Source organism: Dermacentor albipictus, chromosome 6 (genome assembly GCF_038994185.2).
Source record: "Dermacentor albipictus isolate Rhodes 1998 colony chromosome 6, USDA_Dalb.pri_finalv2, whole genome shotgun sequence".
In the NCBI taxonomy this organism is placed as follows: Eukaryota; Metazoa; Arthropoda; class Arachnida; order Ixodida; family Ixodidae; genus Dermacentor; species Dermacentor albipictus.
Window position 1 is genome coordinate 93,540,419 of NC_091826.1, and position 70,115 is coordinate 93,610,533.

General features: G+C 46.1%; 1 protein-coding gene and 2 long non-coding RNA genes across 4 annotated transcripts; 2 read left to right on the forward strand and 1 right to left on the reverse strand.

Moving 5' to 3' along the window:
- The first annotated feature begins 8,951 nt into the window (after nt 1-8,951).
- LOC135907497 (uncharacterized) lies at nt 8,952-14,620 on the forward strand. The gene is made up of 2 exons (XR_010566017.2): nt 8,952-9,240; nt 13,163-14,620. It is a non-coding gene; the product is annotated as an uncharacterized lncRNA (long non-coding RNA).
- Nucleotides 14,621-26,136: 11,516 nt separating this feature from the next.
- On the forward strand, nt 26,137-45,251 carry LOC135907496 (uncharacterized). 2 transcript variants are annotated; one of them, XR_010566016.2, is made up of 3 exons: nt 26,137-26,413; nt 41,973-42,281; nt 44,857-45,251. It is a non-coding gene; the product is annotated as an uncharacterized lncRNA (long non-coding RNA). The 2 variants fall into 2 exon arrangements; XR_010566015.1 differs by lacking the exons at nt 41,973-42,281; nt 44,857-45,251 and adding an exon at nt 36,495-38,882.
- LOC135907516 (uncharacterized) lies at nt 44,105-44,597 on the reverse strand. Its single transcript, XM_065439211.2, has one exon. It carries the CDS (start codon nt 44,595-44,597, stop codon nt 44,127-44,129), a length of 471 nt encoding a protein of 156 aa, XP_065295283.1. The 3' UTR covers nt 44,105-44,126.
- Nucleotides 45,252-70,115: the final 24,864 nt, after the last annotated feature.

The window sequence follows — 70,115 nt, forward strand, 5'->3', positions numbered from 1 at the left end:
CGCCGCATGCGCCCTACCCTAGCGGATTAGTGGCGAAACGTTTTGGAAGGGACGCGCGCGGTTGCGCGGCCAGATATCAGGGGAAATTACACACACACAAAAAAAAGCGCTTGGACGCGCGCTGTTGGAAACGCTCGTGCCATGCATACCGCGTTGAAACTATGCTAGTTGGTCGACGTCGGTGCGGTGCCGAAAACGTGCGTAAGACTGCAACTCCACTTTGAAGCAGAAAAGGGCCAGAGCTTAGTCCGGACTACATCGTGAACCACGTAGTTGCCGCGTTGCATTGACGGCTGTCAAGTTTATCGATAAACGCCTGCGTTACATTTGGGCGACACTTCAAGAACACGTTGCTGACGCAGTGTTCTTGCAGCGTCGGCCTACTGTTGCTGGTGGTGGCAGTGCGTGCCTGACTGCATGTACTGTTTTAAAGCGTGGCAACATTGGGTCGATAGGAGACCGACAAGACTCCGCCGATTGGCCGACTATTATGCACTGTGTTACTGTGACCATATGATCGTAACAGGCCGACAACGACGCAACCAACGAGTGCGAGTTGTCATATAGCTTGACAGGCTTTCGTGTAGACAGCACCGACAAAATCAGCGTGCCGACCGTGATAGCTTGACCGAGCCCTACTTGATCAGCCGTCGAACCGACAACGCTATAGCTGCAGCTCATTTGCTTGTAAATATAGTTATTCGCGCTCAAAATGCGTCAACATGCCTTCGAAGTTGAAATGCACGGGCTTCAGTCCTCTCAAGCCGTGGACGTGAAGTTTGAGTGTGTTAATCCTGTTGAGCGAAGTTTTGGTTAGGCCTCACCCAGTCGAGTTCGTGCACCCTCTACCAATGGAGCTGGACTTAAGAAAAAAACAGTCATGACGAAGGAAACTGCTCTCATAGTTAGGTTGCGGCCCTATAGCGATTTGATAACTGCTCTTCACTTCGCACGGCAGGTACACAATAAGCGGCAAGCGGCGACACAGCGCTGTGCCAACATCTTGCACTTTGGTCACCGTTCCCGAACGCTGCCGGTCGCATTTCCCGTAGATGGTGGGTCTGTGTGTGTTGTTATGCTGACATTTCTTAATTACTAAGCGGCATTGTTTACCTTTAAGTCAAACAGAAAAGAACAGACAGTGCATTCGATACAGCAGCATAAGCTCACTCAGTTCCCTATGGTGTCAGCGATGGCATGCGCCTCTTCGCGAGAGTACTACATGGCATATAAGTGGGGACGGGATAGTTATGCCGAGCACAGCTGTCTCTAATAATATTTTTTAGCACACGCAAACTTTAAGTATGACGACGTTAAAGAAAAGCGAGAATCCGTAGTAACAGCCCGTAATATATGTGTGTCTGGATCACCGTTGCAGCTGTTTAAGGGACTCGGCCGCTCATACCGACTCGTCTGTATGTTTTGCTACGTTTTGAGATTATTTGACAGCAGCGATGCGCCGTTTCTACGATAACCGAAGCTAACAACGATCTGAAGCTGTAGAGGTAAACAAATGCACCGCTTTGGCAAATCCCACGTGGAAGGCTGCTCTTGAAGGCTTGTTGAATATGCGAAATGTTTAGTGAATGTGTAAAATGAATACGAAAAGCGATGTGCAATCGCAGACATCAGCGACAACGAACTCAAGGCAGCCGCGTCGGCAGACGGAACTCAACGTGCCTTCGTCGGCCGCGCTGCTACCACGACAGCGCTCTCGGGCCTGTTCACCCACTATACGCGATGGGTGAACGTCATGCTGCCCCGGTGAAACCATTCATGATTAATCGCGATCCACGAACCGCACAACCGACGCACACTCAACATGGGGGCCGGTACACAACTCAACCGGCGAAATCTCCGACACCCTTCCAAAACGTTTCCAGCGGAGTGCGTCAGAGGGCAGCACAGGAACCCGAAAAGGGCAAATTAGGCACCTTGTTTTCGCGGCAAGTTCTTTCCGTTGCTTCTCAGCAGAAATGATTTTCCAAATTTGTGCCTTTAGAGCCTTGTTATAGTGTCACACTCGATTCGCGGAGCGCTGCAACAGTGGAGCGCCTATGAAATTCGGCGAGCATTTTTGTGCACGTGTGTATTACAAAGCGCAGGGGCGCGTTTTGCCTCAGTAACTCCTCACCCGTTCAGTATAGGGGTGCGTCATTTGCGGAACAGAGCTTGCTTTATTTCGTGATGTTCAGCTTCGTAAAAGTTGTCCATAACGGCTTCCGTTCGAAGTGCAGAATAGGTGAGCCATTTGCTCACCGGCTGCGTAACATCACATACGCCTTTTATTAAGCATGGTTTAGGAGCAGTCGGCATCGTTTGACGAAAACACGTTTCTCTCAGTGTGCATGGTGCACTTAACTCGCGCGGTTGCAAAAATTCTATTTTGGCATAATTCGTTCCGTGCTTGATGAAACGTTGTTGTGGTTGAAAAAGCGCGAACGTGCGCGACTGAGGCGTGGGTCTCGTGAATTCTATCAGAGTGGTAATTGTGCCTCGCTGCTCTTACTAAAAAAAAAAAACAAATAACACCGCGATGATTACGAAGATACACCAACTTTCGTGCTGTTTCGTTAAGGCGACAGCCTTTCTAGCATCATCGTGAAACTTGTGTCAGCAGACCTGACCGCCGGAGTAACCGCCGAAACGTCATCCTGGCATATGAAGACAGATTAAAGAACGAAAAATGATTGATAGTGATAATTAGTGAATTATAATGTTATAATAGAGATTGACAGAGGTTAATAATGACTAGTAATTACTAAAAATGACTACTAATAATTCGTAATGACTACTAGTGATTCCGAAATGTCCAATTTGTCTAACGGCGGCTTGTAATGACCAGAATGGATTAGAAATGTCTAGTAATGAGTAGTAATGTCTAAAACGACTACTAATGACTTGTAATGACTACTAATGACTACGAAATGGCCAATATGTCTAACGACGGCTTGTAATGAACAAAATTGATTACAAATATCTACAGCTGCTTACTAGTGAGAAGTAATGACTAATAATGACTGAAATGACTTGTAATACCTAGTAATGCCTATGAAAAGACCAATATATCTAACGACTACAATTGATTGGAAATGACTAAAAATGCTTAGTAATGGTCAATAATCACTAATTATGACTGAAATAACTAATAATTACTGCTAATGACTATGATAAGACCAGAATGTCTAACGACGCCTTGTAATGACGACAACTAAAAGAAGAGAAAGAGAAGAGGCAAAGAGAAAGAGGCCATAGAAAAGAGCAGGAAGAGTAGGCTTTCGCCGTTCACCTCTTAAAAGAGATCTTAAGAGACCTTGTAATATTGTCGTCCATGAAGAAAGACAACGCGACATAAGATTTTATTTAATTTCAATATAAAGTGTAACTTATGTGTATTGTTAGCAGCAAAACGTGCATAAAATGAGTGTAGTATATAATAGGTATTTCAAATTATTCATTTAAAAATTAGGAGTGTGGTGTAAAGGTGCGGCTCCATATTTAAAAGCGCATTTTTCGTGTGGTATTTGTCACATAAAAGAAAAAAAAAACGTATAATGACGCCTTGCTCCGCCAATGATTTCTCACTGGTAAAGCAAGTGTTTCTATACTTTAGCTGTTTTAGTTCGTATGTTCCTGAATATGCCCGAAGCAGCACAGCTACTACTGTATTCGAATACCTAAATGTAAATGTCAATTCTGACAGCTTTGCTTGTTCTGTTCCAGCACCCTGCGGGCTTTGAAGCAGGAGACCCTTGCAGATTTCGAACCAGACATAGGCACTCCGCAAGGGGCATTCAAGATACAGTGTCGAATTAGGAAGACTATCTCGAAACTGAGGAGAAAGAAACACAAAGCGCAGTGAAATCTTAAGCCTCACTATTGTATCATACACAATACCTGATGTAAAAAATCCGAACCAAAATAATTGTTATTGAATTAAGCTACTGCCTCCAATGGTGTCGACGGGAGGACAACAGCACAGTATATTTAGATATGACAGCAGCAACAACTCTGATATATTTATTTTTCTCCTATAGGCATGAGCTGATTGAGCCTTGCGTAACTAAGTAGCTGAAGCAGCTTTGCGCACGTCCAGTAAATTGGCTGCAATTTGCGATTTTAATGCAATTGTAAATGCTGCGTGCAAACCTTAACGATAGTATTAGGGAGGTTTCCATTAGGAGACACTCGAATTACCAGCCTACGCAGAAGAGTTCAATGTGAACTCAGAATCCCAATTATGGCTGAAGAACAATTGCCAGTCCACGCGCACTTCGCTGCTGGACATAATGTGCAGTGGTTAGTAGCGTACGATATAGACACGATCGATTTCCCAGCATGCATTATCCAAATCCCTGACACGATGTTCGATGTTTCGATGTTCGATGTTTGGGCCAAGGCAGGGTCCACCTTATCGCGGTGCAAGTTCTCTCGTCTCTGCTCGATAGATATTACTCTCAAATGAGTACCGGTCAGTAGTTAGAAACTGCTAGCTCTGTTTTAGGCAAGGGCATTTACAAAAAAAAAAAAAATGTGCGGGGGATTTTTTTCTCACAGTGACTGTCGAAGGTAATGAGTCAGCACTGCACGATATAGCGACACAACGTGTTGCCACCATTGAAACCAGCTATGTGGGAGGCATGTACTGCAGCGGGACACCTGTTTTGCACTTCCCTAAGAACACTCAGCGCCACCTAGCGCTGCCGCCGCGAAGCTTGCCCGTAGCTCTCCAAATCGCGGGGTGCGCCAGTGCGTGCGAACGCTGGGTGTATTTCCGTCGCTTTCTGCACACTCAGTGGCCCATAACTCAGTGGCACAAGTTGGAAAGAGGTTCATTGAAGATGGACAAATGCCTAGTGGAATATCAATTCACCGACACTAAACAACAAAGCAAGCTGAAGGACGCCTACTTTGTAGTGGCTGCAAGGTGAGCGCTGACGTTGTCATAATTTTTTTTTTTTTTACAGCGAAGCGGTTAGGTTAGGTCACCCACAAAACAGCACCGTACCCTAGCGGCCGCGGACACTCAGGCAGACGTCAAAGGGGAGCTGGGAAAGGGGATTTGTATTTGAGTTTTCGCTAACAGAGTTATGTTGTTTCGTGCATTAGAATTACAGTCCGGTGTTATCATGTCTGCAGGATGTGCGTAAGTCGTACTTTGCCAACTTTCTATGCATTTTACTTTGAGAAATTCAATTAGTGCAATAACGCACTTGCGCTTGGCGGAGGGCCTATATGAATGAGGACATATGCTGAACTTCCACACACGTGCGTGCGCGCGTGGCGTATGTTGCTTGTGGTGCTGGTGGTGCTTGTGCAACGTTTTCTAACGTCTGATGGGATGGTGGTACTTGTATAATGTCGGTTGTGCTTGTCTAACGCCAGCAACAGCTTCGATGTCCCTCCACTTTCACAGGGTAGAAAGAGGGCAGCTTATTTTTTTTATTACTTTAGTGATCATAGCTGCAGATTAAGACCTGCGGCGTGCTGTCGGAATGCTTACTTTTGATGAATGCCATATTTTTTTGATCGTTGGGGAATATGTCATTTTCTTTAACGTTAATATACAAACGCATGCTTTAAATTAGCGCGAAAGAAGTCCTGGAATGCACGAGAAATAGCCGCGTGGCTGTCCTCTCGGACATATGCCCGGACAACAAAACTCACGAACCGCTGAATGGGTGAAGACAGTCCACAAGACAAACGAGTCGTTGTAAAATTTATTTCGAAATAGATTTGCCTGACTTCCTGTCCCATTAGTCGATGCAAATAGGCAAGTGTAGTTATACCCGACGTCAGCTGCCTGACCTTTACACACGGATGACCACTACGGCGCATTGTAGAGCGATTCGATCAGATTTGTCGCCTTTGAGATGATCTTGTTTGATGCGTCCTTGAGTGCTCTTTGAGGTGATCGCCGCGTGCTGATAATAATTTCTATATTTTGGTACATTTCCACAAGGGGGAATGGTGATGGAGTGGCCGTTACTTAGAAAAATAAGAATAAAAGAAATATAAACCAACATAAGTGCTGTCTCTTCGTGTATCACGTGCGCGTGTGATAGTTACCTATGCGTTAAATATACAGGAAGAAGTGACAAACTCTTAGCATTTCATTAATCACTTTGCGAAAGCTTTGCTTCACAGATTCCCAAAATGGGCATTTTAAATCTGCATAATTTTACAGCGGCGCTGTTATCCTCTCATTGGTCGGCATTTTCCGTGTCGATGTCCGTGGGCAAAAAGAATATGAGCTGATCCCAGAGGTAGTGCAATACCGGGTTGTTCCGTAACTTCACGCGGTATGTACCACGGGTGACCCCGGTACTACATGTACCACCGCAAGGTGGTACCATGCCACCATGCGTTTTTTTTTACCAATGCGCTAGGCAAAATCATTTTCGAGATCACTCCACAAAAATGGTTAGAACATTAATTATCGTTAGTTCTCAAAAAAACTAACCACTTTTTTATACTTCAGAAAAGGTTAAGAGAACACTCGTTTGACTTTTCTCAGCTAAAATAGTTTGGAAGGAATAGGGATATAAACAAAGCTGGAGTAATCATGTGAAATAACGTTGTAGCCTAAAGGAAACCTCAAAAAACACCAAACACATCCATGTGGTTAAAGCCTAGAACGGAGCGGTATGTTTGCAAGACCATTTATTTCAATAATAAACCGTCAACATAAAAAAATATTCACTCGCCATCCCACCCCTGCGAAAGTGTTTGCCTAGCGTAGCTGTTGTAAACCACCACTCGAAGTGCAGAGGGGAGTATTCAGTGCTTCAATGCTTTAGAGTAGTGGCAATTTAGAGTAATGGTAATTTTGACAGCATGCCGGCGCTGGCCGTATTGTTATTTCTTTTTCGTTTGCCGTTCCTCATATTTCCTCTGTGCCTCGGAAGTCCTAACTATATCTTGCTTACCCATAGAGGCGCTACAAGAACAAAGGCAGTTGCTAGGCTAGTTCTTTTATGTACGAAAGGCTACTGACGTCACTCCACATGTCGCAAGCTGCCGTCGCCGCGGAAGCTTGCGCAACATTGACATTTACCGGGAAACGTATGCGGGGAGCACTACGTACTTCGCATTGATATCAGGAGCACCTCATTATAGTTATCACCAAGTATGTGGCTCGGATGCTTCTTTTGTGCTTGTTCTTTATTGAAACAAATGATGTTCTGTATGTTGCATGCCTGATTCCAAAAAAAAAATGTATACACCGTTTGCTTCACTTTGCTGAGTGCTTGACCCCTAGTTTAACTCCGCCGCGGGTTGAACGCTACCACCATGTGGTAGCGCTACCACCATAGTGCTCGTGGTATCGGTGATACCGGTACACAGCGTGGTACCGCACGGTAGCACGGTGGTACGGGGAGTGCTCTCACATTATTCTCTTGAGAGCACTACCATTGTGAGACGCTGTCACTTGAAGCTGCACCTCTGCTGGAACAAAGAGACGCTGTCGTTTGAGGCGCTACGCCTCCAAAGGCGGTCGTAGGCGCTGTACGGGGCTTTGAACTGGTCCTTGAGAAAGTGGCGTTCGAAGTACCGGTTGGTTCTCGCGTACGGGTACGTAATAAGACATGGAAGTAAACCAACCATAAAATATAGCGCAACGTAGGGCCTCAAATAACCACCTCCGCCTCCCTAAACATACTAAAGGAATGCTCGGATTGTTGCTGGAGTTGCCACTTTATAAAATTTACTCCCTTAATCTTGTCCGACTCCTAAATTACGCGTTATTGTGTTGTTTCCACTTTTGAATATTTCTAGTCCTTGATGAAGTGATGTAGTTGGAATTATCAAGGCGAAAGCCTTATATGCCTCATCGGATGGTGGCTTCGAAAACGTGGCGTGCGGTGCAGAAAGTCACGTGATCTCGCCTCACGCAGAGACGCGCTCGTGCGACTGCTCTGACGTTCGTCATCGTTTTCTGCCCCCGTTGGCTCCAATAGTGCTCGGAATGCCAAGAAAATGCAAAGTTAATTAAGATCGAGTTAATTCAGGCACTAGAATCCACGACCTTCGGTGGGAGTCAAACCGAGGACCTTTCGTCCTAGAGCGAAGTTAATTATGGCACATTTCATTATCAGAGAGTTAGATAAGGCAGTGCAACCAACCACCTTTGGAGATAAGGTGAAGGTAATTAAGACAGTTAATTAATATATAGCTAATTAAAATACTAAAATACACGACCGTTCATGTTACGGTGAAGTTAATCAGGTAAAGTTAATATAGAGCTAATTAGGATGCTACAACCCACGACCTATAGTGTTAAGGTAACGTTAATTAAGGTATAGTTAATTATTACAGTGTTATTTAGGCACTATGAATCATGACCTTATGTGTAGTGTAGTGCACAGTTAATTAAAGTAGAATCAATTGAGGCACTCGAACTCGCCATCTTCTGTGGGAGAAAAAAAGAAGTAAGAAGTAACATCGCATTCAAATGAGAAAGTCAAGTAATTTAATGAATATTTCTCTTGAGCGTGCTCGCTTTCACCTTCACCCTCTTTCGCTGTATGCTATAGTGACTTTCAATTTTTGTGCTTTCCCTACTTGCGCCCGATTCTCGGCCCATGCCCCTGTTGTGGAAACGTGCAACATTTGATGCGAATCATTGTCACTTTACAGGAAAATGAAGTTATGAGCTCCATCACCGCACCGGCAGAATGACGCTGCAATAAAAAAACGTATTTGATGCGATATTTAATTGCGTAAGTGAAGCAAGGAGACTGTCATGCGAATTTCATTGTTTCACTTTCCGCGAAATGAACACAAGAATATTAACATCGAAATTAAAAATAATACAGCATGAAAATTGACAATAACAATTAGTGTTCATTTAATATCATTTTCTAAATTACAAAATTCAATCTAAGTATTCTTCTCTTCTTACCTACTGCCGCCCACTTCATTGCCGATCCCCCGTAGTGGGTTGAGCCATATCCTTAGGAACCACGCCTAACCAAGCCGTCATCAGCTGCTACCGTTGTGAGGTGTAGTCATATAATCAGAACAGCAGTTCTTCAGACGTCCACAATGCAGTCGTCAACAGCGACTTTGTCTTTCGACGAATGCTCGACGTCTTCGATGAAAATGATTACTGCTTCAGAAGGGGATACAGCGACGGCATCAACAGCAATCTCGGCCCCACAAGAAGGTGCCAGCGCCAGAGTGGGTTCTTCATATGGGCAGACGTCGTCAACGTACATCACGGCATTGACTGGCGAGGTAAACGCAGCTACTTTTGGAGCACATAGGAGATTTCTTCTGCAGTTTGTTAAGGGTTTCTACCTCGAGCTATCCGCAAGCTATTGCATTCAATTTATATATATATATATATATATATATATATATATATATATATATATATATATATATATATATATATATATATATATATATATATATCATAAGAAAGAAAGCCACCAAGGCCGACATATGGCAAATTCCGTGTACATATTAATTAATATAAATAAGTTATAACTTAATCGAAATGAAAATGGCTGACTAACTTGTCGCAGGTGGGCCATGAGCCTACGTCTTCGCATTACGCGAGCGATGCTCCTACCAATTGGCTCCACGGTAGCCCCGGCTCCACTTCGGAACCGTAGAGAAACAACTGCTACGAGTGCTCTCGGCTGCGACGGAGGGCAACGACGTCACTACTGGCGCAGCCAATCGCGCGCTTTCTATATATTTTTTTTTTCTCGCGCATGCGCATGGTGTTGCGCCGGAGGAGTTTATGGCTTGCGGGCGACAGACGTTGGCTAGCCGCTTCGCTGTAAAAAATCCTGCAGCCGGACATTTCTTGCGCTTTCATATACCTTTGACAAAACAGGCGGAACTGATACTCGACGATAACTGGATATTTGTTTTGGTTGCCTCCGTTGAAGATAGGACATACGCAAGCAATTTTCAACTTGCCTGGAAACAATGCCCATAGTAAAAGATATGTTGATAATACGGGCGAGAGGAGTTGATTATACGTCGTATTCAGCAGTGTTCGCTCCAATATTGAAATTTCCTAGAGTCTCGCCGAGAGCCCCGACGAGTCGAGGTACTCGATGACACTTAGAAAGGCTGGTAGCTGATTACGACTGGGGAAGAGGATGTCTTCCTGTCATGAACATGGGAGCCCCAGACTCAAGGAAATTTCTTCAAAAACGAATAGCCTAACGGCTATTCACCACCTCGGGCCTCCTGATCCGCCTCAACTCCGCTTTTGCTGGGCCACCTCCTATGGTCTATCACCAATCCACTCCTCCGGTCGATGCCACTGGGCCATCCAGGTCGGACTGCTCCACTGTTTCCATGGCGATTCTCTACCTTTCTCCCTCCTTCTATCTCCTTCACTCCCATTTCCTTCCCACTGCTGGTGCTGGGCCCTGCGCCCACAAGACTTGCAGATGATAGTGCCAGCCTTTCCTCCTTTCCCTACAAGGACCACTTCTCTCCAATATTTGTGAATTCGCTGTGAACAGGCGTGATTTCTACAGGAAAGGGATGTGTATCGCGATGTGCTAAAGAGTGACCATCATTCAAAAAATGCACGATGAGCCTGTTGTAAGGAAATCCATGAAAACCATCAAAAATAGTGCGCTGTTTTGCTGATGTCCTTACAAGCTCTGAAAAAAAAACTCGGTGCCTATTGGAGTATTGTACAACGATGGGAGACTCCGAATTTATTTTGACCACCTGGGAATTTTGACGAGCACCTAATTATTTCAAAGTACAGGAGCGTTTTTCACATTTTGCCATCATCGCAATGCAGAAGCCACGGTCGGCATCGAACCCGCGTCCTCGGGCTAAGCAGCACAACGCCATATTCACTAAACTGCCGCGATGAGGGTAAAAGGTATATGTGTGTACAAATGACAGCCAACCAGAGGATTAGGAAGAGCGCAGAAAAACAATTAAATAAATATTCATGAGCTGCAAGAAATACAAAATTCTAAGTACGTAATTCAGATTTCATCTCAATAAAAAAGTAATGAGAAGAACTATAGGAGGATGAGCTAGGCGGTCTTGCATATATTGGAATCAATTTATATTTACCACGGCAAAGCAACCGCGCAAGTTGCAGTGGGTGAAAGAAAAAAATGTACGATTCCCGTCCCTCGCGCCTCGTTGTGATCCCTACGCATGCAACGCCACATAGAACAAAGAAACGAGTCTTGCTGTACCTCACTTCTTTCGAGCCACACGCAGTTGGTCACAAAAACCGCTTGCAGGAAGACTCGAGAGTCCCGCCAAGCAGCACTGAGCACCCAGGATCCACCAGAGCTTACGCCGGTTCCCCGCGAGCTCCGCGACCTGATCACGATCGCACCCATTCCGCGAAACGTCCATCCGTAATACAATCGAGGCAGGCGCCTAGCTCGGGCCACCACGTCCCTCAAACGAATAAACCAGAAAGCGGACGACGTCGCTCTCATGGACGCCGCCGTCTACCGACGCAACCGAGCCTTCGCCGCGGTAGCGGTCTCGTCCTCGCAACGGACATTAAACGCCGCCACGGTACGTACACGTGATCCCGACGTGGCGGAGCAAGTGGCCATAGCCCTAGAAATGCTAGACGATAAGCGAACGGCAGTATTCAGCGACTCGAGACCGGCCATCAAAGCGTTCGAGAGAGGAGGCGTCTCCGTCAAGGCGTTACAAATGGGAGAAGACCATACGAAGCCCGCTCCTACAAGACCAGCAACGGGCCGTCCAGCAGGCTCGCACAGCGGCCGCCAGGCACTCCCTGTCGGTCCCTGCTTGGGAGACGCCCACTGCGCGCTGACGTGCGTCCTGCAGGACTTTTATTAAAGTTTTCCCAATCTAATACAAAAGTTCACAATAGGGGGGTCAGGAAAATTGGGTGTTGGAGTTCATCGTGTTCTTCTTTCTCTTTTTCTATTTTTTAATCCTAGGTAGAATATCAGGCAGTATAATCGCAAAAGCTTGGTGGCGCAACCCACTGCGTCGTTCCAAAGGGGACGCTGATAACACACACACGCACACACATGCGCACACGCGCACACGCATCCATCCATCCATCCGTCCGTCCGTTGATGAACCACCATGTTTTGTACGTAAACTTCGCTGCCAGGTATTACCTTGAGCAAGCCACGCATACTTATCTCACTTCCGTTTCGCCCGGGCAATGCATAGGCCGCGTGCTGTGAGGACTGCGGAAGAATAGCGCACCTGCGAAGAACACCGTCGTGAACAGAAGCGGGAATGTGCGTGGCGACGGTGGGTGGAGCGAAATACGGACGAAGATCGCGCTGCAAACGCCAAGCATATGCACCTTTGGTTGTATCACCCCTGACGACTCCACTTCCGTCGTAATTGGGGGCGATTTCAACGTAGACGTGTCTCGGCCAGGCGGAAAATGGTCGTGGCGTTTCTTTTGGAAAGGTTCGGCATTCAATGTTATACAGACATCAGTGCTCCCACGACGCGCCATCGGTCGTGTATAGACTTCACGTTGGCCAATAACCTTTCCAGCGCCGCCACAGAGCCACTGGCCGTATATCATAGCGATGACAAAGCCATAGTCACCTTGGTGACCTAGTAATAAATCCAGAAAGTAAACAAAAGAAGCTTAAGAATGAAAAATAAAGCACTGAGTACGAATTTAGTAAAACAACAACAAGAATCCCGAAAAAACAAAATTCATTGTGGTATATGTTTTTTGTTTTTACCAAACATATTTGTTATCAACATATTTATCATTATATATACAGGGCTCCGCTGGTCATCCACTTTCACAGTGGAATATGGCTCTTAATTTTTGTTTTTCGATTTCCTGCTGCGTCCATGCACGGCGAATTATGGTGGCGACAAGCTGAATGGCTGCAAGCTATCCACCGTGTAAACAATAGTCCAGCGTGCTAGAGCAGACAAACAAATTGCGCCTGCATAGCAACCACTTTATAACATGCAAGACGGCGCCTCTGCACCGTACAGTGTCGTCCCCTGTTTTGCGACATAGAAGTGCGCTTACGAAATGAAGCCAGCATCAGACGGAAGGCTCATCGATCTGAGTGTTTGGTAATCTACGTATGCCAGAGGGTTTTGAGTAGCTCGGGAGAAATCGTGGCATTATTCGAGTTTCAGCTGGTGCTCAGAATTTCACATCTTTTCGTTATCTCTCTCGCAGGGGAGCCGCCTATATTTGAAGATCGTCCAGGTCCCGTGCTGTCGACGTTTAAGCACAGAAAGGATACGAGCCGTACCGGTACCACCACCCGTTTTAAGAGATCAAGGAAGAGGAAGCCTGCAAGCACTCACGTTACAAGCTGATTAGAGCTCTTTCGAATATCCTTGTTCGACACCACGTGCAAGTTTTCATTCGAAGAAACGAAAGCTCGCCGGTTAACCTAAGCGACAAAAAGTAGCGGTTGGATAGAAATTAGACATTATTAGACATTATTTATTTCATCATAAATTTGTACATCAACATAAGCAAACAACTGTCAATTGATTGATGTCAACTGTCAATTGTCAAACAGTTGATGTTACGTGTAATGTTTGGCCAGAGAGATCCTCCAAAAAAGAACGCAAAACAACTGCGTTGTTACGAGCTCCACTCTAGCACATCGAAATTGATGGGACTTTCACTTGTGGCAACGAGATCGCAACTGCTACAAAAAAAATTTACACGTGATGGAACGTGTTGCCTTCTCTTGAAGCGTAGCTTCCACTTTACTTATGTACAAGCGAGGACGAAATAATGCGGGTTCTGCGAGCGCGTGCCAATGACGTGTGGGCGCCAGTGACCGGTGACAACGCATTGCACACTGTGCCACCCGGAAAGAAAGCACCTTCCTGCCGCGATAATATGCTATCTCCCCGATTCCGACAGTACGCTGGCAAAGGCTGGGTGTACGGAAGAGAGCGTGAAAACAAAACGCACATGCGCAACGGCATGTCCGGACAAAAACAAAAGTGCTCGCTTCGCTAAAGGGCGCAGGAGTGTAGTTCGGGACGCGCTCACAGATTCCATGTTATTTCGCACGCGCTGGTATGTTCGTGAACTTGAGCAGCAGTGAGAAAGCCGCGGCGAACGTAGAGTGGAAAGTGGAGAATTTCTCGAGTTCCAGTTTTAACGTGCGACGCCACCCAGCCGCTCCGTCGCAAGGGTTAGAATAGCAAACCGGTGAGCTAGTCGACGACGTGTTTAAGAGAATCACAAAAACTGAAGCTTTCGCGAATAAAATCGCACGCTGTTCCATGCGAGTGTTATGATAACCACTTGTCACAGCCAAGAGACCCAGGTGGAGTCACTGCGCCACCTTGAAAGAATACACAGGCACATGATGAACGAGAACTTTATTTTGTAGCGTAGAGAAAACGAATTATAGAAGAATTCACTTAGACGCCGAGGCATGCACTACGAACGAATTTCGTAGCAGATGCATGCAGTATTTGCGCGGTTAAAGCATTAAGAAATTGGTTGATCCCTACGCTAGGTTTCAGCTATTTTTTCCGAGAAAGCAGTGAGCCTGCACGGCAAAGGCAAACCACTTTCGAGGTCATGCAGCAGGTAACGCCATTTTTTTTGTCCTTGCTACCCATTTCAAAGATAACGAAATGCTGGGATCATAAACAGGGCAAATGAATGACTCGGTTAAGTGAGCTCCACATTCGCGTATATGCTGCCACCATCCACAAATCCATTGAATTCAACATATTCCCAGGAAACTGTTTCGGTAGTGTCCCCTTCATTCCAAGTGCCAGGCGCCGGCTTCTTTACCATCTTGTTATGAGGCAGACACACTGGTAGCGGGATGTCCCTCTCGGAATCAGTGGGATGGGTGAGGAAGACTGTTACTTCTCTCTCGAACGGCCAAGACAAGCGGCCGTCCCATTTGCCCTCGCCGAGCGAAAACTTAAAGCACACAGTAGATTCCCCGTCCTCATCCTTATGGAGAACGCATTCGAGCCGGAAGAAGTAACCACCCAGCACGGATGGAGGATGCGTTATGCTGTCAGTTTTGTTGTTCTCCAACGATTCCAGTTTTCCTTGGACGTCGAAGGAGCACAGAGTGACGTGAACGTTCGGCCAGGAAGCGGCACGGTAAGGTGTCGCAGAGAACAGTGACCGTTCCGCGGCTGAGGGCAACATTCGCTTTTGGCTGCTGCCCACCGGATCTTCTTCGCCTTTTGTGCAGTCGCGTTCAAGAACGGTGATCTTTTTCACTAGCGAGTTGATGGACTTGGTCACATAGTCCTTGTCAAGGACGTCGCCGGGCGCCCGCTGTATCAATGTCTCGAGACCCTTCCTGATATCTCGTACTACTCGAATGACGCCAGTGCGTGCCTCGGCTGTACTCGCCTCCTGTCCTGGACCAGCGGCTCCCGAGCAGAATCGTCTGTGGTCAATGGCGGCGCTGCGAGCGACGCACTGGCTGCACTTCGGACACTCTACCTTTTCGCTGCTGCAATTGACGAGGTGCTGGACAGAGCGTGGACAGAGTACCGGCGAAGTCGCAATCGTCATTGTTGGGGCAGAGAACGCTGTACTCATCCAAGTCGGCCAACTTGAAGTCCTGCGGCACGACGTTATCCGCGAGGCAGTCCTTGCCGTCGAAAGGGCACGGTTCCTGTTCATCGATCTGCGCTCTGCATGGCACGCACAGAATTTGGCCGCAAGACAGGAGCAGTGAGCGGGAAGGCACCATGCCGCAGACGCTGCAGACTCGCGCGCTTGGGAGAGGATTGACGAAGGTGACGCATCGACGCTCCAAGAAGTCGCTGAATCCAGTCAGAGTGTACTCTGAGCTTGACATCTTGTAATAAATGATAGACTAAAACAGAGTCGATGAAGCAGCCTGCAAACAGGGCAACTCGGATGCGTGCGGCGGTTCCGAAGGGCAAATGCGATAGTGGCGATATGCGTATACTGCAACGTATTTTTTATAGACAGCCCGCACTTTGCCAGCTGGCTCCACCATCGGGCTCGTTCATTGAGGCTACACTGGCGCCGTGGGGCGCCGTCAGTGGGCCAGGCCAGGTCGGTCCAATAAGTGTCCACCACTGGGAATGGATATGCTGACTTCGCATTTACAGCCGTAATCTCGCTAAAAAAATTAGGGGCCAAGATTTTGTGATTAGCTCTCGCAGTAGCAATGTGACGAATCACAAAGGGCCGTAACACCGTCTGCGTCCTGCACACTTAACACGTAGACATCTGCTCACCAATTCAGTAGATTGCGATTAACCTTGTCTTGCGCAAACAATCCCTACGTCTTTTGAGCCTCTTCAGTCGCGGCGCAAACATTTCTATACACCATTTAGTTAGCTATGTCTGTGCAGTCGTAGCCAGGAATAGACCACGAATACCAAGCTTAGGACGAACCTAACCCTCTGCTTGCCTAAATGCCTTCATTTTACTTGTGAGTGAAATGTATCGCTAAAATTAAATTGTGGGGTCTTACGTGACAAAAATACAGTCTGATTATGAGGCACACTTTCGTGGGGTACTCTAGGTTAATTTTGACAACCTGGGATTCTTTAACGTGTACCTAAGTCTAAGTACACCGGTGTTTTTCCCTATCGTCCCCATCGAAATGTGGCCACCGTGGCCAAGTAGGCAGCTTTGGTGAAGGCACTACCGTGTTTAACGGGAGGTTTGACGTGGAACGTTTGCTTAGCCATTGCGAAACATGTTTTTACTCCTTACTAATGTTCGGCAGCCTAGAATTATCACTTGAGTCGAGCTGGTGAATACATTATTTTTATAAAAAAGATACGGTACAATAATTGGCCATTTAATTGGTTTGTAGATATAGTGACTCACTATAAGATGCACGAAGAATCATTCAGAGTCACTCTGAATCAGTCCTTGACCTGCTTCAATGGAGTGTCCCGCACCTTGGCGTAAATGATCTAAATTTCGCAGATTTATCGACAGTCGACCGTATTTCATGACTGTATGTGCTGTCAGCCGGCTACAGTCCACGCGCAGCTGGTGTTGCTGCTGCGCAGTGGGCGTCAACGCCCCATCGGAATCCGCCTCTTTCCCGGCGCCTCGGCGCGTGCGCCCTACCCTATCGGATTAGTGGCGAAACGTTTTGGAAGGGACGCGCGCGGTTGCGCGGCCAGATATCAGGGGAAATTACACACACAAAAAAAAGCGCTTGGACGCGCGCTGTTGCAAACGCTCGTGCCATGCATACCACGTTGAAACTCTGCTGGTAGGTCGACGTCGGTGCGGTGCCGAAAACGTGCGTAAGACTGCAACTCCACTTTGAAGCAGAAAAGGGCCAGAGCTTAATCCGGACTACATCGTGAACCACGTAGTTGCCGCGTTGCACTGACGGCTGTCAAGTTTATCGATAAACCCGTGCGTTACACTTGGGCGACACTTCAAGAACACGTTGCCGACGCAGTGTTCTTGCAGCGTCGGCCCACTGTTGCTGGTGGAGGCAGCGCGTGCCTGACTGCATGTACTGTTTTAAAGCGTGGTAACACTGGGCCGATACGAGACCGACAAGACTCCGCCGATTGGCCGACTATTATGCACTGTGTTACTGAGACCATTTGATCGTAACAGGCCGAAAACGACGCAACCAACGAGTGCGAGGTGTCATATAGCGCGACAGGCTTTCGTGTCGACAGCACCGACAAAATCAGCGTGCCGACCGTGATAGCTTGACCGAACCCTACTTGATCAGCCGTCGAACCGACAACGCGATAGCTGCAGCTCATTTAGTTGTAAATATAGTTATTCGCGCTCAAAATGCGTCAACATGCCTTCGAAGTTGAAATGCACGGGTTTCAGTCCTCTCAAGCCGTGCACGTGAAGTTTGAGTGTGTTAATCCTGTTGAGCAAAGTTTTGGTTAGGCCTCACCCAGTCGAGTTCGTGCACCCGCTACCGATGGAGCTGGACTTCAGAAATAAGCAGTCATGACGAAGGAAACTGCTCTTATAGTTAGGTTGCGGCCCTATAGCGATTTGATAACTGCTCTTCACTTCGCACGGCAGGTACACAATAAGCGGCAAGTGGCGACACAGCGCTGTGCCAACATCTTGTACTTTGGTCACCGTTCCCGAACGCTGCCGGTCGCATTTCCCGTAGATGGTAGGTCTGTGTGTGTTGTTATGCTGACATTTCTTAATTACTAAGCAGCATTGTTTACCTTTACGTCAAACAGAAAAGAACAGACAGTGCATTCGATACAGCAGCAGAAGCTCACTCAGTTCCCAATGCAGTCAGCGATGGCATGCGCCTCTTCGCGAGAGTACTACATGGCATATAGGTGGGGACGGGATAGTTATGCCGAGCACAGCTGTCTCTAATAATATTTTATAGCACGCGCAAACTTTAAGTATGATGACGTTAAAGAAAAGCGAGAATCCGTAGTAACAGCCCGTAATATATGTGTGTCTGGATCACCGTTGCAGTTGTTTAAGGGACTTGGCCGCTCATACTGACTAGTCTGTATGTTTTGCTACGTTTTGAGATTATTTGACATCAGCGAGGCGCCGTTTCTACGATAACCGAAGCTAACAACGATCTGAAGCTGTAGAGGTAAACAAATGCACCGCTTTGGCAAATCCCACGTGGAAGGCTGCGCTTGAAGGCTTGTTGAATATGCGAAATGTTTAGTGAATGCGTAAAATGAATGCGAAAAGCGATGTGCAATCGCAGGCATCAGCGACAACGAACTCAAGGCAGCCGCGTCGGCAGACGGAACTCAGCGTGCCTTCGTCGGCCGCGCTGCTACCACAACAGCGCTCTCGGGCCTGTTCACCCACTATACTTGATGGGTGAACGTGATGCTGCCCCGGTGAAACCATTCATGATCAATCGCGATCCACGAACTGCACAACCGACGCATACTCAACATGGGCGCCGGTACACAACTCAACCGGCAATATCCCCGACACCTTTCCAAAATGTTTCTAGCGGAGTGCCTCAGAGGGCAGCACAGGAACCCGAAAAAAGCAGATTAGGCACCTTGTTTTCGCGGCAAGTTCTTTCCGTTGCTTCTCAGCAGAAATGATTTTCCAAATCTGTGCCTTTAGAGCCTTGTTACAGTGTCACACTCGATTCGCGGAGCGCTGCAACAGTGGAGCGCATATGAGATTCGGCGAGCATTTTTGTGCACGTGTGTATTACATGGCGCAGACGCGCGTTTTGCCTCGGTAACTTATCACCCATTCTGTCAAAGCGTGCGTCATTTGCGGAACAGAGCTTGCTTTATTTCGCGATGTTCAGCTTCGTAAAACTTGTCCAGAGCGGCTTCCGTTCGGAGTGCAGAATTGGTGAGCCATTTTCTCACCGGCTGCGTAACACCACATCCACCTTTTATTATGTACGGTTTAGGACTGTCGACATACTTTGACGAAAACATGTTTCTCTCAGAGTACATGGTGCACTTTCCTCCCGCGATTGCAAAAATGCTATTTTGGCATAATTCGTTCCGTGCTTGACGAAACGTTGTGGTTGGAAAAGCGCGAACGTGCGCGACTAAGGCGTGGGTCTCGTAAATCCTATCAGAGTGGTAATTGTGCGCCGCTGCTCTCGCAAAAAAAGAAAAAAAAAGATACACTGCGATGATTACGAACGTACACCAACTTTGGTGCCCTTTTGTTAAGGCGAAAGACTTTCTAGGATCATTGAGAAACTTCTGTCAGCAGACCTGACCGCCGGAGTAACCGCCGAAGCGTCATCCCGCCATATGAAGACAGATTAAAGAATGGAAAAAGATTGATAGTGATATTTAGTGAATGATAACCTTTATAATGGAGATTGACAGACATAAATAATGACTAGTAATTACTAATCATGACTACTAATAGTTCGTAATGACTACTAGTGACTCCGAAATGATCAATTTGTCTAACGACATCTTGTAATGACCAGAATGGATTACAAATGTTTAGTAATGATTAGTAATGACTAAAACGACTACTAATGGCTTGTAATGACGACTAATGACTATGAAACGACCAATAAGTCTAACGACGGCTTGTAATGACCAAAATTGATTACAGATATCTACAAATGCTTACTAGTGAGCAGTAATGACTAATAATGACTGAAATGACTTGTAATACCTAGTAATCCCTATGAAAAGACGAATATATCTAGCGACAACTTGTAACGACAACAATTGATTGCAAATGACTAAAATACTTAGTGATGACCAGTAACTGCTAATTATGACAGAAATAACCCATAATTACTACTAATGACTATGATACGACCATAATGTCTAACGACGGCTTGTAATGACGACAACTAAAATAAGAGAAAGAGAAGAGGGAAAGAGAAAGAGGCGATAGATAAGAGCAGGAAGAGTAGGCTTTCGCCGTTCACCTCTTAAAGGAGATCTTAAGAGACCTTATAATTTTTTCGTCCATGAAGTAGAACGACGTGGCACATGATTTTATTTAATTTCAAATTTAAGTTTAACATATCTATGGTTAGCAGCAAAACATGCATAAAGTGAGTTTAATATATAATAGGCATTTCAAATTATTCATTTCCAAATTAGGAGTGTGGTATAAAGGCGCGGCTCCATATTTAAAAGAACATTTTTCATGTGGTATTTGTCACATAAAAGGAAAAAAGAACGTATAATGACGTCTTGACGCGGCAATGATTTCACATCGGTAAGGCATGTGTTTCTATACTTTAGCTGTATCAATTCGCATGTCTCTGAATACGCCCGAAGCAGCACAGCTATTTTTCGAGTACCTAAATGTAAATGTCAATTCTAACAGCTTTGCTTGTTCAGTTCCAGCACCCTGCGGGCTTGGAAGCAGGAGACCTTTGCAGATTTCGAAGCAGGCTTAGGTACTGCGCAAGGTGCATTCAAAATACAGTGTCGAACTAGGAAGATTATCTCAAAACTGAGGAGAAAGGAACACGAAGTGCATGCGAATGTTAAACCTCACTGTTATATGATGCACAATACCTGATGCAAAAAATTCGAACAAAATAATTGTTATTGAATAAAACCACTGCCTCCAATTGTGTCGACGGGAAGACAACACCACAGTATACTCAGAAATGACAGCAGCAACAGCTCTGATATATTTATTTTTTCTCCTAATGCATGAGCTGATTAAGCCTTGCGTAACTAAGTAGCTGAAGCAGCTTTGCGCACGTCCAGTAAATTGGCTGCAATTTGCGATTTTAATGCAATTGTGAATGCTGCGTGCAAACCTTAACGATAGTATTAGGGAGGTTTCCATTAGGAGACACTCGAATTACCAGCCTACGCAGAAGAGTTCAATGTGAACTCAGAATCCCAATTATGGCTGAAGAACAATTGCCAGTCCACGCGCACTTCGCTGCTGGACATAATGTGCAGTGGTTAGTAGCGTACGATATAGACACGATCGATTTCCCAGCATGCATTATCCAAATCCCTGACACGATGTTCGATGTTTCGATGTTCGATGTTTGGCCAAGGCAGGGTCCACCTTATCGCGGTGCAAGTTCTCTCGTCTCTGCTCGATAGATATTACTCTCAAATGAGTACCGGTCAGTAGTTAGAAACTGCTAGCTCTGTTTTAGGCAAGGGCATTTACAAAATAAAAAAAAATGTGCTGGGGATTTTCTTCTCACAGTGACTGTCGAAGGTAATGAGTTAGCACTGCACGATATAGCGACACAACCTGTTGCCACCATTGAAACCAGCTATGTGGGAGGCATGTACTGCAGCGGGACACCTGTTTTGCACTTCCCTAAGAACACTCAGCGCCATCTAGCGCTGCCGCCGCGAAGCTTGCCCGTAGCTCTCCAAATCGCGTGGTGCGCCAGTGCGTGCGAACGTTGCGAAACGCGTCACGCGGACACTGTGCTACTCTCTTGCGGTCCTTCCTGAACACGCGGCACCATCTAGTGGAACTGCCAGGAAGCCGACGCGTGGCCTTCGGGACAAAAGTGTGGCGCGCCGCTGGCGGCGAACGCTGGGTGTATTTCCGTCGCTTGCCGCACACTCAGTGGCCCATAACTCAGTGGCACAAGTTGGAAAGAGGTTCATTGAAGATGGACAAATGCCTAGTGGAATATCAATTCACCGACACTAAACAACAAAGCAAGCTGAAGGACGCCTACTTTGTAATGGCTGCATGGTGAGCGCTGACGTTGTCATAATTTTTTTTTACAGCGAAGCGGTTAGGTTAGGTTAGGTCACTCACAAAACAGCACCGTAACCTAGCGGCCGCGGACACTCAGGCAGACGTCAAAGGGGAGCTGGGAAAGGGGCTTGTATTTGAGTTTCCGCTAACAAAATTATGTTTTCTCGTGCATTAGAATTACAGTCCGGTGTTATCATGTCTGCAGGATGTGTGTAAGTCGTACTTTGCCAATTTTCTATGTGTTTTACTTTGGGAAATTCAATTAGTGCAATAACGCACTTGCGCTTGGCGGAGGGCCTATATGAATGAGGACATAGGCTGCACTTCCGCACACGTGCGTGCGCGCGTGGCGTATGTTGCTTGTGGTGCTGGTGGTGCTTGTGTAACGTTTTCTAACGTCTGATGGGATGGTGGTAGTTGTATAACGTCAGCAACAGCTTCGATGTCCCTCCACTTTCACAGGGTAGAAAGGGGGCAGATTATTTCTTTTTATTACTTTAGCGATCATAGCTGCGAATTAAGACCTGCGACGTGCTGTCTGAATACTTACTTTTGAAGAATGCTATTTTTTTTTATCGTTGGGGAATATGTCATTTTCTTTGACGTTGATATACAAACGCATGCTTTAAATTATCGCGAAAGAACTCCTGGAATGCACGCGGAATGGCCGCTCGACTGGCCACTCGGACATATGCCCGGACAACAAAACTCACGAACGGCTGGATGGGTGAAGACGGTCCACAACACAAACGAGTCTTTCGAAAATTTATTTCGAAATAGATTGGCCCGACTTCCTGTCCCATTAGTCGGTGTAAATCGGCAAGTATATTTATAGTCGACGTCAGCTGTCTGACCTTTAGACACGGATGACCACTACGGCGTATTGCAAAGAGATTCGATCAGATTTGTCGTCTTTGAGATGATCTTCTTTCAGGCGTTCTTGAGTGCTCTTTGAAGTGATCGCCGCGTGCTGATAATAATTTCTATATCTTGGCACATACCCCCAAGGGGAACGGTGACGAAGCGGCCGTTACTTAGAAAAATAACAATAAAAGAAATATAAAGCAACATAAGCGTTGTATCTTCGTGTACCACGTGCGCGTGTGATAGTTACCTATGCGCCAAAGATGCAGGAACGAAGTGACAAACGTTTACCATTTCATTAACCACGTTGCGAAAGCTTTGCTTCACAGATTCCCAACATGGGCATTTTATATCTGCATAATTTTAGAGCGAAGCTGTTATCCTCTCGTTGGTCGGCGTTTTCCGTGTCGATGTCCATGGGGAAAAAAATATGGGCTGATCCCAGAGGTAGTGCAATACCGGGTCGATCCGTAACTTCACGCGCTATGTACCATGGATGACCTCGGTACTACATGTACCACCGCAAGGTGGTACCATACCGCCATGCGTTTCTTTACCATTGCGTTAGACAAAATCATTTTCGAGATCGGTCCGCAAGAATTGTTAGAACATGAATTATGGTCAGTTCTCAAAGAAAGCTAACCACTTTTTTTATACTTCAGAAGTGGTTAAGAGAGCCCCCGTTGGATGATTCTCAGCTAAAATTGTTTGGAATGAATATGGATATAAACAAAGTTGGAGTTATCATGGCAAAAACGTTGCAGCGTGAAAGAAACCTCCAACAACGCCAAACAAATCAATGTTGTTAAAGCCTAGAACGGAGCGGTATGTTTGCAAGACCATTTATTTCAATAATAAACCGTCAACATAAAAAAATATTCACTCGCCATCCCACCCCTGCGAAACTGTTTGCCCAGGCTGTTGTAAACCACCACTCGAAGTGCTGAGGGGAGTATGCAATGCTTCAATGCTTTAGAGTAGTGGCAATTTAGAGTAATGGTAATTTTGACAGCATGCCGGCGCTGGTCGTATTGTTATTTCTTTTTCGTTTGCCGTTCCTCATATTTCCTCTGTGCCTCGGAAGTCCTAACTATGCCTTGCCTACCCATAGCGGCGCTGCAACAACAATGAAGGCAGTTCCTAGACTCGTTCTTTTATATACGAAAGGCTACTGACGTCACTCCACATGTCGCAAGCTGCCGTCGCCACGGAAGCTTGCGCAACATTGATCTTTACCGGGAAACGTATGTGGGGAGCACTACGTGCTTCGCATTGATATCAGGAGCAGCTCATTACAGTTATCACCAAGTATGTGGCTCGGATCCTTGTTTTGTGCTTGTTCTTTATTGAAACGAATGATGTTCTGTATGTTGCATGCCTGATTCCCAAAAAAAATGTATACACAGTTTGCTTCACTTTGCTGAGTGCTTGACCCCTACTTCAACTCCGCCGCGGGTTGAACGCTACCCCCATGTGGTAGCGCTACCACCATAGTGTTGGTGGTATCGGTGGTACCGATACACGGCGTGGTACCGCACGGTAGCACGGTGGTACGGGGAGCGCTCTCACATTATTCTCTTGAGAGCACTACCATTGTGAGACGCTGTCACTTGAAGCTGCGCCTCGGCTGGAACAAAGAGACGCTGTCGTTTGAGACGTTGCGCCTCCAAAGGCGGTCGTAGGCGCTGTACGGGGCTTTGAACTGGTCCTTGAGAAAGTGGCGTTCGAAGTACGGGTTGGTTCTCGCGTACGGGTACGTAATAAGACATGGAAGTAAGGGGAGCACCAACCATAACATATAGCGCAACGTAGGGCCCCAAATAACCACCTCCGCCTCTCTAAACATAATAAAGGAATTCTTGGACTGTTGCTGGAAGTTGCCACTTTATAAAATTTACTCACTTAATCTTGTCCGACTCCTAAATTACGTGTTATTGCGTTGTTTCCACTTTCGAGTATTTCTAGTCCTCGATGAAGTGATGTACTTGTAATTATCAAGGCGAAAGCCTTATATGCCTCATCAGATGGTGGCTTCGAAAACGTGGCGTGTGGTACAGAAAGTCATGTGATCTCGCCTCGCGCAGAGACGCGCTCGCGCCACTGCTCCAACGTTCGTCGTCGTTTTCTGCCACCGCTGGCTCCAATGGCGCTCGGCGTGCCAAGGAAAGGCAAAGTTAATTGAGCCGATTAATTGAGTTAATTCAGGCACTAGAATCCACGACCTCCGGTGGGAGTCAAACCCACGACCTTTCGTCCTAAAGCGAAGTTAATTATGGCACAGTTCATTATCAGAGAGTTAGATAAGGCAGTGCAACCAACCACCTTTGGAGATAAGGTGAAGGTAATTAAGACAGTTAATTATTATATAGCTAATTAAAACACTAGAATGCACGACCGTTCGTGTTACGGTGAAGTCAATCAGGTAAAGTTAATATAAAGTTAATTAGGATGCTACAACCCACGACCTATGGTGTTAAGGTAAAGTTAATTAAGGTACAGTTAATTATTACAATGTTATTTAGGCACTCGGAATCATGACCTTATGTGTTAATTAGGGTGAAGTTTTGTAGGGCACAGTTAATTAAGGTAGTATCAATTAAGGCACTCGAACTCGCGATATTCTGTTGGAGAAAAAAAGAAGTAAGAAGTAACATATCGCATTCAAATGGGAAGGTCAAGTAATTTAATGAATTTCCCTTAAGCGTGCTGGCTTTCCCCTTCACCCTCTTTCGCCGTATGCTATAGTGACTTTCAATTTTCGTGCGTTCCCTGCGTTCGCCCGATTCTCGGGCCATGCCCCTGTTGTGGGAACGTGCCACATTTGATGCGAATCATTGTCACTTTACAGGAAAATGAAGTCATGAGCTCCATCACCGCATCGGCACAATGACGCTGCAATAAAAAACGTATTTTATGCGATATTTATTTGTGTAAGTGAAAGAAGGAGACTGTCATGTGAATTTCATTGTTTCAGCTTCCGCGATATGAACACAAAAATATGAACTTCTAAATTAAAAATTATACAGATTGAAAATCGATAATAACGATTAGTGTTCATTTAGTATCATTTTCTAAATTACAAAATTGAATTTACCTATTCTTTCCTTCTTACCTACTGCCGCCCGATGCATTGCCGATCCTCCGTAGTGGGTTGAGCCATCGTAGGCACTACGCCTAACCAAGCCGTCATCAGCTGCTATCGTTGTGAGGTGTAGTCATATAATCAGAACAGCAGTTCTTCAGACGTCCACAATGCAGTCGTCGACAGCGACTTTGTCTTTCGACGATTGCTCGACGTCATCGATGGAAATGATTACTGCTTCAGAAGGGGTTACAGCGACGGCATCAACAGCAATCTCGGCCCCACAAGAAGGTGCCAGCGCCAGAGTGGGTTCTTCATGTGGGCAGCCGGCGTCAACGTACATCACGGCATTGAATGGCGAGGTAAACGCAGCTATTTTGGGAGCACATAGGAGATTTCTTCGGCAGTTTGTTAAGGGTTTCTACCCCAAGCTATTATATATATATATATATATATATATATATATATATATATATATATATATATATATATATATATATATATATATATATATATATATATATATATATATATATATATATATATATAAATATATATGTATATATATATATATATATCACAAGAAAGAAAGCCACCAAGGCCGACATAGGGCGCAAATTCCGTGTACATAATAATTAAATTAAAGAAGTTATAAATTACTTCACATCAGAATCCTCAACTGAGCGCATAAACTTTCTGGACACAACAATATACATTGACAATGGTGAACTAAAGACAACGCTGTATAGGAAACCTTTCGACAAACAACAGTACCTAGAATATACCAGCCACCATCCCAGACATTGCAAACAAGGCATCTTTAAAGGCCAAGCCACACGACTACGTCGCATTTGCGTTGAAAACCAAGACTACACAGATAAACTCGATCACCTTAAAGAAACGCTATCAAACAGGAACCACCCAAACAGTGACCTTCAAACAGCTTACATCGCTGCAACCAAACTTGATCGAGCCGAGGTCCTCAAGCCCCGCCCGAAGATCACAAGAACAACGCCTCTTCTTACTACTAAATTCTCAAATGCACTCCCAAACGTGAATAACATCCTAAGTAAATACTACCCGATTCTCACCAGCAACCAGAAACTTAAGAAGATTTTTCCCGACCCTCCCAGAGTAGCCTACAGACGCAACACTAATTTTAAAGATGTTCTTGTGCACGCCAAACTACAGAAAAAGAAGAAGTTGGGAACCAATCCCTGTGGTCGCCCCAGGTGCTCTACATGCAAACACATTCAATCCACTACTGCAGTAAAAAGTACAGCGTCGAATTACACACACAAGGTAACTTCGGCTTTCACCTGCACATCAAGCAATGTAGTCTACTGTCTAGAATGCGCCGCTTGTAGCAAACAATACATAGGTGAGACCGGACAACAAATCAATACAAGACTCAATGGTCACCGCGCGGACACAAAACACAATTTACCCAAAGCAGTAGCCAGCCACTTTAATGAACATGGACATATGTTTGACAAAGCAAGGCTCTATATACTACAAACAAATTTCCGTTGCCCTCGCGAAAGGAAGTACACGGAATCATACCTCATACACAAGTTTAATTGCCTACACCCGACAGGAATTAATTTGGCACGCGGCAACCTAGAATCTTTAAAAGCTGTAACTTAAATCTGAAACTCTCATATCATCAACCAATACACAAAACACATTAGGCCACCAGCCAACTTTAATTCTTAACCTCACCTACTCTTTCATTTCGGAGGAAAAAAGGGGAGAGGGGGAGAAGGGAAAAAAAATTCCTGCCTACTACTCAATTTAATGTACTCTTTCAGGATTTTACGTCTACACCAAGTGTACGATCCCCTTCTTCCATGTACACTTGCCCGCGCCCGCTTCTGCACGCGTCACCCTCCTGTTTGCTATACCGATTTCGCCCCCCCTTCCCCCTGCCCCCTTTTTTAGTCTTTTTTTTTGAAACCCCCTCGACAACACATTCCGAAGTCAATATGCCTTTTTCGGCGCCTCAACCCGGAGTATCGCCTTCTGGATGCCGCCGTAACGACACCTACGTTAAGCGCGTGGGGCAGTGCCCCTTGAAAGACCATGCCGCTGCCTTTCAGTCACCCCACACATTACACCGCAGACTCCTCGTCGCCACCTTAACTATTTCAAAATTACTCGACCTATTGCTTGACCGGCCGTTCTAATGCCTCAAAAACATGCCGCCAACGACTCCCCTGAATACCTCCTAACCTTTCGCATCCCCAACACGCTCCCAAGCCCCCGTATTTCTTAAAGATTTAATTTTTATCTTTCTTATTCTTTCACCCCCCCCCCCTTTGTTGTGTCTTGGTACGGCCCTGGCTCCCCCCTGCTTTTTTTTCTTTTTTCCCCCCTTTTTTCTGCTTCTATTTCTTTTCTTTCCTCCCCGCGTGCCCACTCTCACGCTCTTGTCCCTTCGTCTTGAGAATGAGGCTCACAGACGTCGGACGACAACGCCTGTTCCCTCTTGTAATCTCTCTCTTTAAAACCAGCCGCCAGCGACAACACCCGCACGTGACGTCACTGCACTAAGCCTTTAAAACTAACACGCCGAGGATGACGAGGCCGCCTTTGACGAAGATAGGTCCACCTATCGAAACGTTGGCCAGCCTGTCTGAGGTACTTCAACCCTGTTTAAAAAGGTTTATATCGAAATGAAAATAGCTGACTAACTTGTCACAGGTGGGCCATGAGCCCACGTCTTCGCATTACGCGAGCGATGCTCCTACCAATTGGCTCCGCGGTAGCCCCGGCTCCACTTCGGAACCGTAGAGAAACTGCTACGAGTGCTCTCGGCTGCGACGGAGGGCAACGACGTCACTACTGGCGCAGCCAATCGCGCGCTTTCTATATATTTTTTTTCTCGCGCATGCGCATGGTGTTGCGCCGGAGGAGTATATGGCTTGCGGGCGACAGACGTTGGCTAGCAGCTTCGCTGTAAAAAATCCTGCAGCCGGACATTTCTTGCGCTTTCATATACTTTTGACAAAACAGGCGGAACTGATACTTGACGATAACTGGATATTTGTTTTTGGTTGCCTCCTTTGAAGATAGGACATACGCAAGCAATTTTCAACTTGCCTGGAAACAGTGCCCGTAGTAAAAGATATGTTGATAATACGGGCGAGAGGAGTTGATTTTTTTTTATTTGAATATACTGCAGGCCCTTCACGGCCCGTGCAGGAGTGGTACATAGATGCAATAAAAAATCATAATTACAAGTCAATACACTGAATGCAGTTAATAAAAGAGTCGATGTTATTGCAACACACAATATCGTTAGTTAACTTGTTCCATTGGGAAATGGCCGACGGAAAAAGGGAATGCTTGTGAACATTAACACGACTTGGGGGAAGATAGATTGTTTTGGAGTGATTAAGTCTGGTTGAACGTTTTGGAGGATCTTGCAGGTAATGAGAACGTGCTATTTGGAAATGACCATGGTATAATTGATAGATGAATTTTAGTCGCGAAATTGCTCTTCTCTGCGAGAGGGGTTTTAGGTTAGCCCTTGCTAGCAGACCCGAGACACTGGACTGCCTTTTGTAGTCCGAATATACAAACCTAATTGCTAATTTTTGTATGCGTTCTATTTTATTGATAAGGCATTTTTGATGAGGGCTCCAGATTAGATCAGCGTATTCTGGGCATGGTCTTAGTGTTTTGTACGCATTCAGTTTGAGGTGTGGGGGCGCAGCGCGCAGTCTCGTTTTAAAAAGGACAGTTTGCCTATGGCTTTTTGACACATGCTCGAAATATGAGGCTCCCAATTAAGGTTAGGCGTGAGTTTAATGCCTAGGTATTTTACCTGGTTGCTTTTGTTGATTGTTGACCTTCCGATCTAATATGAAAAGTTAAGCGGGAGTTTCTTATTTGTGAAAGACATGTAATGTGTTTTTGATGTGTTCAGTTTCATGCCCCAAGTGTTGCACCAAGAGTGAATTGTTTGAAGTGAATTATGAAGTTCTATCTGGTCTTCTTGGTTGTGTACGACTGTGTACACGACACAGTCATCAGCAAGCAGGCGCATCTGAATTGAGTTTTTAACGCGAAACTGGATGTGGTTTATGTGCATCAAGAACAAAAGTGGTGCCAAAACTGATCCTTGAGGTACTCCGGAGTAGACATCGAGTGGTTATGAAAGATTATTATCGATTGAAACGCTATGTTTACGATTGGTTAAAAAAACTGTTGATCCAGGATATTATTTTATTACTAAAACCGAAAGCCGATAATGTTGAGATTAAATCCTGGTGCGGAACTACGTCAAACGCTTTAGAAAAGTCTAAGAAAACTGCATCTAATTGGCCATCGTTATTAAGTACGTTAGCTATGTCATGAGTTAACTCTGCTAGTTGGGTTATGGTTGACAGGCTTGTTCTGAAACCATGTTGTTGTTTATATAGGAGTTCGTTTGTTTCTAGGTGAGTTATTATGGCCTTAAATATTACGTGTTCCATTATTTTGCAGCATGAGCTTGTTAATGACACTAGACGGTAGTTATTTAAATCTAATTTAGAGCCCGATTTATGTATTGGAATTATTGCAGCCTTGCGCCAATCGTCTGGTAGCACTGATATTTGAAGAGAAAGAGTGAATATTTTAAATAGATACTTTGATGTCCAAATTGCGTACCGACTTAAGAATGAGTTAGAAATTTGATCGGGGCCGGTAGATTTCTTAATATCGAGCTTATGCAATAGAGACAGTATGCCCTCTTCACTTACAGTTAATTCTTCCATTGGTATTTTGACATCGTAAGGTGTTAAAGCAGCATTTGTAGCATGTTTCGTAAAAACTGTTTGAAAGAAGTTATTCATTTCTTTTGCAATGTGTTCAGGATCCTGAATAACATGATCCGAGATTTTGATTTGCGTTATTTTTTCTCGTTCATCTGACAAATATCGCCAGAATTTGTGAGGGTCATGTGCCATGAACGAAGGTAATGTTGTGTCGAAGAATCGGGCTTTTGCTTCCGATATCTTTTGTTTGAATGTACCGATAAGATCGTCTGACGTGCACGTGGTTCCCTTTTTCCGCCGTCGTTTTATTTTTCTTTTTAGTTGGATGATTTCACGTGTTACCCATGGGTATTCTCGGTTAACGCGTTTCTTTTTATTAGGAATGAAGGTGTTTTCGGAGTACTTAACAATATTTCTAAAACGCGTCCAGAGTTCTTGCACATTTGTTAGTTCAATGAATGAATGAAACTGGAATTCTAGGAAACCTAGTACAGCTGGATCATTTGCGCGTGTGTAATCTTTGAAGTATATAGATTGTGGTTTTTTGTGTTTTCGCGTCGTTGAAATGGGACAGGTTAGAATAAGCGCTTTGTGGTCCGAAATGCCATTCTCAATGGACACGGAAGATCTTTCTAATGTATCACTTATAAGAACTAAGTCAAGTAAAGATGATGATGTTGAAGTGATACGGGTCTTATCAGTCACCATTTGGCTCAGTGAAAATGTAAATGCCAAGTCTAGTAGTGATTCTGAACTTGAGACATCACGGCCGTCATGCGAGCGGTTGTTCCAGTCTATTCCGGGAAGGTTAAAATCCCCGGCAATAATAAGTTTTGATCTAGAATTAGCATGTTTTGAGAGGTAATCATGAATCTGATCGATGAAGTCCGGAGCTGCATGTGGGGGCCGATAAACGCCCCCTATAGTTATGTTCTTGTTACAATATGTTATTTTGCACCATAAACTTTCATGGTCCGGAATGCCATCAAGTTCTAAGGACTTTATATTATTTTTAATTGCTATCGCGACACCGCCGCCTCTTGATCCTCTGTCCTTACGGAGCAGTTTGTATGAAGGAGGAATGACTTCAGAATCACGTACACCAGGGTGAAGCCACGTTTCTGATATTATTAAAATGTGAGGTTGATAAGACAGGATTAGGTTTTCTAATTGATCAAATTTATTTACCACACTTCGGGCATTTAGGGAAAGGATTCGTAGAGTTTTGGTACTGGGCTGTCATTTGGAAACTTTCTTCTTTTTAGAGGATTTCAGCGAAGTCGAAGTGGGAAGGGACTGTTCTGAAAGACTTGCTTTCTGCGGTAATTCAGTCCTAATATTCTTCACTGGGTCCCAAGTATACACTTTTTCATCGATTCTCAGTTTGTCGAATGTTAGCCTAACTTTTGCTCCGTTTGCCCTTTCATTTACCGCTGAATGCCACAAGTGCGTGCGCATTTCCCTTACTCTCTTAGAAAAATCTTCGGAAACAGTTAATGGTGTGCCTTTCAGTTTGTAGCAGCAAGATAAGATTTTGGTTTTTTCGGCGTGATCAAACAATCTAAGGATAATCGGGCGGTCTCGGTTAATTGTGCGGGTACCTATCCTGTGAGTCCTTTCAAGGGTTTTCACTTCAATGCCTAGCGTTTCTTTAAAAATGTTTTCTCTCACTATCTTTTCCAGTGAAGCTATATCTTCGTTAGGTTTTTCCGTTACGCCGTAAATAATCAAGTTGTTCCGTCGACTTCTATTTTCTAAATCGTCTAATTTCAATGCCAGATCTTGGATTTGATTTTTCGTGGTGTCATAATTATTTTCACATTCGGCCAACTTCTCTTCGCAATACTTCAGTCGTTCCATATCGTTTTCAATTGCGGCAAGCCTAGTTTCCATGCTATCAACTGTTCGCTCAACCTTTTTCAAGTTAGTTACTAGTTCGTTTAACGTTTTGTTGGTTTTAGATTGTTCTTTTAGAATTTGTTTCAGAAGGTCGTTATTAGGACGAGTATCCGATTCCGAGTCTGACGTCGGACCGGGGTTAAGCTCGACATCGTCCGATGTTAGTAGTAGTAGCTTAAATACATCATAGCACTCAACAATCAGTACAGCAAGAATGTGTGGACTTGGAAGCACCGTCAGCGTTACATCATTGTCCCGCAAAGAGGGTACAGAGTAGTTACTGACTTGCACAACGAAAAGATCAGGAATAAGCATGGTCGTCTGGTCGGTGCCACCAAGTCCACTGAAGCGGGTGGGGTCATGGGTCGGGTTTATGTACTGCCGAGTGCCTGATAAGGTTGACGTGACCGCATCCGTGACGTGGTCGCTGCGTAGTTGGAGGGCGTCGATCGTGATCGGAGTCTGCGCAGATTTGTTGTGCCTTGCTCTGTTATCCGAAGGCACTGGCATTGTTCCGTTTGCGTGCATATGTGTGGCCTGCCCGGTGGTGAGGCTGCTTGGCCACACCGCAATCTGCACAACGAAAAGAGCAGGAATAAGCATGGTCGTCTGGTCGGTGCCACCAAGTCCACTCCTTACTTATACGTCGTATTCAGCAGTGTTGGCTCCAATATTGAAATTTCCTAGAGTCTCGCCGAGAGCCCCGACGAGTCGAGGTACTCGATGACACTTAGAAAGGCTGGTAGCTGATTACGACTGGGGAAGAGGATGTTTTCCTGTCATGAACATGGGAGCCCCAGACTCTAGGGAATTTCTTCAAAAACGAATAGCCTGACGGCTATTCACCACCTCGGGCCTCCTGATCCGCCTCAACTCCGCTTTTGCTGGGCCACCTCCTATGGTCCATCACCAATCCACTCCTCCGGCCGAAGCCACTGGGCCTTCCAGGTCGGACTGCTCCGCTGTTGCCATGGCGACTTTCTACCTTTCTCCCTCCTTCTGTCTTCTTCACTACCATATCGTCAACCCGGCTGCCGCTGAGCCGTGCTCCCGCAAGGGTTGCAGAAGATAGTGCCAGCCTTTCCTCCTTTCCCTACAAGAACTACTTCTCTCCAATATTTGGGAATTTGCAGTGAACAGGCGTGATTTCTACAGGAAAGGGACGTTTCTCGCGATGTGCTAAAGAGTGACCATCATTCAAAAAATGCATGATGAGCCTGCTGTAAGGAAATCCATGAAAACCATCAAAAATATATTGCGCTGTTTTGCTGATGTCCATACAAGTTCTGAAAAAAAAAACTCGGTGCCTATTGGAGTATTGTACAATGGTGGGAGACTCCGAATTTATTTTGACCACCTGGGAATTTCGACGAGCACCTAATTATTTCAAAGTGTAGGAGCGTGTTTCACATTTTGCCACCATCGCAATGCAGAAGCCACGGTCGGCATCGAACCAGCGACCTCGGGCTGAGCAGCACAACGCCATATTCACTAAACTGCCGCGGTGAGGGTAAAAGATCTATGTGTGTACAAATGACAGCCAACCAGAGGATTAGAAAGACCGCAGAAAAACAATTAAATAAATATTCATGAGCTCCAAGAAATACGAAATTCTAGGTACGTAATTCAGATTTCATCTCAATAAAAAAGTAATGAGAAGAACTATAGCAGAATGAGCTAGGCGGTCTTGCATATATTAGTATCAACTTATATTTACCACGGGAAAGCAACTGCGCAAGTTGCAGTGGGTGAAAGAAAAAATGTATGATTTCCGTCCGTCGCGCCTCGTTGTGATCCCTACGCATACAATGCCCCATGAAACAAAGAAACTAGTCTTGCATGTACCTCACTTCTTTCGAGCCACACGCAGTTGGTCGCAAACACCGCTTGCAGGAAGACTCGAGAGTCCCGCCAAGCAGCACTGAGCACCCAGGATCCACCGGAGCTTACGCCGGTTCCCCGCGAGCTCCGCGACCTGATCACGATCGCACCCATTCCGCGAAACGTCCATCCGTAACACAATCGAGGCAGGCGCCTAGCTCGGGCCACCACGTTCCTCAAACGAATAAACCAGAAAGCGGACGACGTCGCTGTCATGGACGCCGCCGCCTACCGACGCAACCGAGCCTTCGCCGCGGTAGCGGTCTCGTCCTCGCAACGGACATTAAACGCCGCCACGGTACGCACACGTGATCCCGAGGTGGCGGAGCAAGTGGCCATAGCCCTAGAAATGCTAGACGATAAGCGAACGGCAGTATTCAGCGACTCGAGACCGGCCATCAAAGCGTTCGAGAGAGGAGGCGTCTCCGTCAAGGCGTTACAAATGGGAGAAGACCATACGAAGCCCGCTCCTACAAGACCAGCAACGGGCCGTCCCTCAAGCTCGCGCAGCGGCCGCCAGGTACTCCCTGTCGGTCCCTGCGTGGGAGACGCCCACTGCGCGCTGACGTGCGTCCTGCAGGACTTTTGTTAAAGTTTTCCCAATCCAATACAAAAGTTCACAATAGGGGGGTCAGGAAATTTGGTTGTGGGAGTTCATCGTGTTCTTCTTTCTCTTTTTCTATTTTTTAATCCTAGGTAGAATATCAGGCAGTATAATAGCAAAAGCTTGGTGGCGCAACCCACTGCGTCGTTCCAAAGGGGACGCTGATAACACACACACGCACACACATGCACACACGCGCACACGCATCCATCCATCCATCCGTCCGTCCGTTGAAGAACCACCATGTTTTGTACGTAAACTTCGCTGCCAGGTATTACCTTGAGCAAGCCACGTATACTTATCTCACTTCCGTTTCGCCCGGGCAATGCATAGGCCGCGTGCTGTGAGGACTGCGGAAGAATAGCGCACCTGCGAAGAACACCGTCGTGAACAGAAGCGGGAATGTGCGCGGCGACGGTGGGTGGAGCGAAATACGGACGAAGATCGCGCCGCAAACGCCAAGCGTATGCACCTTTGGTTGTATCACCCCTGACGACTCCACTTCCGTCGTAATTGGGGGAGATTTCAACGTAGACGTGTTTCGGCCAGACGGAAAGTGGTCGTGGCGTTTCTTTTGGAAAGGTTCGGCATTCAATGTTATACAGACATCAGTACTCCCGCGACGCGGCATCGGTCGTGTATAGACTTCACGTTGGCCAATAACCTTTCTAGCGCCGCCACAGAGGACCTGGCCGCATGTCATAGCGATGACAAAGCCATAGTCACCTTGGTGACCGCATAATAAATCCAAAACCAAACAAAACAAGCTTAAAAAGGAAAAATAAAGCACTGAGTATGAATTTATTAAAACAACAAAAATCGTGAAAAAACAAAATTCACTGTGGTATGTGTCTTTTGTTTTTACAAAACATATTTGTTATCAACATATTTATGATTATATACACAGCGCTCCGCTGGTCGTCCTCTTTCACAGTGGAATGGCTCTTAATTTTTCTTTTTCGATTTCCTGCTCCGTGCGCGCAGGGCGATTTATGGTGGCGACAAGCTGAATGGCTGCAAGCCATCCGCCGTGTAAACAATGATAGTTCAGCATGCAAGAGCAGACAAACAAATCGCGCGCGTATAGCAACCACTTTAAAACATGCTAGACGGCGCCTCTGTACAGTCCCCTGTTTTATGACAGAAAAGTGCGCTTCAGACGGAAGGCTCATCGATCTGAGTGTTTGGTAATCTAGGTCTACCAGGGGGTTTTGTGTAGCTTGGAAGAAATCGTGGCATTATTCGAGTTTCAGGTGGTGCTCAGAATGTGACATCTTTTCGTTATCTCTCTCGCAGGGGAGCCGCCTATATTTAAAGATCGTCCAGGTCCCGTGCTGTCGACGTTTAAGCACAGAAAAGATACGAGCCGTACCGGTACCACCACCCGTTTTAAGAGATCAAGGAAGAGGAAGCCTGCATGCAGTCACGTTACCAGCTGATTAGAGCTCTTTCGAATATCCTTATTCGACACCACGTGCAAGTTTTCATTCGAAGAAACGAAAGCTCGCCGGTTAATCTAAGCGACAAAAAGTAGCGGTTGGGTAGAAATTAGACATTAGACATTATTTATTTCATCATAAATTTGTACATCAACATCAGCAAACAACTGTCAATTGATTGATGTCAACTGTCAAACCATTGATGTTACGTGTAATGTTTGGCCAGAGACATTCTCAAATAAACAACGCAAAACAACTGCGTTGTTACGAGCTCCACTCTAGCACATCGAAATTGATGGGACTTTCACTCGTGGCACGCGATCGCAACTGCTACAAAAAAATTTACACGTGATGGAACGTGTTGCCTTCTCTTGAAGCGTCGCTTCCACTTTACCGATGTACAAGCGGGGCCAAAATAATGCGGGTTCTGCGAGCGCGTGCCAATGACGTGTGGGCGCCAGTGACCGGTGACAACGCATTGCACACTGTGCCACCCGGAAAGAAAGCACCTTCCTGCCGCGATAATATGCTATCTCCACGATTCCGACAGCACGCTGGAGAAGGCTGGGTGTATGGAAGAGAGCGTGAAAACAAAACGCACATGCGCAATGGCATGTCCGGACAAAAAAGTGCTCGCTTCGCTAAAGGGCGCAGGAGTGCAGTTCGGGACGCGCTCACAGATTCCATGTTATTTCGCACGCGATGGTATGTTCGTGAACTTGAGCAGCAGTGAGAAAGTCGCGGCGAACGTAGAGTGGAAAGTGGAGAATTTCTCGAGTTCCAGTTTTAACGTGCAACGCCACCCAGCCGCTCCGTCGCAAGGGTTAGAATAGCAAACCCGTGAGCTATAGTCGACGACGTGTTTAAGAGAATAAAAAAAACTGAAGCTTTCGCGAATAACATCGCAGGCTGTTCCGTGCGAGTGTTACGATAACCACTTGTCACAGCCAAGAGACCCAGGTGGAGCCACTGCGCCACCTTGAAAGAATACACAGGCACATGATGAACGAGAACTTTATTTTGTAGCATAGAGAAAACGAATTATAGAAGAATCCACTTAGACGCCGAGGCATGCACTACGAACGAATTTCGTAGCAGATGCATGCAGTATTTGCGCGGTTAAAGCATTAAGAAATTGGTTGATCCCTACGCTAGGTTTCAGCTATTTTTTCCGAGAAAGCAGTGAGCCTGCACGGGAAAGGCAAACCACTTTCGAGGTCATGCAGCAGGTAACGCCATTTTTTTTGACCTTGTTACGCATTTCAAAGATAACGAAATGCTGGGATCATAAACAGGGCAAATGAATGACTCGGTTAAGTGAGCTCCACATTCGCGTATATGCTGCCACCATCCACAAATCCATTGAATTCAACATCTTCCCAGGAAACTGTTTCGGTAGTGTCCCCTTCATTCCAAGTGCCAGGCGCCGGCTTCTTTACCATCTTGTTATGAGGCAGACACACTGGTAGCGGGATGTCCCTCTCGGAATCAGTGGGATGGGTGAGGAATACTGTTACTTCTCTGTCGAACGGCCAAGACAAGCGGCCGTCCCATTTGCCCTCGCCGAGCGAAAACTTAAAGCACACAGTAGATTCCCCGTGCTCATTCTTATGGAGAACGCATTCGAGCCGGAAGAAGTAACCACCCAGCACGGATGGAGGATGCGTTATGCTGTCAGTTTTGTCGTTGTCCAACGATTCCAGTTTTCCTTGGACGTCGAAGGAGCACAGAGTGACGTGAACGCTTGGCCTGGAAGCGGCACGGTAAGGTGTCGCAGAGAACAGTGACCGTTCCGCGGCTGAGGGCAACATTCGCTTTTGGCTGCTGCCCACCGGATCTTCTTCGCCTTTTGTGCAGTCGCGTTCAAGAACGGTGATCTTTTTCACTAGCGAGTTGATGGACTTGGTCACATAGTCCTTGTCAAGGACGTCGCCGGGCGCCCGCTGTATCAATGTCTCGAGACCCTTTCTGATATCTCGTACTACTCGAATGACGCCACTGCGTGCCTCGGCTGTACTCGCCTCCTGTCCTGGAGCAGCGGCTCCCGAGCAGAATCGTCTGTGGTCAATGGCGGCGCTGCGAGCGACGCACTGGCTGCACTTCGGACACTCTACCTTTTCGCTGCTGCAATTGACGAGGTGCTCCATAAGCGTGGACAGAGTACCGGGGAAGTCGCAATCGTCACTGTTGGGGCAGAGAACGCTGTACTCATCCAAGTCGGCCAACTTGAAGTCCTGCGGCACGACGTTATCCGCGAGGCAGTCCTTTCCGTCGAAAGGGCACGGTTCCTGTTCATCGATCTGCGCTCTGCATGGCACGCACAGAACTTGGCCACAGGAGCAGTGAGCGGGAAGGCACCATGCCGCAGACGCTGCAGACTCGCGTGCTTGGTAGAGGATTGACGAAGGTGACGCATCGACGCTCCAAGAAGTCGCTGAATCCAGTCAGAGTGTACTCTGAGCTTGACATCTTGTAATAAATGATAGACTAAAACAGAGTCGATGAAGCAGCCTGCAAACAGGGCAACTCGGATGCGTGCGGCGGTTCCGAAGGGCAAATGCGATAGTGGCGATATGCGTATACTGCAACGTATTTTTTATAGACAGCCCGCACTTTGCCAGCTGGCTCCACCATCGGGCTCGTTCATTGAGGCTACACTGGCGCCGTGGGGCGCCGTCAGTGGGCCAGGCCAGGTCGGTCCAATAAGTGTCCACCACTGGGAATGGATATGCTGACTTCGCATTTACAGCCGTAATCTCGCTAAAAAAATTAGGGGCCAAGATTTTCTGATTAGCTCTCGCAGTAGCAATGTGACGAATCACAAAGGGCCGTAACACCGTCTGCGTCCTGCACACTTAACACGTAGACATCTGCTCACCAATTCAGTAGATTGCGATTAACCTTGTCTTGCGCAAACAATCCCTACGTCTTTTGAGCCTCTTCAGTCGCGGCGCAAACATTTCTATACACCATTTAGTTAGCTATGTCTGTGCAGTCGTAGCCAGGAATAGACCACGAATACCAAGCTTAGGACGAACCTAACCCTCTGCTTGCCTATATGCCTTCATTTTACTTGTGAGTGAAATGTATCGCTAAAATTAAATTGTGGGGTCTTACGTGACAAAAATACAGTCTGATTATGAGGCACACTTTCGTGGGGTACTCTAGGTTAATTTTAACAACCTGGGATTCTTTAACGTGTACCTAAGTCTAAGTACACCGGTGTTTTTCCCTATCGTCCCCATCGAAATGTGGCCACCATGGCCAAGTAGGCAGCTTTGGTGAAGGCACTACCGTGTTTAACGGGAGGTTTGACGTGGAACGTTTGCTTAGCCATTGCGAAACATGTTTTTACTCCTTACTAATGTTCGGCAGCCTAGAATTATCACTTGAGTCGAGCTGGTGAATACATTATTTTTATAAAAAAAGATACGGTACAATAATTGGCCATTTAATTGGTTTGTAGATATAGTGACTCACTATAAGATGCACGAAGAATCATTCAGAGTCACTCTGAATCAGTCCTTGACCTGCTTCAATGGAGTGTCCCGCACCTTGGCGTAAATGATCTAAATTTCGCAGATTTATCGACAGTCGACCGTATTTCATGACTGTATGTGCTGTCAGCCGGCTACAGTCCACGCCAGCTGGTGTTGCTGCTGCGCAGTGGGCGTCAACGCCCCATCGGAATCCGCCTCTTTCCCGGCGCCTCGGCGCGTGCGCCCTACCCTATCGGATTAGTGGCGAAACGTTTTGGAAGGGTCGCGCGCGGTTGTACGGCCAGATATCGGGGGAAAGTACACCGAAAAAAAAAAAGCGCTTGGACGCGCGCTGTTGCAAACGCTCGTGCCATGCATACCACGTTGAAACTCTGCTGGTAGGTCGACGTCGGTGCGGTGCCGAAAACGTGCGTAAGACTGCAACTCCACTTTGAAGCAGAAAAGGGCCAGAGCTTAGTCCGGACTACATCGTGAACCACGTAGTTGCCGCGTTGCATTGACGGCTGTCAAGTTTATCGATAAACCCGTGCGTTACACTTGGGCGACACTTCAAGAACACGTTGCTGACGCAGTGCTCTTGCAGCGTCGGCCCACTGTTGCTGGTGGTGGCAGCGTGTGCCTGACTGCATGTACTGTTTTAAAGCGTGGTAACACTGGGCCGATACGAGACCGACAAGAGTCCGCCGATTGGCCGACTATTATGCACTGTGTTACTGTGACCATATGATCGTAACAGGCCGAAAACGACGCAACCAACGAGTGCGAGTTGTCATATAGCTTGACAGGCTTTCGTGTCGACAGCACCGACAAAATCAGCGTGCCGACCGTGATAGCTTGACCGAACCCTACTTGATCAGCCGTCGAACCGACAACGCTATAGCTGCAGCTCATTTGCTTGTAAATATAGTTATTCGCGCTCAAAATGCATCAACATGCCTTCGAAGTTGAAATGCACGGGCTTCAGTCCTCTCAAGCCGTGGACGTGAAGTTTGAGTGTGTTAATCCTGTTGAGCGAAGTTTTGGTTAGGCCTCACCCAGTCGAGTTCGTGCACCCTCTACCGATGGAGCTGGACTTAAGAAAAAAACAGTCATGACGAAGGAAACTGCTCTCATAGTTAGGTTGCGGCCCTATAGCGATTTGATAACTGCTCTTCACTTCGCACGGCAGGTACACAATAAGCGCCTAGTGGCGACACAGCGCTGTGCCAACATCTTGTACTTTGGTCACCGTTCCCGAACGCTGCCGGTCGCATTTCCCGTAGATGGTAGGTCTGTGTGTGTTGTTATGCTGACATTTCTTAATTACTAAGCAGCATTGTTTACCTTTACGTCAAACAGAAAATAACACACAGTGCATTCGATACCGCAGCATAAACTCACCCAGTTCCCAACGGTGTCAGCGATGGCATCCGCCTTTTCGCGAGGGTACTACATGGCATATAAGTGGGGACGGAATAGTTATGCCGAGCACAGCTGTCTCTAATAATATTTTATAGCACGCGCAAACTGTAAGCATGATGACGTTAAAGAAAAGCGAGAATCCGTAGTAACAGCCCGTAATATATGTGTGTCTGGATCACCGTTGCAGTTGTTTAAGGGACTCGGCCGCTCATACTGACTCGTCTGTATGTTTTGCTACGTTTTGAGATTATTTGACATCAGCGATGCGCCGTTTCTACGATAACCGAAGCTAACAACGATGTGAAGCTGTAGAGGTAAACAAATGCACCGCTTTGGCAAATCCCACGTGGAAGGCTGCGCTTGAAGGCTTGTTGAATATGCAAAATGTTTAGTGAATGTGTAAAATTAATACGAAAAGTGATGTGCAATCGCAGACATCAGCGACAACGAACTCAAGGCAGCCGCGTCGGCAGACGGAACTCAGCGTGCCTTCGTCGGCCGCGCTGCAATCACAACTCGGGCCTGTTCACCCACTATACTCGACGGGTGAACGTCATGCTGCCCCGGTGAAACCATTCATGATTAATCGCGATCCACGAACCGCACAACCGACGCACACTCAACATGGGCGCCGGTACACAACTCAACCGGCGAAGTGCACCCTTCCAAAACGTTTCCAGCGGAGTGCGTCAGAGGGCAGCACAGGAAACCGAAAAGGGCAGATTAGGCACCTTGTTTTCGCGGTAAGTTCTTTCCGTTGCTTCTCAGCAGAAATGATTTTCCAAATCTGTGCCTTTAGAGCCTTGTTATAGTGTCACACTCGATTCGCAGAGCGCTTCAATAGTGCAGCGCCTATGAAATTCGGCGAGCATTTTTGTGCACGGGTGTATTACAAGGCGCATGGGCGCGTTTTGCCTCGGTAACTCCTCAGCCGTTCAGTATAGGGGTGCGTCATTTGCGTAACAGAGCTTGCTTTATTTCGTGATGTTCAGCTTCGTAAAAGTTGTCCACGACGGCTTCCGTTCGAAGTGCAGAATAGGTGAGTCATTTGCTCACCGGCTGCGTAACATCACATACGCCTTTTATTAAGCATGGTTTTGGAGCAGTCGGCATCGTTTGACGAAAACACGTTTCTCTCAGTGTGCATGGTGCACTTAACTCGCGCGGTTGCAAAAATTCTATTTTGGCATAATTCATTCCGTGCTTGATGAAACGTTGTTGTGGTTGAAAAGCGCGAACGTGCGCGACTGAGGCGTGGGTCTCGTGAATTCTATCAGAGTGGTGATTGTGCCTCGCTGCTCTTACAAAAAAAAAAAAACAAATAACACCGCGATGATTACGAAGATACACCAACTTTCGTGCTGTTTCGTTAAGGCAACAGCCTTTCTAGCATCATCGTGAAACTTGTGTCAGCAGACCTGACCGCCGGAGTAACCGCCGAAACGTCATCCTGGCATATGAAGACAGATCAAAGACAGATTAAAGAATGAAAAATGATTGATAGTGATATTTAGTGGATGATAATGTTATAATAGAGATTGACAGAGGTTAATAATGACTAGTAATTACTAAAAATGACTACTAATAATTCGTAATGACTACTAGTGATTCCGAAATGTCCAATTTGTCTAACGGCGGCTTGTAATGACCAGAATGGATTAGAAATGTCTTGTAATGAGTAGTAATGTCTAAAACGACTACTAATGACTTGTAATGACTACTAATGACTACGAAATGGCCAATATGTCTAACGACGGCTTGTAATGAACAAAATTGATTACAAATATCTACAGCTGCTTACTAGTGAGAAGTAATGACTAATAATGACTGAAATGACTTGTAATACCTAGTAATGCCTATGAAAATACCAATATATCTAACGACTACAATTGATTGGAAATGACTAAAAATGCTTAGTAATGGTCAGTAATCACTAATTATGACTGAAATAACTTATAATTACTGCTAATGACTATGATAAGACCAGAATGTGTAACGACGGCTTGTAATGACGACAACTAAAAGAAGAGAAAGAGAAGAGGCAAAGAGAAAGAGGCCATAGAAAAGAGCAGGAAGAGTAGGCTTTCGCCGTTCACCTCTTAAAAGAGATCTTAAGAGACCTTGTAATATTGTCGTCCATGAAGAAAGACAACGCGACATAAGATTTTATTTAAATTCAATATAAAGTGTAACTTATGTCTATTGTTAGCAGCAAAACGTGCATAAAGTGAGTGTAGTATATAATAGGTATTTCAAATTATTCATTTAGAAATTAGGAGTGTGGTATAAAGGCGCGGCTCCATATTTAAAAGCGCATTTTTCGTGTGGTATTTGTCACATAAAAGAAAAAAAAACGTATAATGACGCCTTGCTCCGCCAATGATTTCACATTGGTAAAGCAAGTGTTTCTATACTTTAGCTGTATCAGTTCGTATGTTCCTGAATATGCCCGAAGCAGCACAGCTACAGTCCAGCCCACATATAACGAACTTGATCGTCACGTGGCATTTGTTCATTGTATCCAAAGTTCGTACTAAGTGGACCACCTATAATACGGGAAAAAAGAGCAAGCGAGACGAAAGTTCACTTTATTTTTGAAAAAAGTCCGTGATGCATGTCTGCTTCTTCAAAGCTGATCGCATCACTGCCGTTTCTAATTTTTCCAGCGCGGTAATGTGTTCATCGCCAAGGCCTCTGTTGCACACGAGTTCCTTAAGCGACGCGATGTAACCGATCGCGGTTGAAGCGTTCACAGCAACCGGCGGTAGAGCAGCATCCTCGTCATCGTCCTCGTCGGTCTCTGGGCAGTCAGGAAGGGCTCGCACTTCACGCACAATAGCTTCGTCAGTGCATGGCTCCGCAATGTCGGCGTCGTCATCAGCAGAAACGAAATCGTCCCAGGCAACGTCAGGTCCGGCCAGCTGCGTGTCAACGACGCGTTGCCACAAGTCCTCGTGCGACCGGCCTTCCGGTGGGTGATCTATAGCGTCCTCGGTGCCTGGGCCCATAAAACCCGCCTTGCGGAAGCAATTTTCTATGCACTCCGCGGTGAGTTCCATCCATCCAAACACCGCCGGCTCGGTCAACTACAGGGGCCCGACAGCTTCGCGTTCGCTCTAACCGAGTGTTGAGGCCACAACAATTCGTTCTATGTGAGACACTGTGCCATTGCCCCAATATATATTTTGACGGTAGCACCGCCCTCGTTCGTACGAAGCGAGCGTTCGTTATATCTGCGGCTGTTATAAGTGGGCTGGACTGTATTCGAATACCTAAATGTAAATGTCAATTCTGACAGCTTTGCTTGTTCTGTTCCAGCACCCTGCGGGCTTTGAAGCAGGAGACCCTTGCAGATTTCGAACCAGACATAGGCACTCCGCAAGGGGCATTCAAGATACAGTGTCGAATTAGGAAGACTATCTCAAAACTGAGGAGAAAGAAACACAAAGCGCAGTGAAATGTTAAGCCTCACTATTGCATCATGCACAATAACTGATGCAAAAAATCCGAACAAAAATAATTGTTATTGAATTAAGCTACTGCCTCCAATGGTGTCGACGGGAGGACAACAGCATAGTATATTTAGATATGACAGCAGCAACAACTCTGATATATTTATTTTTTTCCTATAGGCATGAGCTGATTGAGCCTTGCGTAACTAAGTAGCTGAAGCAGCTTTGCGCACGTCCAGTAAATTGGCTGCAATTTGCGATTTTAATGCAATTGTGAATGCTGCGTGCAAACCTTAACGATAGTATTAGGGAGGTTTCCATTAGGAGACACTCGAATTACCAGCCTACGCAGAAGAGTTCAATGTGAACTCAGAATCCCAATTATGGCTGAAGAACAATTGCCAGTCCACGCGCACTTCGCTGCTGGACATAATGTGCAGTGGTTAGTAGCGTACGATATAGACACGATCGATTTCCCAGCATGCATTATCCAAATCCCTGACACGATGTTCGATGTTCGGGCCAAGGCAGGGTCCACCTTATCGCGGTGCAAGTTCTCTCGTCTCTGCTCGATAGATATTACTCTCAAATGAGTACCGGTCAGTAGTTAGAAACTGCTAGCTCTGTTTTAGGCAAGGGCATTTACAAAAAAAAAAAAAAAATGTGCGGGGGATTTTTTTCTCACAGTGACTGTCGAAGGTAATGAGTCAGCACTGCACGATATAGCGACACTACGTGTTGCCACCATTGAAACCAGCTATGTGGGAGGCATGTACTGCAGCGGGACACCTGTTTTGCACTTCCCTAAGAACACTCAGCGCCATCTAGCGCTGCCGCCGCGAAGCTTGCCCGTAGCTCTCCAAATCGCGGGGTGCGTCAGTGCGTGCGAACGCTGCGAAACGCGTCACGCGGACACTGTGCTACTCTCTTGCGGTCCTTCCTGAACACGCGGCACCATCTAGTGGAACTGCCAGGAAGCCGACGAGTGGCCTTCGGGACAAATGTGTAACGCGCCGCTGCCTGCGAACGCTGGGTGTATTTCCGTCGCTTTCTGCACACTCAGTGGCCCATAACTCAGTGACAGAAATTGGAAAGAGGTTCACTGAAGATGGACTTATGCCTAGTGAAATATTAATTCACCGACACTAAACAACAAAGCAAGCTGAAGGACGCCTACTTTGTAGTGGCTGCACGGTGAGCGCTGACGTTGTCATAATTTTTTTTTTTTACAGCGAAGCGGTTAGGTTAGGTCACCCACAAAACAGCACCGTACCCTAGCGGCCGCGGACACTCAGGCAGACGTCAAAGGGGAGCTGGGAAAGGGGATTTGTATTTGAGTTTTCGCTAACAGAGTTATGTTGTTTCGTGCATTAGAATTACAGTCCGGTGTTATCATGTCTGCAGGATGTGCGTAAGTCGTACTTTGCCAACTTTCTATGCATTTTACTTTGAGAAATTCAATTAGTGCAATAACGCACTTGCGCTTGGCGGAGGGCCTATATGAATGAGGACATATGCTGAACTTCCACACACGTGCGTGCGCGCGTGGCGTATGTTGCTTGTGGTGCTGGTGGTGCTTGTGCAACGTTTTCTAACGTCTGATGGGATGGTGGTACTTGTATAATGTCGGTTGTGCTTGTCTAACGCCAGCAACAGCTTCGATGTCCCTCCACTTTCACAGGGTAGAAAGAGGGCAGCTTATTTTTTTTATTACTTTAGCGATCATAGCTGCAGATTAAGACCTGCGGCGTGCTGTCGGAATGCTTACTTTTGATGAATGCCATATTTTTTTGATCGTTGGGGAATATGTCATTTTCATTAACGTTAATATACAAACGCATGCTTTAAATTAGCGCGAAAGAAGTCCTGGAATGCACGCGAAATAGCCGCGTGGCTGTCCTCTCGGACATATGCCCGGACAACAAAACTCACGAACCGCTGAATGGGTGAAGACAGTCCACAAGACAAACGAGTCGTTGTAAAATTTATTTCGAAATAGATTTGCCTGACTTCCTGTCCCATTAGTCGATGCAAATAGGCAAGTGTAGTTATACCCGACGTCAGCTGCCTGACCTTTACACACGGATGACCACTACGACGCATTGTAGAGCGATTCGATCTGATTTGTCGCCTTTGAGATGATCTTGTTTGATGCGTCCTTGAGTGCTCTTTGAGGTGATCGCCGCGTGCTGATAATAATTTCTATATTTTGGTACATTTCCACAAGGGGGAATGGTGATGGAGTGGCCGTTACTTAGAAAAATAAGAATAAAAGAAATATAAACCAACATAAGTGCTGTCTCTTCGTGTATCACGTGCGCGTGTGATAGTTACCTATGCGCCAAAGATACAGGAAGAAGTGACAAACTCTTAGCATTTCATTAATCACTTTGCGAAAGCTTTGCTTCACAGATTCCCAAAATGGGCATTTTAAATCTGCATAATTTTACAGCGGTGCTGTTATCCTCTCATTGGTCGGCATTTTCCGTGTCGATGTCCGTGGGCAAAAAGAATATGAGCTGATCCCAGAGGTAGTGCAATACCGGGTTGTTCCGTAACCTCACGCGGTATGTACCACGGGTGACCCCGGTACTACATGTACCACCGCAAGGTGGTACCATGCCACCATGCGTTTTTTTTACCAATGCGCTAGGCAAAATCATTTTCGAGATCACTCCACAAAAATGGTTAGAACATTAATTATCGTTAGTTCTCAAAAAAAGCTAACCACTTTTTTATACTTCAGAAAAGGTTAAGAGAACACTCGTTTGACTTTTCTCAGCTAAAATAGTTTGGAAGGAATAGGGATATAAACAAAGCTGGAGTAATCATGTGAAAAACGTTGTAGCCTAAAGGAAACCTCAAAAAACACCAAACACATCCATGTGGTTAAAGCCTAGAACGGAGCGGTATGTTTGCAAGACCATTTATTTCAATAATAAACCGTCAACATAAAAAAAATATTCACTCGCCATCCCACCCATGCGAAAGTGTTTGCCTAGCGTAGCTGTTGTAAACCACCACTCGAAGTGCAGAGCGGAGTATTCAGTGCTTCAATGCTTTAGAGTAGTGGCAATTTAGAGTAATGGTAATTTTGACAGCATGCCGGCGCTGGTCGTATTGTTATTTCTTGTTCGTTTGCCGTTCCTCATATTTCCTCTGTGCCTCGGAAGTCCTAACTATGCCTTGCCTACCCATAGCGGCGCTGCAACAACAATGAAGGCAGTTGTTGGACTCGTTCTTTTATATACGAAAGGCTACTCACGTCACTCCACATGTCGCAAGGTGCCGTCGCCGCGGAAGCTTGCGAAACATTGATCTTTACCGGGAAACGTATGCGGGGAGCACTACGAGCTTCGCATTGATATCAGGAGCAGCTCATTACAGTTATCACCAAGTATGTGGCTCGGATGCTTGTTTTGTGCTTGTTCTTTATTGAAACAAATGATGTTCTGTATGTTGCATGCCTGATTCCAAAAAAAAAAATGTATACGCCGTTTGCTTCACTTTGCTGAGTGCTTGACCCCTAGTTTAACTCCGCCGCGGGTTGAACGCTACCACCATGTGGTAGCGCTACCACCATAGTGCTCGTGGTATCGGTGATACCGGTACACAGCGTGGTACCGCACGGTAGCACGGTGGCACGGGGAGTGCTCTCACATTATTCTCTTGAGAGCACTACCATTGTGAGACGCTGTCACTTGAAGCTGCACCTCTGCTGGAACAAAGAGACGCTGTCGTTTGAGGCGCTACGCCTCCAAAGGCAGTCGTAGGCGCTGTACGGGGCTTTGAACTGGTCCTTGAGAAAGTGGCGTTCGAAGTACCGGTTGGTTCTCGCGTACGGGTACGTAATAAGACATGGAAGTAAACCAACCATAAAATATAGCGCAACGTAGGGACTCAAATAACCACCTCCGCCTCCCTAAACATACTAAAGGAATGCTCGGATTGTTGCTGGAGTTGCCACTTTATAAAATTTACTCCCTTAATCTTGTCCGACTCCTAAATTACGCGTTATTGTGTTGTTTCCACTTTTGAATATTTCTAGTCCTTGATGAAGTGATGTAGTTGGAATTATCAAGGCGAAAGCCTTATATGCCTCATCGGATGGTGGCTTCGAAAACGTGGCGTGCGGTGCAGAAAGTCACGTGATCTCGCCTCACGCAGAGACGCGCTCGTGCGACTGCTCTGACGTTCGTCATCGTTTTCTGCCCCCGTTGGCTCCAATAGTGCTCGGAATGCCAAGAAAATGCAAAGTTAATTAAGATCGAGTTAATTCAGGCACTAGAATCCACGACCTTCGGTGGGAGTCAAACCGAAGACCTTTCGTCCTAGAGCGAAGTTAATTATGGCACATTTCATTATCAGAGAGTTAGATAAGGCAGTGCAACCAACCACCTTTGGAGATAAGGTGAAGGTAATTACGACAGTTAATTAATATATAGCTAATTAAAATACTAAAATACACGACCGTTCATGTTACGGTGAAGTTAATCAGGTAAAGTTAATATAGAGCTAATTAGGATGCTACAACCCACGACCTATAGTGTTAAGGTAACGTTAATTAAGGTATAGTTAATTATTACAGTGCTATTTAGGCACTATGAATCATGACCTTATGTGTTAATTGGGGTGAAGTTATGTAGTGCACAGTTAATTAAAGTAGAATCAATTGAGGCACTCGAACTCGCCATCTTCTGTGGGAGAAAAAAAGAAGTAAGAAGTAACATCGCATTCAAATGAGAAAGTCAAGTAATTTAATGAATATTTCTCTTGAGCGTGCTGGCTTTCGCCTTCACCCTCTTTCGCCGTATGCTATAGTGACTTTCAATTTTTGTGCGTTCCCTACTTCCGCCCGATTCTCGGCCCATGCCCCTGTTGTGGAAACGTGCAACATTTGATGCGAATCATTGTCACTTTACAGGAAAATGAAGTTATGAGCTCCATCACCGCACCGGCAGAATGACGCTACAATAAAAAAAAAACGTATTTGATGCGATATTTAATTGTGTAAGTGAAGCAAGGAGACTGTCATGCGAATTTCATTGTTTTACTTTCCGCGATATGAACACAAAAATGTTAACATCGAAATTAAAAATAATACAGCATGAAAATTGACAATAACAATTAGTGTTCATTTAATATCATTTTCTAAATTACAAAATTCAATTTAAGTATTCTTCTCTTCTTACCTACTGCCGCCCACTTCATTGCCGATCCCCCGTAGTGGGTTGAGCCATATCCTTAGGAACCACGCCTAACCAAGCCGTCATCAGCTGCTACCGTTGTGAGGTGTAGTCATATAATCAGAACAGCAGTTCTTCAGACGTCCACAATGCAGTCGTCAACAGCGACTTTGTCTTTCGACGAATGCTCGACGTCTTCGATGAAAATGATTACTGCTTCAGAAGGGGATACAGCGACGGCATCAACAGCAATCTCGGCCCCACAAGAAGGTGCCAGCGCCAGAGTGGGTTCTTCATATGGGCAGACGTCGTCAACGTACATCACGGCATTGACTGGCGAGGTAAACGCAGCTACTTTTGGAGCACATAGGAGATTTCTTCTGCAGTTTGTTAAGGGTTTCTACCTCGAGCTATCCGCAAGCTATTGCATTCAATTTATATATATATATATATATATATATATATATATATATATATATATATATATATATATATATATATATATATATATATATATATATATCATAAGAAAGAAAGCCACCAAGGCCGACATATGGCAAATTCCGTGTACATATTAATTAATATAAATAAGTTATAACTTAATCGAAATGAAAATGGCTGACTAACTTGTCGCAGGTGGGCCATGAGCCTACGTCTTCGCATTACGCGAGCGATGCTCCTACCAATTGGCTCCACGGTAGCCCCGGCTCCACTTCGGAACCGTAGAGAAACAACTGCTACGAGTGCTCTCGGCTGCGACGGAGGGCAACGACGTCACTACTGGCGCAGCCAATCGCGCGCTTTCTATATATTTTTTTTTTCTCGCGCATGCGCATGGTGTTGCGCCGGAGGAGTTTATGGCTTGCGGGCGACAGACGTTGGCTAGCCGCTTCGCTGTAAAAAATCCTGCAGCCGGACATTTCTTGCGCTTTCATATACCTTTGACAAAACAGGCGGAACTGATACTCGACGATAACTGGATATTTGTTTTTGGTTGCCTCCGTTGAAGATAGGACATACGCAAGCAATTTTCAACTTGCCTGGAAACAATGCCCGTAGTAAAAGATATGTTGATAATACGGGCGAGAGGAGTTGAATATACGTCGTATTCAGCAGTGTTGGCTCCAATATTGAAATTTCCTAGAGTCTCGCCGAGAGCCCCGACGAGTCGAGGTACTCGATGACACTTAGAAAGGCTGGTAGCTGATTACGACTGGGGAAGAGGATGTCTTCCTGTCATGAACATGGGAGCCCCAGACTCAAGGAAATTTCTTCAAAAACGAATAGCCTAACGGCTATTCACCACCTCGGGCCTCCTGATCCGCCTCAACTCCGCTTTTGCTGGGCCACCTCCTATGGTCTATCACCAATCCACTCCTCCGGTCGAAGCCACTGGGCCATCCAGGTCGGACTGCTCCACTGTTGCCATGGCGATTCTCTACCTTTCTCCCTCCTTCTATCTCCTTCACTCCCATTTCCTTCCCACTGCTGGCGCTGGGCCCTGCGCCCACAAGACTTGCAGATGATAGTGCCAGCCTTTCCTCCTTTCCCTACAAGGACCACTTCTCTCCAATATTTGTGAATTCGCTGTGAACAGGCGTGATTTCTACAGGAAAGGGATGTGTCTCGCGATGTGCTAAAGAGTGACCATCATTCAAAAAATGCACGATGAGCCTGTTGTAAGGAAATCCATGAAAACCATCAAAAATAGTGCGCTGTTTTGGTGATGTCCATACAAGCTCTGAAAAAAAAAACTCGGTCCCTATTGGAGTATTGTACAACGATGGGAGACTCCGAATTTATTTTGACCACCTGGGAATTTTGACGAGCACCTAATTATTTCAAAGTACAGGAGCGTTTTTCACATTTTGCCATCATCGCAATGCAGAAGCCACGGTCGGCATCGAACCCACGTCCTCGGGCTAAGCAGCACAACGCCATATTCACTAAACTGCCGCGATGAGGGTAAAAGATCTATGTGTGTACAAATGACAGCCAACCAGAGGATTAGAAAGACCGCAGAAAAACAATTAAATAAATATTCATGAGCTGCAAGAAATACAAAATTCTAAGTACGTAATTCAGATTTCATCTCAATAAAAAAGTAATGAGAAGAACTATAGGAGGATGAGCTAGGCGGTCTTGCATATATTAGAATCAACTTATATTTACCACGGCAAAGCAACCGCGCAAGTTGCAGTGGGTGAAAGAAAAAAATCTACGATTCCCGTCCCTCGCGCCTCGTTGTGATCCCTACGCATGCAACGCCCCATAGAACAAAGAAACGAGTCTTGCATGTACCTCACTTCTTTCGAGCCACACGCAGTTGGTCACAAAAACCGCTTGCAGGAAGACTCGAGAGTCCCGCCAAGCAGCACTGAGCACCCAGGATCCACCAGAGCTTACGCCGGTTCCCCGCGAGCTCCGCGACCTGATCACGATCGCACCCATTCCGCGAAACGTCCATCCGTAATACAATCGAGGCAGGCGCCTAGCTCGGGCCACCACGTCCCTCAAACGAATAAACCAGAAAGCGGACGACGTCGCTGTCATGGACGCCGCCGCCTACCGACGCAACCGAGCCTTCGCCGCGGTAGCGGTCTCGTCCTCGCAACGGACATTAAACGCCGCCACGGTACGTACACGTGATCCCGACGTGGCGGAGCAAGTGGCCATAGCCCTAGAAATGCTAGACGATAAGCGAACGGCAGTATTCAGCGACTCGAGACCGGCCATCAAAGCGTTCGAGAGAGGAGGCGTCTCCGTCAAGGCGTTACAAATGGGAGAAGACCATACGAAGCCCGCTCCTACAAGACCAGCAACGGGCCGTCCAGCAGGCTCGCGCAGCGGCCGCCAGGCACTCCCTGTCGGTCCCTGCGTGGGAGACGCCCACTGCGCGCTGACGTGCGTCCTGCAGGACTTTTATTAAAGTTTTCCCAATCCAATACAAAAGTTCACAATGGGGGGGGTCAGGAAATTTGGTTGTGGGAGTTCAACGTGTTCTTCTTTCTCTTTTTCTATTTTTTAATCCTAGGTAGAATATCAGGCAGTATAATAGCAAAAGCTTGGTGGCGTAACCCGCTGCGCCGTTCCAACGGGGACGCTGATAACACACACACGCACACACATGCGCACACGCGCACACGCATCCATCCATCCATCCGTCCGTCCGTTGATGAACCACCATGTTTTGTACGTAAACTTCGCTGCCAGGTATTAGCTTGAGCAAGCCACGCATACTTATCTCACTTCCGTTTCGCCCGGGCAATGCATAGGCCGCGTGCTGTGAGGACTGCGGAAGAATAGCGCACCTGCGAAGAACACCGTCGTGAACAGAAGCGGGAATGTGCGCGGCGACGGTGGGTGGAGCGAAATACGGACGAAGATCGCGCCGCAAACGCCAAGCGTATGCACCTTTGGTTGTATCACCCCTGACGACTCCACTTCCGTCGTAATTGGGGGAGATTTCAACGTAGACGTGTTTCGGCCAGACGGAAAGTGGTCGTGGCGTTTCTTTTGGAAAGGTTCGGCATTCAATGTTATACAGACATCAGTACTCCCGCGACGCGCCATCGGTCGTGTATAGACTTCACGTTGGCCAATAACCTTTCCAGCGCCGCCACAGAGCCACTGGCCGTATATCATAGCGATGAGAAAGCCATAGTCACCTTGGTGACCGAGTTATAAATCCAGAAAGTAAACAAAAGAAGCTTAAGAATGAAAAATAAAGCACTGAGTACGAATTTAGTAAAACAACAACAAGAATCCCGAAAAAACAAAATTCATTGTGGTATATGTTTTTTGTTTTTACCAAACATATTTGTTATCAACATATTTATCATTATATATACAGGGCTCCGCTGGTCATCCACTTTCACAGTGGAATATGGCTCTTAATTTTTGTTTTTCGATTTCCTGCTGCGTCCATGCACGGCGAATTATGGTGGCGACAAGCTGAATGGCTGCAAGCTATCCACCGTGTAAACAATAGTTCAGCGTGCTAGAGCAGACAAACAAATTGCGCCTGCATAGCAACCACTTTATAACAAGCAAGACGGCGCCTCTGCACCGTACAGTGTCGTCCCCTGTTTTGCGACAAAGAAGTGCGCTTACCAAATGAAGCCAGCATCAGACGGAAGGCTCATCGATCTGAGTGTTTGGTAATCTACGTATGCCAGAGGGTTTTGAGTAGCTCGGGAGAAATCGTGGCATTATTCGAGTTTCAGCTGGTGCTCAGAATTTCACATCTTTTCGTTATCTCTCTCGCAGGGGAGCCGCCTATATTTGAAGATCGTCCATGTCCCGTGCTGTCGACGTTTAAGCACAGAAAAGATGCGAGCCGTACCGGAACCACCACCCGTTTTAAGGGATCAAGGAAGAGGAAGCCTGCAAACACTCGCGTTACAAGCTGATTAGAGCTCTTTCGAATATCCTTGTTCGACACCACGTGCAAGTTTTCATTCGAAGAAACGAAAGCTCGCCGGTTAACCTAAGCGACAAAAAGTAGCGGTTGGATAGAAATTAGACATTATTAGACATTATTAGACATTATTTATTTCATCATAAATTTGTACATCAACATAAGCAAACAACTGTCAATTGATTGATGTCAACTGTCAATTGTCAAACAGTTGATGTTACGTGTAATGTTTGGCCAGAGACATTCTCCAAAAAAGAACGCAAAACAACTGCGTTGCTACGAGCTCCACTCTAGCACATCGAAATTGATGGGACTTTCACTCGTGGCACGCGATCGCAACTGCTACAAAAAAATTTACACGTGATGGAACGTGTTGCCTTCTCTTGAAGCGTAGCTTCCACTTTACTTATGTACAAGCGGGGACGAAATAATGCGGGTTCTGCGAGCGCGTGCCAATGACGTGTGGGCGCCAGTGACCGGTGACAACGCATTGCACACTGTGCCACCCGGAAAGAAAGCACCTTCCTGCCGCGATAATATGCTGTCTCCACGATTCCGACAGCACGCTGGAGAAGGCTGGGTGTATGGAAGAGAGCGTGAAAACAAAACGCACATGCGCAATGGCATGTCCGGACAAAAAAGTGCTCGCTTCGCTAAAGGGCGCAGGAGTGCAGTTCGGGACGCGCTCACAGATTCCATGTTATTTCGCACGCGATGGTATGTTCGTGAACTTGAGCAGCAGTGAGAAAGTCGCGGCGAACGTAGAGTGGAAAGTGGAGAATTTCTCGAGTTCCAGTTTTAACGTGCAACGCCACCCAGCCGCTCCGTCGCAAGGGTTAGAATAGCAAACCGGTGAGCTAGCCGACGACGTGTTTAAGAGAATAACAAAAACTGAAGCTTTCGCGAATAAAATCGCAGGCTGTTCCATGCGAGTGTTATGATAACCACTTGTCACAGCCAAGAGAACCTGGTGGAGTCACTGCGTCACCTTGAAAGAATACACAGGCACATGATGAACGAGAACTTTATTTTGTAGCGTAGAGAAAACGAATTATAGAAGAATTCACTTAGACGCCGAGGCATGCACTACGAACGAATTTCGTAGCAGATGCATGCAGTATTTGCGCGGTTAAAGCATTAAGAAATTGGTTGATCCCTACGCTAGGTTTCAGCTATTTTTTCCGAGAAAGCAGTGAGCCTGCACGGCAAAGGCAAACCACTTTCGAGGTCATGCTGCAGGTAACGCCATTTTTTTTTGTCCTTGCTACCCATTTCAAAGATAACGAAATGCTGGGATCATAAACAGGGCAAATGAATGACTCGGTTAAGTGAGCTCCACATTCGCGTATATGCTGCCACCATCCACAAATCCATTGAATTCAACATCTTCCCAGGAAACTGTTTCGGTAGTGTCCCCTTCATTCCAAGTGCCAGGCGCCGGCTTCTTTACCATCTTGTTATGAGGCAGACACACTGGTAGCGGGATGTCCCTCTCGGAATCAGTGGGATGGGTGAGGAATACTGTTACTTCTCTGTCCAACGGCCAAGACAAGCGGCCGTCCCATTTGCCCTCGCCGAGCGAAAACTTAAAGCACACAGTAGATTCCCCGTGCTCATTCTTATGGAGAACGCATTCGAGCCGGAAGAAGTAACCACCCAGCACGGATGGAGGATGCGTTATGCTGTCAGTTTTGTCGTTGTCCAACGATTCCAGTTTTCCTTGGACGTCGAAGGAGCACAGAGTGACGTGAACGCTTGGCCTGGAAGCGGCACGGTAAGGTGTCGCAGAGAACAGTGACCGTTCCGCAGCTGAGGGCAACATTCGCTTTTGGCTGCTGCCCACCGGATCTTCTTCGCCTTTTGTGCAGTCGCGTTCAAGAACGGTGATCTTTTTCACTAGCGAGTTGATGGACTTGGTCACATAGTCCTTGTCAAGGACGTCGCCGGGCGCCCGCTGTATCAATGTCTCGAGACCCTTCCTGATATCTCGTACTACTCGAATGACGCCACTGCGTGCCTCGGCTGTACTCGCCTCCTGTCCTGGACCAGCGGCTCCCGAGCAGAATCGTCTGTGGTCAATGGCGGCGCTGCGAGCGACGCACTGGCTGCACTTCGGACACTCTACCTTTTCGCTGCTGCAATTGACGAGGTGCTCCATAAGCGTGGACAGAGTACCGGGGAAGTCGCAATCGTCACTGTTGGGGCAGAGAACGCTGTACTCATCCAAGTCGGCCAACTTGAAGTCCTGCGGCACGACGTTATCCGCGAGGCAGTCCTTGCCGTCGAAAGGGCACGGTTCCTGTTCATCGATCTGCGCTCTGCATGGCACGCACAGAACTTGGCCGCAAGACAGCAGCAGTGAGCGAGAAGGCACCATGCCGCAGACGCTGCAGACTCGCGTGCTTGGTAGAGGATCGACGAAGGCGACGCGTCGACGCTCCAAGAAGTCGCTGAATCCAGTCAGAGTGTACTCTGAGCTTGACATCTTGTAATAAATGATAGACTAAAACAGAGTCGATGAAGCAGCCTGCAAACAGGGCAACTCGGATGCGTGCGGCGGTTCCGAAGGGCAAATGCGATAGTGGCGATATGCGTATACTGCAACGTATTTTTTATAGACAGCCCGCACTTTGCCAGCTGGCTCCACCATCGGGCTCGTTCATTGAGGCTACACTGGCGCCGTGGGGCGCCGTCAGTGGGCCAGGCCAGGTCGGTCCAATAAGTGTCCACCACTGGGAATGGATATGCTGACTTCGCATTTACAGCCGTAATCTCGCTAAAAAAATTAGGGGCCAAGATTTTCTGATTAGCTCTCGCAGTAGCATTGTGACGAATCACAAAGGGCCGTAACACCGTCTGCGTCCTGCACACTTAACACGTAGACATCTGCTCACCAATTCAGTAGATTGCGATTAACCTTGTCTTGCGCAAACAATCCCTACGTCTTTTGAGCCTCTTCAGTCGCGGCGCAAACATTTCTATACACCATTTAGTTAGCTATGTCTGTGCAGTCGTAGCCAGGAATAGACCACGAATACCAAGCTTAGGACGAACCTAACCCTCTGCTTGCCTAAATGCCTTCATTTTACTTGTGAGTGAAATGTATCGCTAAAATTAAATTGTGGGGTCTTACGTGACAAAAATACAGTCTGATTATGAGGCACACTTTCGTGGGGTACTCTAGGTTAATTTTGACAACCTGGGATTCTTTAACGTGTACCTAAGTCTAAGTACACCGGTGTTTTTCCCTATCGTCCCCATCGAAATGTGGCCACCGTGGCCAAGTAGGCAGCTTTGGTGAAGGCACTACCATGTTTAACGGGAGGTTTGACGTGGAACGTTTGCTTAGCCATTGCGAAACATGTTTTTACTCCTTACTAATGTTCGGCAGCCTAGAATTATCACTTGAGTCGAGCTGGTGAATACATTATTTTTATAAAAGAGATACGGTACAATAACTGGCCATTTAATTGGTTTGTAGATATAGTGACTCACTATAAGATGCACGAAGAATCATTCAGAGTCACTCTGAATCAGTCCTTGACCTGCTTCAATGGAGTGTCCCGCACCTTGGCGTAAATGATCTAAATTTCGCAGATTTATCGACAGTCGACCGTATTTCATGACTGTATGTGCTGTCAGCCGGCTACAGTCCACGCGCAGCTGGTGTTGCTGCTGCGCAGTGGGCGTCAACGCCCCATCGGAATCCGCCTCTTTCCCGGCGCCTCGGCGCGTGCGCCCTACCCTATCGGATTAATGGCGAAACGTTTTGGAAGGGTCGCGCGCGGTTGCACGGCCAGATATCGGGGGAAAGTACACCGAAAAAAAAAAGCGCTTGGACGCGCGCTGTTGCAAACGCTCGTGCCATGCATACCACGTTGAAACTCTGCTGGTAGCTCGACGTCGGTGCGGTGCCGAAAACGTGCGTAAGACTGCAACTCCACTTTGAAGCAGAAAAGGGCCAGAGCTTAATCCGGACTACATCGTGAACCACGTAGTTGCCGCGTTGCACTGACGGCTGTCAAGTTTATCGATAAACCCGTGCGTTACACTTGGGCGACACTTCAAGAACACGTTGCCGACGCAGTGTTCTTGCAGCGTCGGCCAACGGTTGCTGGTGGTGGCAGCGCGTGCCTGACTGCATGTACTGTTTTAAAGCGTGGTAACACTGGGCCGATACGAGACCGACAAGACTCCGCCGATTGGCCGACTATTATGCACTGTGTTACTGTGACCATTTGATCGTAACAGGCCGACAACGACGCAACCAACGAGTGCGAGGTGTCATATAGCGCGACAGGCTTTCGTGTCGACAGCACCGACAAAATCAGCGTGCCGACCGTGATGGCTTGACCGAACCCTACTTGATCAGCCGTCGAACCGACAACGCGATAGCTGCAGCTCATTTAGTTGTAAATATAGTTATTCGCGCTCAAAATGCGTCAACATGCCTTCGAAGTTGAAATGCACGGGTTTCAGTCCTCTCAAGCCGTGCACGTGAAGTTTGAGTGTGTTAATCCTGTTGAGCAAAGTTTTGGTTAGGCCTCACCCAGTCGAGTTCGTGCACCCGCTACCGATGGAGCTGGACTTCAGAAATAAGCAGTCATGACGAAGGAAACTGCTCTTATAGTTAGGTTGCGGCCCTATAGCGATTTGATAACTGCTCTTCACTTCGCACGGCAGGTACACAATAAGCGGCAAGTGGCGACACAGCGCTGTGCCAACATCTTGTACTTTGGTCACCGTTCCCGAACGCTGCCGGTCGCATTTCCCGTAGATGGTAGGTCTGTGTGTGTTGTTATGCTGACATTTCTTAATTACTAAGCAGCATTGTTTACCTTTACGTCAAACAGAAAAGAACAGACAGTGCATTCGATACAGCAGCATAAGCTCACTCAGTTCCCAATGCAGTCAGCGATGGCATGCGCCTTTTCGCGAGAGTACTACATGGCATATAGGTGGGGACGGGATAGTTATGCCGAGCACAGCTGTCTCTAATTATATTTTATAGCACGCGCAAACTTTAAGTATGATGACGGTAAAGAAAAGCGAGAATCCGTAGTAACAGCCCGTAATATATGTGTGTCTGGATCACCGTTGCAGTTGTTTAAGGGACTTGGCCGCTCATACTGACTAGTCTGTATGTTTTGCTACGTTTTGAAATTATTTGACATCAGCGAGGCGCCGTTTCTACGATAACCGAAGCTAACAACGATCTCAAGCTGTAGAGGTAAACAAATGCACCGCTTTGGCAAATCCCATGTGGAAGGCTGCGCTTGAAGGCTTGTTGAATATGCGAAATGTTTAGTGAATGCGTAAAATGAATGCGAAAAGCGATGTGCAATCGCAGGCATCAGCGACAACGAACTCAAGGCAGCCGCGTCGGCAGACGGAACTCAGCGTGCCTTCGTCGGCCGCGCTGCTACCACAACAGCGCTCTCGGGCCTGTTCACCCACTATACTTGATGGGTGAACGTGATGCTGCCCCGGTGAAACCATTCATGATCAATCGCGATCCACGAACCGCACAACCGACGCACACTCAACATGGGCGCCGGTACACAACTCAACCGGCAATATCCCCGACACCTTTCCAAAACGTTTCTAGCGGAGTGCCTCAGAGGGCAGCACAGGAACCCGAAAAAAGCAGATTAGGCACCTTGTTTTCGCGGCAAGTTCTTTCCGTTGCTTCTCAGCAGAAATGATTTTCCAAATCTGTGCCTTTAGAGCCTTGTTACAGTGTCACACTCGATTCGCGGAGCGCTGCAACAGTGGAGCGCATATGAAATTCGGCGAGCATTTTTGTGCACGTGTGTATTACATGGCGCAGGCGCGCGTTTTGCCTCGGTAACTTATCACCCATTCTGTCAAAGCGTGCGTTATTTGCGGAACAGAGCTTGCTTTATTTCGCGATGTTCAGCTTCGTAAAACTTGTCCAGAGCGGCTTCCGTTCGGAGGGCAGAATTGGTGAGCCATTTTCTCACCGGCTGCGTAACACCACATCCACCTTTTATTATGTACGGTTTAGGACAGTCGGCATACTTTGACGAAAACACGTTTCTCTCAGAGTACATGGTGCACTTTCCTTCCGCGGTTGCAAAAATGCTATTTTGGCATAATTCGTTCCGTGCTTGACGAAACGTAGTGGTTGGAAAAGCGCGAACGTGCGCGACTAAGGCGTGGGTCTCGTAAATCCTATCAGAGTGGTAATTGTGCGCCGCTGCTCTCGCAAAAAAAGAAAAAAAAAGATACACTGCGATGATTACGAACGTACACCAACTTTGGTGCCCTTTTGTTCAGGCGAAAGACTTTCTAGGATCATTGAGAAACTTCTGTCAGCAGACCTGACCGCCGGAGTAACCGCCGAAGCGTCATCCCGCCATATGAAGACAGATTAAAGAATGGAAAAAGATTGATAGTGATATTTAGTGAATGATAACGTTATAATAGAGATTGAAAGACATTAATAATGACTAGTAATTACTAATCATGACTACTAATAGTTCGTAATGACTACTAGTGACTCCGAAATGATCAATTTGTCTAACGACATCTTGTAATGACCAGAATGGATTAGAAATGTTTAGTAATGATTAGTAATGACTAAAACGACTACTAATGGCTTGTAATGACGACTAATGACTATGAAACGACCAATAAGTCTAACGACGGCTTGTAATGACCAAAATTGATTACAGATATCTACAAATGCTTACTAGTGAGCAGTAATGACTAATAATGACTGTAATGACTTGTAATACCTAGTAATCCCTATGGAAAGACGAATATATCTAGCGACAACTTGTAACGACAACAATTGATTGCAAATGACTAAAATACTTAGTGATGACCAGTAACTGCTAATTATGACAGAAATAACCTATAATTACTACTAATGACTATGATACGACCATAATGTCTAACGACGGCTTGTAATGACGACAACTAAAATAAGAGAAAGAGAAGAGGCAAAGAGAAAGAGGCGATAGATAAGAGCAGGAAGAGTAGGCTTTCGCCGTTCACCTCTTAAAGGAGATCTTAAGAGACCTTATAATTTTTTCGTCCATGAAGTAGAACGACGTGGCACATGATTTTATTTAATTTCAAATTTAAGTTTAACATATCTATGGTTAGCAGCAAAACATGCATAAAGTGAGTTTAATATATAATAGGCATTTCAAATTATTCATTTCCAAATTAGGAGTGTGGTATAAAGGCGCGGCTCCATATTTAAAAGAACATTTTTCATGTGGTATTTGTCACATAAAAGGAAAAAAGAACGTATAATGACGTCTTGACGCGGCAATGATTTCACATCGGTAAGGCATGTGTTTCTATACTTTAGCTGTATCAATTCGCATGTCTCTGAATACGCCCGAAGCAGCACAGCTATTATTCGAGTACCTAAATGTAAATGTCAATTCTAACAGCTTTGCTTGTTCAGTTCCAGCACCCTGCGGGCTTGGAAGCAGGAGACCTTTGCAGATTTCGAAGCAGGCTTAGGTACTCCGCAAGGTGCATTCAAGATACAGTGTCGAATTAGGAAGATTATCTCAAAACTGAGGAGAAAGGAACACGAAGTGCATGCGAATGTTAAACCTCACTGTTATATGATGCACAATACCTGATGCAAAAAATTCGAACAAAATAATTGTTATTGAATAAAACCACTGCCTCCAATTGTGTCGACGGGAAGATAACACCACAGTATACTCAGAAATGACAGCAGCAACAGCTCTGATATATTTATTTTTTCTCCTAATGCATGAGCTGATTAAGCCTTGCGTAAGTAAGTAGCTGAAGCAGCTTTGCGCACGTCCAGTAAACTGGCCGCAATTTGCGATTTTAATGCAATTGTGAATGCTGCGTGCAAACCTTAACGATAATATTAGGGAGCTTTCCATTAGGAGACACTCGAATTACCAGCCTACGCAGAAGAGTTCAATGTGAACCCAGAATCCCAATTACGGCTGAAGAACAATTGCCAGTCCACGCGTACTTCGCTGCTGGACATAATGTGCAGTGGTTAGTAGCGTACGATATAGACACGATCGATTTCCCAGCATGCATTATCCAAATCCCTGACACGATGTTCGATGTTTCGATGTTCGATGTTCGAGTTCGATGTTTGGGCCAAGGCAGGGTCCGCCTTATCGCGGTGCAAGTTCTCTTGTCTCTGCTCGATAGATATTACTCTCAAATGAGTAACGGTCAGTAGTTAGAAACTGCTAGCTCTGTTTCAGGCAAGGGCATTTACAAAAAAAAAATGCCCGGGGATTTCTTTCTCACAGTGACTGTCGAAGGTAATGAGTCAGCACTGCACGATATAGCGACACAACGTGTTGCCACCATTGAAACCAGCAATGTGGAACGCATGTACTGCAGCGGGACACCTGTTTTGCACTTCCCTAAGAATACTCAGCGCCATCTAGCGCTGCCGCCGCGAAGCTTGCCCGTAGCTCTCCAAATCGCGGGGTGCGTCAGTGCGTGCGAACGTTGCGACACGCGTCACGCGGACACTGTGCTACTCTCTTGCGGTCCTTCCTGAACACGCGGCGCCATCTAGTGGAACTGCCAGGAAGCCGACGCGTGGCCTTCGGGACAAAAGTGTGGCGCGGCGCTGGCGGTGAACGCTGGGTGTATTTCCGTCGCTTGCCGCACACTCAGTGGCCCATAACTCAGTGACACAAGTTGGAAAGAGGTTCATTGAAGATGGACAAATGCCTATTGAAATATTAATTCACCGACACTAAACAACAAAGCAAGCTGAAGGACGCCTACTTTGTAATGGCTGCATGGTGAGCGCTGACGTTGTCATAATTTTTTTTTACAGCGAAGCGGTTAGGTTAGGTTAGGTCACTCACAAAACAGCACCGTAACCTAGCGGCTGCGGACACTCAGGCAGACGTCAAAGGGGAGCTGGGAAAGGGGCTTGTATTTGAGTTTCCGCTAACAAAATTATGTTTTCTCGTGCATTAGAATTACAGTCCGGTGTTATCATGTCTGCAGGATGTGTGTAAGTCGTACTTTGCCAATTTTCTATGTGTTTTACTTTGGGAAATTCAATTAGTGCAATAACGCACTTGCGCTTGGCGGAGGGCCTATATGAATGAGGACATAGGCTGCACTTCCGCACACGTGCGTGCGCGCGTGGCGTATGTTGCTTGTGGTGCTGGTGGTGCTTGTGTAACGTTTTCTAACGTCTGATGGGATGGTGGTAGTTGTATAACGTCAGCAACAGCTTCGATGTCCCTCCACTTTCACAGGGTAGAAAGGGGGCAGATTATTTCTTTTTATTACTTTAGCGATCATAGCTGCGAATTAAGACCTGCGACGTGCTGTCTGAATACTTACTTTTGAAGAATGCTATTTTTTTTTATCGTTGGGGAATATGTCATTTTCTTTGACATTGATATACAAACGCATGCTTTAAATTATCGTGAAAGAACTCCTGGAATGCACGCGGAATGGCCGCTCGACTGGCCACTCGGACATATGCCCAGACAACAAAACTCACGAACGGCTGGATGGGTGAAGACGGTCCACAACACAAACGAGTCTTTCGAAAATTTATTTCGAAATAGATTGGCCCGACTTTCTGTCCCATTAGTCGGTGTAAATCGGCAAGTATATTTATAGTCGACGTCAGCTGTCTGACCTTTAGACACGGATGACCACTACGGCGTATTGCAAAGAGATTCGATCAGATTTGTCGTCTATGAGATGATCTTCTTTGAGGCGTTCTTGAGTGCTCTTTGAAGTGATCGCCGCGTGCTGATAATAATTTCTATATCTTGGCACATACCCCCAAGGGGAACGGTGACGAAGCGGCCGTTACTTAGAAAAATAACAATAAAAGAAATATAAAGCAACATAAGCGTTGTATCTTCGTGTACCACGTGCGCGTGTGATAGTTACCTATGCGCCAAAGATGCAGGAACGAAGTGACAAACGTTTACCATTTCATTAACCACGTTGCGAAAGCTTTGCTTCACAGATTCCCAACATGGGCATTTTATATCTGCATAATTTTAGAGCGAAGCTGTTATCCTCTCGTTGGTCGGCGTTTTCCGTGTCGATGTCCATGGGCAAAAAAAATATGGGCCGATCCCAGAGGTAGTGCAATACCGGGTCGATCCGTAACTTCACGCGCTATGTACCATGGATGACCTCGGTACTACATGTACCACCGCAAGGTGGTACCATACCGCCATGCGTTTCTTTACCATTGCGTTAGACAAAATCATTTTCGAGATCGGTCCGCAAGAATTGTTAGAACATGAATTATGGTCAGTTCTCAAAGAAAGCTAACCACTTTTTTTATACTTCAGAAGTGGTTAAGAGAGCCCCCGTTGGATGATTCTCAGCTAAAATTGTTTGGAATGAATATGGATATAAACAAAGTTGGAGTTATCATGGCAAAAACGTTGCAGCGTGAAAGAAACCTCCAACAACGCCAAACACATCAATGTTGTTAAAGCCTAGAACGGAGCGGTATGTTTGCAAGACCATTTATTTCAATAATAAACCGTCAACATAAAAAAATATTCACTCGCCATCCCACCCCTGCGAAACTGTTTGCCCAGGCTGTTGTAAACCACCACTCGAAGTGCTGAGGGGAGTATGCAATGCTTCAATGCTTTAGAGTAGTGGCAATTTAGAGTAATGGTAATTTTGACAGCATGCCGGCGCTGGTCGTATTGTTATTTCTTTTTCGTTTGCCGTTCCTCATATTTCCTCTGTGCCTCGGAAGTCCTAACTATGCCTTGCCTACCCATAGCGGCGCTGCAACAACAATGAAGGCAGTTCCTAGACTCGTTCTTTTATATACGAAAGGCTACTGACGTCACTCCACATGTCGCAAGCTGCCGTCGCCACGGAAGCTTGCGCAACATTGATCTTTACCGGGAAACGTATGTGGGGAGCACTACGTGCTTCGCATTGATATCAGGAGCAGCTCATTACAGTTATCACCAAGTATGTGGCTCGGATCCTTGTTTTGTGCTTGTTCTTTATTGAAACGAATGATGTTCTGTATGTTGCATGCCTGATTCCCAAAAAAAATGCATACACATTTTGCTTCACTTTGCTGAGTGCTTGACCCCTACTTCAACTCCGCCGCGGGTTGAACGCTACCCCCATGTGGTAGCGCTACCACCATAGTGTTGGTGGTATCGGTGGTACCGATACACGGCGTGGTACCGCACGGTAGCACGGTGGTACGGGGAGCGCTCTCACATTATTCTCTTGAGAGCACTACCATTGTGAGACGCTGTCACTTGAAGCTGCGCCTCGGCTGGAACAAAGAGACGCTGTCGTTTGAGACGTTGCGCCTCCAAAGGCGGTCGTAGGCGCTGTACGGGGCTTTGAACTGGTCCTTGAGAAAGTGGCGTTCGAAGTACGGGTTGGTTCTCGCGTACGGGTACGTAATAAGACATGGAAGTAAGGGGAGCACCAACCATAACATATAGCGCAACGTAGGGCCCCAAATAACCACCTCCGCCTCTCTAAACATAATAAAGGAATTCTTGGACTGTTGCTGGAAGTTGCCACTTTATAAAATTTACTCACTTAATCTTGTCCGACTCCTAAATTACGTGTTATTGCGTTGTTTCCACTTTCGAGTATTTCTAGTCCTCGATGAAGGGATGTACTTGTCATTATCAAGGCGAAAGCCTTATATGCCTCATCAGATGGTGGCTTCGAAAACGTGGCGTGTGGTACAGAAAGTCATGTGATCTCGCCTCGCGCAGAGACGCGCTCGCGCCACTGCTCCAACGTTCGTCGTCGTTTTCTGCCACCGCTGGCTCCAATGGCGCTCGGCGTGCCAAGGAAAGGCAAAGTTAATTGAGCTGATTAATTGAGTTAATTCAGGCACTAGAATCCACGACCTCCGGTGGAAGTCAAACCCACGACCTTTCGTCCTAAAGCGAAGTTAATTATGTGTTCATTATCAGTTCATTATCAGAGAGTTAGATAAGGCAGTGCAACCAACCACCTTTGGAGATAAGGTGAAGGTAATTAAGACAGTTAATTAATGTATAGCTAATTAAAACACTAGAATGCACGACCGTTCGTGTTACGGTGAAGTCAATCAGGTAAAGTTAATATAAAGTTAATTAGGATGCTACAACCCACGACCTATGGTGTTAAGGTAAACTTAATTAAGGTACAGTTAATTATTACAATGTTATTTAGGCACTCGGAATCATGACCTTATGTGTTAATTAGGGTGAAGTTTTGTAGGGCACAGTTAATTAAGGTAGTATCAATTAAGGCACTCGAACTCGCGATATTCTGTTGGAGAAAAAAAGAAGTAAGAAGTAACATATCGCATTCAAATGGGAAGGTCAAGTAATTTAATGAATTTCCCTTAAGCGTGCTGGCTTTCCCCTTCACCCTCTTTCGCCGTATGCTATAGTGACTTTCAATTTTCGTGCGTTCCCTGCGTTCGCCCGATTCTCGGGCCATGCCCCTGTTGTGGGAACGTGCCACATTTGATGCGAATCATTGTCACTTTACAGGAAAATGAAGTCATGAGCTCCATCACCGCATCGGCACAATGACGCTGCAATAAAAAACGTATTTTATGCGATATTTATTTGTGTTATTGAAAGAAGGAGACTGTCATGTGAATTTCATTGTTTCAGCTTCCGCGATATGAACACAAAAATATGAACTTCTAAATTAAAAATTATACAGATTGAAAATCGATAATAACGATTAGTGTTCATTTAGCATCATTTTCTAAATTACAAAATTGAATTTACCTATTCTTTCCTTCTTACCTACTGCCGCCCGATGCATTGCCGATCCTCCGTAGTGGGTTGAGCCATCGTAGGCACTACGCCTAACCAAGCCGTCATCAGCTGCTATCGTTGTGAGGTGTAGTCATATAATCAGAACAGCAGTTCTTCAGACGTCCACAATGCAGTCGTCGACAGCGACTTTGTCTTTCGACGATTGCTCGACGTCATCGATGGAAATGATTACTGCTTCAGAAGGGGTTACAGCGACGGCATCAACAGCAATCTCGGCCCCACAAGAAGGTGCCAGCGCCAGAGTGGGTTCTTCCTGTGGGCAGCCGGCGTCAACGTACATCACGGCATTGACTGGCGAGGTAAACGCAGCTATTTTGGGAGCACATAGGAGATTTCTTCTGCAGTTTGTTAAGGGTTTCTACCCCAAGCTATTATATATATATATATATATATATATATATATATATATATACATATATATATATATATAAATATATATATATATATATGTACATATATATATATATATATATATATATATATATATATATATATATATATATATATATATATATATATATATATATATATATATATATATCACAAGAAAGAAAGCCACCAAGGCCGACATAGGGCGCAAATTCCGTGTACATAATAATTAAATTAAAGAAGTTATAAATTACTTCACATCAGAATCCTCAACTGAGCGCATAAACTTTCTGGACACAACAATATACATTGACAATGGTGAACTAAAGACAACGCTGTATAGGAAACCTTTCGACAAACAACAGTACCTAGAATATACCAGCCACCATCCCAGACATTGCAAACAAGGCATCTTTAAAGGCCAAGCCACACGACTACGTCGCATTTGCGTTGAAAACCAAGACTACACAGATAAACTCGATCACCTTAAAGAAACGCTATCAAACAGGAACCACCCAAACAGTGACCTTCAAACAGCTTACATCGCTGCAACCAAACTTGATCGAGCCGAGGTCCTCAAGCCCCGCCCGAAGATCACAAGAACAACGCCTCTTCTTACTACTAAATTCTCAAACGCACACCCAAACGTGAGTAACATCCTAAGTAAATACTACCCGATTCTCACCAGCAACCAGAAACTTAAGAAGATTTTTCCCGACCCTCCCAGAGTAGCCTACAGACGCAACACTAATTTTAAAGATGTTCTTGTGCACGCCAAACTACAGAAAAAGAAGAAGTTGGGAACCAATCCCTGTGGTCGCCCCAGGTGCTCTACATGCAAACACATTCAATCCACTACTACAGTAAAAAGTACAGCGTCGAATTACACACACAAGGTAACTTCGGCTTTCACCTGCACATCAAGCAATGTAGTCTACTGTCTAGAATGCGCCGCTTGTAGCAAACAATACATAGGTGAGACCGGACAACAAATCAATACAAGACTCAATGGTCACCGCGCGGACACAAAACACAATTTACCCAAAGCAGTAGCCAGCCACTTTAATGAACATGGACATATGTTTGACAAAGCAAGGCTCTATATACCACAAACAAATTTCCGTTCCCCTCGCGAAAGGAAGTACACGGAATCATACCTCATACACAAGTTTAATTGCCTACACCCGACAGGAATTAATTTGGCACGCGGCAACCTAGAATCTTTAAAAGCTGTAACTTAAATCTGAAACTCTCATATCATCAACCAATACACAAAACACATTAGGCCACCAGCCAACTTTAATTCTTAACCTCACCTACTCTTTCATTTCGGAGGAAAAAAGGGGAGAGGGGGAGAAGGAAAAAAAAATTCCTGCCTACTACTCAATTTAATGTACTCTTTCAGGATTTTACGTCTACACCAAGTGTACGATCCCCTTCTTCCATGTACACTTGCCCGCGCCCGCTTCTGCACGCGTCACCCTCCTGTTTGCTATACCGATTTCGCCCCCCCTTCCTCCTGCCCCCTTTTTTAGTCTTTTTTTTTGAAACCCCCTCGACAACACATTCCGAAGTCAATATGCCTTTTTCGGCGCCTCAACCCGGAGTATCGCCTTCTGGATGCCGCCGTAACGACACCTACGTTAAGCGCGTGGGGCAGTGCCCCTTGAAAGACCATGCCGCTGCCTTTCAGTCACCCCACACATTACACCGCAGACTCCTCGTCGCCACCTTAACTATTTCAAAATTACTCGACCTATTGCTTGACCGGCAGTTCTAATGCCTCAAAAACATGCCGCCAACGACTCCCCTGAATACCTCCTAACCTTTCGCATCCCCAACACGCTCCCAAGCCCCCGTATTTCTTAAAGATTTCATTTTTATCTTTCTTATTCTTTCACCCCCCCCTTTGTTGTGTCTTGGTACGGCCCTGGCTCCCCCCTGCTTTTTTTTTCTTTTTTCCCCCCTTTTTTCTGCTTCTATTTCTTTTCTTTCCTCCCCGCGTGCCCACTCTCACGCTCTTGATCCTTCGTCTTGAGAATGAGGCTCACAGACGTCGGACGACAACGCCTGTTCCCTCTTGTAATCTCTCTCTTTAAAACCAGCCGCCAGCGACAACACCCGCACGTGACGTCACTGCACTAAGCCTTTAAAACTAACACGCCGAGGATGACGAGGCCGCCTTTGACGAAGATAGGTCCACCTATCGAAACGTTGGCCAGCCTGTCTGAGGTACTTCAACCCTGTTTAAAAAAGTTTATATCGAAATGAAAATAGCTGACTAACTTGTCGCAGGTGGGCCATGAGCCCACGTCTTCGCATTACGCGA

Excerpts from the sequence above, each read along its gene's own strand:
- LOC135907516 (XM_065439211.2), bottom strand. The coding sequence starts at position 44,597 with ATGGAACTCACCGCGGAGTGCATAGAAAATTGCTTCCGCAAGGCGGGT.